Source organism: Andrographis paniculata, unplaced genomic scaffold (genome assembly GCF_009805555.1).
Source record: "Andrographis paniculata isolate CXL003 unplaced genomic scaffold, ASM980555v1 Contig57END, whole genome shotgun sequence".
NCBI classification, from domain to species: domain Eukaryota; kingdom Viridiplantae; phylum Streptophyta; class Magnoliopsida; order Lamiales; family Acanthaceae; genus Andrographis; species Andrographis paniculata.
This window is the reverse complement of record NW_026137592.1, coordinates 6,186,758-6,258,846: the sequence shown is the minus strand read 5'-3', so window position 1 is coordinate 6,258,846 and position 72,089 is coordinate 6,186,758. Positions and strand designations below refer to the sequence as shown.

The window sequence follows — 72,089 nt, the reverse complement described above, 5'->3', positions numbered from 1 at the left end:
TGCCCTGAGGTGGTCGGTCGAACCAGTTAAGTCCTGTAATTGGCATGAGCGGTTGGCGAGATGGTTAAGACATGTGTCAATGGAGGAAGAATTGGTGGACGATTGATAGCGGTTACTGTAACCGACCAGACGACGGTTCAAAATATTTCTTTAGGGAATATTTAAAAGAAGACGTAGCAGCAGGTGTGCTGGTCGGACGAAAAATAGTTAGTTCCTAGACGGTTGAGAGAAGTTATAATCGGCGAGCGGATATGAAGGCACGACCTGGATTGTGGCGGTTAGCATAGGTTTTAAATAGGTCTGTTCATGACCTAAAAAAAACATCTTCAATCGACATCAAATTCACTGGAATTTCTTTTGGGAATCACCATTTACTTTTGTTACGTACGAAATTTAGAATTAGGTTAAAAGCCCAAGGTAAAAAGAAAAATGGGCCTGGCAATAGGGTTGATTGAACTGGCTGAAGGACACCGTGAGGAAATCAAGGAAAATAAATTTATTTATTTATTTCTAAGGAAAATACAGGACGGAAGGTTCTTAGGTCGGTAGGTCCTCAGGACGGAAAGACCTCAGGACGGAAGGTTCTTAGGTCGGTAGGTCCTCAGGACGGAAAGACCTCAGGTCGGAAGGTCTTCAGGTCGGGAGGCCCTCAAGATGGAAAGACCTCAAGTCGGAAGGTCTTCAGGTCGGAAGGTCCGCAAGACGGAAAGACCTCAAGTCGGAAGGTCTTCAGGTCGGGAGGTCCGCAAGACGGAAAGACCTCAAGTCGGAAGGTCTTCAGGTCGGGAGGTCCGCAAGATGGAAAGACCTCAAGTCGGAAGGTCTTCAGGTCGGGAGGTCCGCAAGACGGAAAGACCTCAAGTCGGAAGGTCTTCAGGTCGGGAGGTCCGCAAGACGGAAAGACGATGAGTCGGAAGGTTTTCAAGTCGGGAGGTCCTCGAGACGAAAAGTCGTCGAGATGGGATATCCGCAGGTCGGGTAAACTGTAGGTCGGATAGAAGGAGGAGTCGGACAAACGCGGAGGCCTTTGATCAAAGACAGGGGGCGGTTGATATGGAGGTCGGCCCAAGCGGGGTCGGGCGAAGAAGTAGGTCGGACGAAGGACGAAGTCGGGCCAAAAGAGCGGAAGGTCTGTGGTCGGCTCAAGGAGTGAAATATAGGGAATTTTGGTCTGCTGGGGACACGTGTCAGCATGAGAAAGGTTGGAAGACGGTTGAGAAGGAGACGTTGTAACCGTTCGGGTGACGGTTTTCAGTACGGTTTCCCAGGGAATATTTAAGGATTTGGATCATCATTTGGCAAGGCATCTTCAATCAACTTCAACAAAGCAAAGTCAGATTTGGGGATCACCACTTTAAATTTCAGTCTTTTATTTTCCAGTTTATTTTCTGTACGTTACAGTGTTTAGAGATTCCTAATCTCAGGCACTAATTAATCAAGTTTAAGGATATTTTTAATATCTTTGAATTTTACTTTATTTTTGTTGAAAAAATACATCAATAAATTGGCGACCACAGTGGGAGCAAGACAAAATTGCTCATTCCAATTCCGGCGATAATTTCATACGTCTTAGATCCGGCCGAATCATCGGAAGGGTTATGGCAGGTTCACAACCGCAATCATCTTCGACACCGGTGGGAGAATCCGTTCCACCACCCATTGTGCCAAATGCCGGGGAAATCCCACAACCACCAACTGATTGGTGGTCTTATGTTCAACAAATGAACAACCAGCATACCTTGGTTATGCAGAATATGTTGCGTGAGCAACAAACGAACATGTTGCGTGAGCAACAGAGTCAGTTGCAGAACATGATAGATCAAGCACTGTCAAGGGTTAGTCTTCAACCCACTCAAACGCCACCAGGAGTGTCACCGTCCAGACCACAGGCAAATTTCGCAGGGCCATCATTCGTGGATAGTACATTCCCAAGTGCCACAAATCCCAACCGAATGGATAGGGGAAAATCTCCTTTGACTTTTCCCAACAATGTTCCACTGGGACCAAGGGTTACCAATCCGCAGCCGAGCAATACAAGGGAGGACAGGCCTGAAGGATATATACATGATCCTATTCATATTCCTGTGCAGGATCCGTTCCAAGTTCCTGATCATCAACGCTTTCATGTAGATCCTGACGAGATTGCACATATATTAAGGGATCAGTATGGATTAACTCCTCAGATGGCTAACCGCCCTGCATATCAGAGACCTTTCCCAGAAAGGATCATTAATGAACACCCTCTCCCAAGGAATTTTCGACCACCCGACTTTCATGCATTCTCAGGGGAGGACGGATCTTCCACCATAGAACATGTTGGTCGGTTCACAGCACAATTAGGAGAAGTTGGCAAAAACCCTTTTTATAAGTTACAGCTGTTTGGTTTATCTCTTACTAGAACGGCGTTTTCGTGGTTTGTAAGTTTGCCTCCAGGACAAATTCAGACATGGGAAGGACTGGAGATGGCATTTCACGCTAGATTCTTTAATCCTTTACCAGTTGTTTCTTTGACTGATTTACTTGAATTGAGACAGTATCCAGAAGAAACTGCTTCACAGTTTATAGAAAGGGTGCGATTGATGAAGGGACGATGTCCTATGGTAATCAGTGAGAAAGAGATGACCAATTTAGTGGTCCGGAATATGCATAATCGTTTAAGAAAGGCACTCACTGCCCTGGATGTTGAGGATTTGGCAAGTCTTGCATCCAAGGCAGGACGTCTAGAGTCTTTGTTCAGAGAGGAAGATCAGCATAACAGGCGTAATAGAGGCCAACATATGGCGAGTATGGGAACAGAAACATGCGACTTTGATTTTAATCAGTCAGAAGAGATGGCAGCCGAAATCCTTTCTGGAAAACCGTATGTATGTCCTAAATTGAAGCCAGTACCAGGATCTGAAGGAAAGGAGCAACCGACCTTTGATAGTTCGAAAGCTGATGAAATCTTTGATATCCTACTGACTGATGGGCAGATCCGTATTCCAAAGGGCCAAAGACTTGCCACTAAAGAAGAAATCAAAGGGAGACCATATTGTAAGTGGCATAATTCTTTCACACACACTACAAGTCAGTGTACTCATTTTAGGAAGGAAATTCAAAAGGCCATCAAGACAGGTCGGCTCAAATACATCACTCTAGGTGTAGACCAGCAACCGTTTCCGAATGTAACAACGGCAATGGTTGACATCCAACCAAGTTCGGAAACAAGGAAAAGTTCGGCCAACGATGGACAAAAAGGGGAACGAAACCAGCCAAGCCCCGAAACAAAAAAAGGAAGTCGGCCAAACAGCAGCCGACCGGAAGAACGACTCAAAATTTGTGAGAAGCCAGTTGCTGAAAAGTGGGACCATCCAGATGGTTCTTTTAATGTGGAGGTGAAAGAAAAGGTTTTGATACGTGATCACCCGACCAGAAAAACAGGGTCGGTCGGGAGCAATTGGGCTCGAAATAAAAAGCCTTTACCAGTTGATATAGACCCTCGTTTCCCGGGTATGAATCGTACACAGATTCGCAATGCCAAACGCAGGTATGCTGCAAAGTATGGGAAAAGAGGTCCTTCAGCAAAACAACTAACCGACGAACAAAAAGCAGCCGACCACTTGGCAGGAGATCAGTCCATTCGGATCTTTACAGAACAAACGACCAACGAGCAGGGAGTAACCATTCAGTCTCCAGTTGGTCGGTCCAGTCGGGTCTGGTCAGGAAAGCAACCGAATGACGGATCAGACGCTTCCGACCATACCAAAAGAAGTTCGTCGGGACTGGGGAAAGGTAAAGGTGTGGCAGATGAAATAATTAAAGGTTTTAGATGCCAACATTGTGAACGAATCAACATCAATCCATCTCTTGAAGAATTCCGTATCGAATCTTTGACGGTTCAATCTCGATCTCGGGATAAGACAAAGGAAGAAGTGGTACCTACAGAGGAAAATTCAAGATCTGTTAAATCTCGTCTGGGACCACGAATCCCTTGTCGAATGACAGAGATTAACCAGATGAGTGATGAACCGACGTGGGCGAGTCTGGTAGATGATACTATGGACGAACCTTTATGGGCATTCTTGGCAGATGACGAATTAGAGGAAACAGAGTGGGCAAAGATTACAGATTCTGAGCCTCAGTCGGAAGCACCTTCAATTGTGTTTCCTCCTATTCCAGAGGGTGCGAACTCCCATTTGAAACCTCTGTATGTTAATGCTCACATTTGTGGGAAACCAATCACAAAGGTTTTCGTGGATAATGGAGCAGTCTTTAATGTTATGCCATTGAAGACTCTCAAGAAGCTAGGGAAAGGAATTCATGATCTGTCCCCTGTGGAATTCGAAATGACAAGTTTTACAGGGCAGCCGACCAAGCCTGAAGGTATGATGGTTGCCACAATTGAGGTCGGACCAAAGAAAATTTCCACTGTTTTCTTTATTGTGGACGCAGATACTACATACTCTCTTTTGCTGGGACGAGATTGGATTCATGCCTCTCAATGTGTGCCATCAACCTTGCACCAACAGTTAATGTTCTGGGAAGGAAATCAGGTCTTTAAAATGGAAGCGAATGACAACCCATTCGACGTAACAGAACAAGTGGAAGAGTCAGTGTTTTATTCTAGTCATTTGGCTCCGATGTCTCAGTTGTATATGGCCAGGGAATACCCAAACAAGGGTTATAAAGTCACTGGCCAGAACTCGATGTTCTATTAAAAGAACACCTTTATTGTATGGCTCATGATAAAGCCACACCCATTTCCGTATAAGTTGTTTGTTATGGAAGATACAACTTTAGAAGTATGTAGTTCTCTTATTAATAAGTTCTATTTAAAACAGTTATTACATAAAGTAGAAAATAATAAAGAGATTCTGGATGTTCACCTCCAAGAAGATGAACAATTTCGTTGGCCCGACTTATTAGAAAAAACAGAACCAACAGCTTCATCACAAGACCCGTTATTGGAGTTTAATTTAGGAACCGAATTGGTTCCAAAAGTGATCAGGTTAAGTGGTTATTTGTCTAAAGAACAACAAACAATGATGCTTGAAGTTATTAGAAACAACATTGATTGTTTAGCGTGGGATTATTCAGAGATGCCTGGTTTGACAAGAAGTCTAATAGAGCATCGATTGCCCATCAAAGAAGGTTGTAAACCTTACAAACAACCTCCAAGGCGAATGAGTCCAGATCTGATGCCTCAAATCAAGGAAGAAATCCAAAAACTTCTCAAAGTGGGTTTCATTCAACCTTGCCGTTATGCGGAGTGGCTGGCTAATATTGTGCCAGTGGTCAAGAAAAATGGTAAGATAAGGATATGCATCGACTTCAGGGATTTGAATCTAGCTACCCCTAAGGACGAATATGTGATGCCTGTGGCCGACATGCTGATAGATGCAGCAGCAGGGCATAAAATCCTTAGTCTGATGGATGGTTATGCAGGTTATAACCAAATATTCTTGGCAGAAGAAGACATTCCTAAGACAGCATTCAGATGCCCAGGGGCTTTGGGTATTTATGAATGGACAGTCATGCCATTCGGGTTAAAGAATGCAGGGGCAACTTACCAAAGAGCCATGAATTCAATCTTTCATGATTTAATTGGCAGATCTATGGAAGTGTATATTGATGATGTTATAGTTAAATCTGCCAGTTTTGACGAACATTTGAGAGATCTTGAAGAGGCATTTGAAAGAATGAAGAAGTACAAGTTGAAGATGAATCCAACCAAATGTGCTTTTGGAATATCAGCCGGGAGCTTTCTAGGATTCTTAGTTCATGAGAGAGGAATTGAAATTGATGCCAATAAGGCTAAAGCCATTCTTGATAGTCGGCCACCCAAGACGGTTAAAGAAATCCAAAGTCTGTTGGGTAAGGTGAATTATTTGAGGCGTTTCATTTCTAATGCTGCTGGCAAGGTCAGACCCATTACTAAATTGTTGAAAGCTGGAAAAATTGCCTTTGAATGGGGTCCCGACCAACAAACGGCTTTAGATGCTATCAAGCAGGCATTGGTTCACCCTCCAGTCTTGATGCCTCCTAAACAAGGTCGGCCACTCAAACTTTATTTGGCAAATACATATGAAGTGGTTAGTTGTTTATTGGCGCAGGATGGTGATGACGGGAAGGAAAGGGCAATTTACTATCTCAGTAAAACCCTTACAGGACCAGAACTGAATTACACTATGCCAGAAAAAATGTGTTATTCATTGGTCTTCGCTTGTACTAAACTCGAGCATTATTTGCTGCCCAGAAGAGTTGAGGTCATATCAAAGGTGGATCTCATCAAATTGATTTTACAGAGACCTACTATGAAGGGCAGACTCATGAAGTGGGCCATCAAATTGGCTCCTTTTGATCTTCAACATTCCCCGCTGAGGGCAATCAAGGGACAAGCAGTAGCCGACTTCTTAGCAGAATTTTCACAAGTCGGGTATTCTCTTTGTGATAGTGTCCGACCATTTAGTTGTTCATCATATCTGGATAATCTTCAGGTCGGATGTATGCCATATATAAGTACCAGAACATGGTTGATGTTCTTTGATGGTTCTACCTCTGGAAACAAATCAGGGGCAGGGGTCTTTTTGCAAGGACCTGATGGTCAAAAGGTCAACTTACAATTACGATTGGAAGCCATGACCCATAATTCGGCAGAATATGAGGCTTTAATTTTGGGTCTGGAGGCTTTAATAGCCAGGAAGGTCCAGTCTGTAATCATAAGAGGGGATTCTCAATTAGTAGTCAACCAGGTAAACAATCAATATGTTTGCAATTACCCTCATCTTCGCAGATACAGGGACATTGTGAGTCGGTTACTGACAAAAATCTCAGAAGTAATAATTGAGTTCATTCCGAGGAAAGAAAACCAACGTGCTGATGAATTGGCTCAAAGGGCATGTAAAGGAATTCTGGAGGATATGTGGTCGGAGGTCAAGTCGGGCATAGAAGGAAAGACAGACCCGATCTGCGAAGTTATGGTCGGGCAGGAGACTATCGGACATGACCCCGACTGCGAAGTTATGGTCGGGCAGGAGACTATCGGACAGGACCCCGACTGCGAAGTTACGGTCGGGCAAGAGGATATCGGTCAGGAGTCCGACTGCGAGGTTACGGTCGGGCAAGAGGATATTGGACAGGAGCCCGACTGCGAAGTTACGATCGGGCAAGAGGATATCGGTCAGGAGTCCGACTGCGAGGTTACGGTCGGGCAAGAGGATATTGGACAGGAGCCCGACTGCGAAGTTACGATCGGGCAAGAGGATATTGGACAGGAGCCCGACTGCGAAGTTACGGTCGAGCAAGAGGCTGTCGGTCAGGAGCCCGATTGTGAAGTCATGATCGGGCAGGAGAGTGTCGGACAGGAGCCCGACTGCGAGCCTGTCGGGCAGGAGACGGTCGGTCAGGAGCCCGATTGCGAAGTTATTATCGGACAGAAGTCCGATGGCGAAACAGTGCCCGATTGGAGAACAGAGCTTATCCTGTATTTACAGAATCCTGGTGCGAGTGTTTCAATTGCGACACGATTGAAGGCTTTACGTTTTCAATTGATAAATGGAATTTTGTACAAGAGATCATTTGAAGGTTTACTTTTGAAATGCTTGGGATCTAAAGAAGCTCTAGAAGTGATGACAGAAGTACATGGTGGGATATGTGGAGCTCATCGAGCAGGTCTGAATATGAGATGGGCCATTCATCGTTTGGGGTTTTTCTGGCCAAAGATTTTTGAAGATTGCATACAATTTGCCAAGGGCTGTCAGGAATGTCAAAGACATGGAAACTTAAACCATTTGCCAGTAACCGAATTGCAATTTTTGGCAAAACCATGGCCTTTTAAATCATGGGCTATGGATATTATTGGTAAGATACATCCTGCTTCATCGAAACATCATTGTTTCATATTGGTCGCGACTGATTACTTTACCAAATGGGTGGAAGCAGTTGCTTTGAAAAATGTGGATCAGAAAGAAGTGATAGACTTCGTTTTGAACCAAATTATTTACAGATATGGTATTCCTCAGTCTATAACAACCGACCAAGGCTTGGTCTTTACAGGGGAAAAGTTCTCTAATTTCTTGGCAGAATTCGGTGTTCGGTTACATCATTCTTCACCTTATTATCCCCAAGCCAATGGACAGGCGGAAGCAGCAAATAAGATTATCATTGGGATTATAAAGAAGATGATTGAAGGGAACCCAAGAAAGTGGCATTTGTTATTGTCTCAGGCTTTATGGGCACATAGAAATACCAGAAATACGGCCACAGGGTTCTCACCTTACCAACTTACGTTTGGCCAAGATGCTGTTTTACCAGCCGAAATTCGAGTATCATCTGGCCGAACAGAATTTACTGATAGTGATCTTACAAAGGAATACCAACAACTTATGTTGCAGCAGTTAGAAGATTTGGATGTTAACCGTCTCCATGCAATAGATCGAAGTGTGAAACAGAGTGAAATCAGAGCAAGGAGTTACGGAAAGAAAGTTCTTCACAGGACATTCCAAAAAGGAGACCTAGTCTGGAAGACCATTCTTCCTACATATAAGAAAACTGATCAATTGGGAAAGTGGTCACCGAATTGGGAAGGACCATACATTGTTCAAAAAGATATTGGAAATGGCGCGTTCATTATTGTAAATCATGAAGGTAGGAGAGTACATGATTGTATTAATGCTAAATATCTGAAGAGGTATTATCCTGCCTTTTCAGATAACAAGACTGCCTGAAACAAAATATTATTCAGAACCCATTGGTGGGGTTCGAACCTACGGAAAGGTTCATTTCTGTTAGTCATCGTGTAGTTGTGAGAAATTTTCTGCCTCTGAATCAGACTTTTCATCCCAGTGAGTGGATATTAGCTCTGGTTCTTCGTCAATAAGATCTTCCAAATCTGGTCGGTACCTTTCCCATTGGCTTTGCATTTCATCTAAATCTTGATGGGTACGTGCTTTCATGTCTGTTATGGCTTGATGTTCACGATCAACAATGGTCCGTAATCTTGAGAAGACTTTTCGTTGGTTGGAAAAGATGTTATCCCAACCAAGATCTGGAAGTATAGTTGCTACGTGATTTTCTATCATTTCCATGTGGTGATGGAGATCAGGAATGCGGCTAAGGATGTCACGAAGAGGTTCATACCCCTCAATGACTTTTTCCATCAGGCGGATGACGCGATGAATGGTTCTTCTTCCTCGTTGGGAGAATCGGAATTTGAAGTCTAGTTGCTTGAGTATATGTAACAAGTCTTCTGCATGGCCTCCAATAGGGTGATTACCCACAAAGAAGGGTTGAAGAACACCCTGCCAATTGTTTGATGGAACATAAGGTCGGTCATTCGCCATGTTCGTTAACACTTTAAGTGTTGTGATTTTCAAAATATGCCTTGGAATGTGTTTCTTAAAATGTGAGAAACAATGTTCTTTTAAAGAAGGAGTTTGTTTCTATTCCTACAAAGTTGGAAATTGAAAGGTGATCCTTGTTTTGTGAGACGAAAGAAAAAATGGATTACTAAGTCAAACGTTGTCACAGAGGGGAAAATATTACAACAATGCCCCTAGGGCAGTTTTTATATGGGTCCATTTGATTTCATCCCTGGATAGCCTTCTGGTATTGGCAGCCGTCTGATATCTTATGATGAATTGGGATCGGGCTTGGGTTTTCAGCTCTTGATCCAATTCAGCTTCATTCTTGGTGTACTGCTCAATCAGACGCTGCTCATTGATAATTTGCTTATCCAGGGTAGACTGTTCTTTCCTCAGCTCCCGCAATTCTGCCTCCTTTTTCTGAATAGCTTCATCAACTTGAGCTTTCGTGTTAAGGAGACCACCCAGCCTTCCAGTAGTCTGCTGGAGGGATTCTCGGGTCTTAGCCAAAGAATTCTCCAGCGCTGTTTGATCGAAGTCGGGCTGGGGGGTTTCGGCTGACAGGAGTCCAATGACTAATACTTCAGTCTTGAGCTCTGTAAGTCTTTCCATCAGCCGATGCAGAATGGGGACGGCTGGTGATTCCGTTGGAGTGTAATAAAGAAGGCCACCAACCGTCTGAATGAGCTTGTCCAATAAGTCGGACCTTAATTCGAACAGGGGACGGTTAATGGCCTCAGTGAACACAGTCTGGGCCTCCGCTGGAACCGGAACAGTCGATAGGACAGCTAAGTCCGAAGGCCCCTGCAAGTCCTACAATGTCAATAAATATTCCAAGGGAGTTGCAAATTTGTTCGGAGAAAATATGTGGTACCTCTGGGCGGACTGCTGTCAGTGAGGGGGGCAGCAATGAGGTCGGTCGAGTTGGGCAGACAGCTGGTATAACAGCAGCCGACTCGTCGGCTGCTGCGAATGGTCGCTGAGGTGCCGACCTGGGTCCCTATGGAAAGTAGTATTTGAAACAGTTAGTGTTTTTCGAAAGAAAAGTTATGGCATGGATTGGTCTAATCTTACCAAATTCACAGAAGTCTCCGAATCGGATGAAGACATTTCTTCCATTTCTGGAGGTTGGGCTGCCACAGGTGGTTCTTCTGCCTGCCATTCGATGGCTAGAGGGAGCGCCGCTGCTGGTAGGGCGGCTGCAGGTTGGACGGCTACCTCTAGAGCCACTGCAGCCAGGATCTCTGGGGCACCTTCGATTTCGGGATCAGCAGCATCAGGGATGTCGTTTTGAGGGTCAGCTTCGGTGAGGGCGGCTGGTTCTTCCTTTGACATAGATGAGTCTGATGCCATGTATGGCGGCCGACCCATCTGGGAAGTAGTCCCCTCGCTGTCAGAAGAGACCCCTGCTGCTGATGGGATGGGTGAAGGTGTCTGTGGAAAAATCATGAAGATGTTGGTTGTTAAATATATTAAGGTTGATCATCCGAATCCTAAGTCTTGCTGATAAAGGAACTTACTGGTTCTATAGGCACTGCTGGTAAAGATTGTCTCCTGGTCGGGGGCCTGGCCCGACCACTCCTCGGTACGGGAGGAAGAGTTTGCCTCCGCGTCGGGTCCTCCGCCCGACTGCTCATTGGCAAATTGGTCTGGACCAAAGGCCCGATTGAATGGTCGGTTGGTGCTGGCGTCGGTTGCATGGTCGATGTCACCAAGGTCGGTTCTGGGGAATGAAATGAGTAAAATCAAAGTTACGATATAGTGAATTGGTTCACGGTGTTAAGAAACATTACCAATTCGGGGTCGGGTCCTTGCTGACGTCCTATTTATTCCAAGGTCTGCTAGTGTTTGCTGGTCGGTCTCCGAGGTCGGGGGTGTTTGCAGCTGGGAAGTTTTTCTTTTGCGCGTGGGACCACCAAATCCGATTCCCGGGGCGGTTGTTTGTTGTTGGGTGCTAGTATGTCTCGCCGCCCCTAGAACCAATCCTTGGGGGGGAAGGAGTATGTTCAGCAACCGACCCTCATCAGGGGATATCAGGGACCATACAACCGACCACCATTCATTGAAAGTATCTACGATCTCAGGGTTGGAGCGGAAAGGAATATAAGAATTGGAAATTATATACGTGGTGAGCTGGGAGATATAAGAAGGGATTGAATTAGGAAGGACTCGTCGGTCGGGACTTTGAAAAATTATTTGGGGACACGCGACGGGTCCAGGGATACCTTGGCAACAGCCGAACTGGCGCGCCATGAATTGAGGTTCATAGTTAAAAGTGTAAAAAGTTTTCTGCCCTTTTTTATCAAGTTTCTTGCTACTAAAAAGAGACCTGGGTTTGAGGGCGACGTCCCAGGCGAAAGGATAGGTGGGATGAGGACAAGGCTCAGGAGTCGGAAGCGGGTTTGGTACTGGAAAGGGCCAAAAATGGTCGGGAGCATAACCCGCATACTTTTTATACATAGAAAATCGAGAGTTACTGCGGGTATCTGTTAAAATGGCGGTTATTATGGGATCGGAAGATTGGAGTTTATTGCGTCCTGAGCAGAGTCGGTTGAGGACTAATCCTAAATGTTTTTCAGATGTTGGCATAGTGGGCGGAGATCCTAAGTTAAACGCGTTGGGGAAGTAAAGACGGAACCAAAGTTCTAAAAACCAAAAAGGACCCGACGCGGCAGTGTCTAATTTCCTATTATCGTTATCTGTTAAACGAAGGCTAACCCTGGTGAGTCCTTCAAACAGATTGGCTAAAAATAGAGTACCAAGGGAGAAGAACCGACCTGACGCAATATGAATGGCCAGGTCGAGGTGAGAAGGAAGAACACTTTTGGAAGGGGAAACAATGACGTACCTACAAAGCCAGAACAGGATAAAGGCAGTATGCTCCCGGTCGGTTACAGGAGTCCCTGGAGCCCCTTGCTGGTCGGTTGCGAACTTTGTCCAACCCCATTCTTTCACACCTTGTAAAGACAATCCCGGATGGTCTTCTGATGGCTCCTGCCCATCTAGGGCTCCCATTACAGGGTCTTCACCCACGACTGGGAGATGTGCGATCATGGCCACGTCCATAAGAGTTGGGCCAAAGGGGGCCGATGGCAAAAGGAAACTCCCATTTTCCGCATTCCAGAAGGCGGACATGGCCAACAGCACCTTCTCATGCAGGTTGATAGGCATGGTGGACAGTAGTATTGCTTGGTCGATCTTTTGGGATCGCCATTGGGTCTGGAAGTGTTCTGCTACTCGTCGATACCAAGCACGATACAGATCTTTTGGGTCTGTGAGATGGGTCTTGATGCTGTCTCGGATGCGAACTGCTTGGTAGTTGGGATTGTTGATAGCCAAGGAGTTGCGAGATTCCAAAACTTCCCTCATCCGATTTGAATCTTCAGGAGTAGTGCAATATGGACGGATCGTCAGAGTTAGTACTTTCGAGGCTGAAAATGGACCTTCTGGAAGGGTTCCGTCGAAAGGAAGGGCAGGAATGTATTGATTCGCCATAGTTAGAATGTTTTGGGATTGTGATTCACACAGGCTTGTATTGCGAAGAAGGAAGTTAACCAGGAGTGTTGCAGTAACTGGTGTAGTTGCTAAGGAGGTAGTGCTTTATGAACTTCCAAACATTGATTGTTAAATGGCGTTTGAAAGTCCCTTGGCGGCGGGCAAGTTGTTACGTACGAAATTTAGAATTAGGTTAAAAGCCCAAGGTAAAAAGAAGAATGGGCCTGGCAATAGGGTTGATTGAACTGGCTGAAGGACACCGTGAGGAAATCAAGGAAAATAAATTTATTTATTTATTTCTAAGGAAAATACAGGACGGAAGGTTCTTAGGTCGGTAGGTCCTCAGGACGGAAAGACCTCAGGACGGAAGGTTCTTAGGTCGGTAGGTCCTCAGGACGGAAAGACCTCAGGTCGGAAGGTCTTCAGGTCGGGAGGCCCTCAAGATGGAAAGACCTCAAGTCGGAAGGTCTTCAGGTCGGAAGGTCCGCAAGACGGAAAGACCTCAAGTCGGAAGGTCTTCAGGTCGGGAGGTCCGCAAGACGGAAAGACCTCAAGTCGGAAGGTCTTCAGGTCGGGAGGTCCGCAAGATGGAAAGACCTCAAGTCGGAAGGTCTTCAGGTCGGGAGGTCCGCAAGACGGAAAGACCTCAAGTCGGAAGGTCTTCAGGTCGGGAGGTCCGCAAGACGGAAAGACGATGAGTCGGAAGGTTTTCAAGTCGGGAGGTCCTCGAGACGAAAAGTCGTCGAGATGGGATATCCGCAGGTCGGGTAAACTGTAGGTCGGATAGAAGGAGGAGTCGGACAAACACGGAGGCCTTTGATCAAAGACAGGGGGCGGTTGATATGGAGGTCGGCCCAAGCGGGGTCGGGCGAAGAAGTAGGTCGGACGAAGGACGAAGTCGGGCCAAAAGAGCGGAAGGTCTGTGGTCGGCTCAAGGAGTGAAATATAGGGAATTTTGGTCTGCTGGGGACACGTGTCAGCATGAGAAAGGTTGGAAGACGGTTGAGAAGGAGACGTTGTAACCGTTCGGGTGACGGTTTTCAGTACGGTTTCCCAGGGAATATTTAAGGATTTGGATCATCATTTGGCAAGGCATCTTCAATCAACTTCAACAAAGCAAAGTCAGATTTGGGGATCACCACTTTAAATTTCAGTCTTTTATTTTCCAGTTTATTTTCTGTACGTTACAGTGTTTAGAGATTCCTAATCTCAGGCACTAATTAATCAAGTTTAAGGATATTTTTAATATCTTTGAATTTTACTTTATTTTTGTTGAAAAAATACATCAACAACTTTTTTAGTCTTTAGTTTTATTTTTCTAGTTTATTTATGCATCGTACAATGTTTAGAGATTCTTAATCTCAGGCATTTATTTTATCAAATTTAAAGATAATTTCTATTTTCGGATTTTACTTTTTATTGTTGAAAATCGGCATCAACAAAAATATATTTTAATTTTTAAGTATTGAATTTTTATTTACTAAAATCATTTAAAAATAATAATAATTGCATACTATCGTAAATCAATACATGGAATTAGATTAAAAAAATAATAATAATTTAAATGTAACTGATATAATAAAAAATGTAATAACAAAAATTTTATATAAACAATACATAAAACTTTTCGAATTTAATTGTTGTTAGAAATAGTTCGTTATGACATACCAAATTTAGTACCATATCGTATACAGTACCAAAATTTTTTATATGATATTTTACCGAACTGATACCGTACAAATATTTTGGTATAATGACTTTACGAATAAAAAATGTTGAATTACGGAAATAACATGCATACTCGTACAAGAAAAATACCGAAAGATTTTTAAATTTTCGGTACGATATGACTTTTTTTTGTATGGTAATGATATACAGTTATATATTTTAAGTATATATAGATAATAAAAGAAATTCGGTATTTTTGTATATACCAATTATTCAATACAATATTTTTTAAAAATAAATTAAAAAAATTTGTTACGGTATTATTGTCATTAAAAACTTACCTCCGGCGCCTTAATCGGAAGCCTGCCAGAATTGATTTATTTTGAAGGATTCTCCAGCCTCCTCAAAAAAGGATCCGGACCATCTCACAATATCCCAATAATTTAGGAATCAAGGAAAACGAGAATCTAAAACTAATAAGCAACGCTTGAATAAAAGAAAATATAGAAAAATTGCAGAGAAATTATGAAGAAGAAGATGACTGATTGGCGTGTAGTTATGACATAATCCCTTATTTTGAATCCCTTTCCTGTTTGGATAAGATTTTTCTTTTGGATAAATCTTTCCATTTATTTAAACTCCCCCCGAAATCTTAACTTCCTTCCACTAACCAACCTTCACACTTGACGTCTACTTCTGATCATCACATTCTCAAACTTTCCTTGGTTGGGCGGTCAGATAAGCGGGTCAGGAAGCTGATGAGCTGATCCGCATGGGCCTCATCATCTTAGGGAGCTGGTTTTGGGTCATGTATTACAAATTCCCCCCACAAAATTGTCCGGACAAAATTTAATTTGTAGTTAGTATAATTTTATTAAAAGTTACACGGTTTGTCCATCTGCTTTTCCTCCTTCCGCAATATTGCATTCAACGATCTGTTGATGGGTGTCCTCCTTCCAGCTCCCACAGAGAAGGGTAAAAAATTTTCAGATGTTTTCCGTTGATAAATGCCTTCAGTGCTTCCCCTTCGGGTTCCATCAGCCTATTCGCACCATTAGGTGACTTAGCCGATATGATAAATGTTCTTTCCCATGTGGGGGACCATTTTCCAAGCCTCGTATCTATGAGACCTTTTCGGAGGACGGCCTTCTATACCATGTCTCATTCCTGGAAGTTCTGGGACCTTACGTACTTCCGTAAGGTCGATTCGGCCCTCCTATTTTGATGTCGAATGCATTCAAGGGCCTGTAGCCTCTATTCGGGCAAGGCGTGAAGCCCTTGGAGCAAGGCCTAGTCCTGCTCTCCCATCGGCAGCTGGCTCATTTTCAAAATTCGCAGAGAAAACATCGTAATCTCCAACGGAAGCATAGCATCATGGCCGTAAGTCAGCCTGTAAGTGGTACTGCCGATTACGGAGGATTTAACATTTCCATACGCCCATAAAGATTTCTCCAATTGTTGTGCCAACCTCTCAAATTTTCCTTCAACGCCTTCTTGATAATAGAAATCAAAACTTTGTTCGTCGTCTCGGCTTGTCCATTAGCCTACGTTGTAAATGCCTTGACCTTCGAACTCATAAATGTTGTTCCTTGATCGGTGATTATTATCTTAGGAATGCCAAATCTATGGATGATCTTATTTTTAATAAAATGTATAACATGATTATGTTGTACCTTGGCCAATGAAACAGCTTCCGCCCATTTCGTAAAGTAGTCGGTGGCTACGAGGATTAAGGAATGTCCCTTGGAAGATGGAGGATAAATTTTGCCGATGATAACCATTAGCCATCCATGGAAAGGCCAAGGTTTGATAAGCGAATGAAGTTCTTCCACAGGGACACGTTGAAGTGGTCCATGTCGTTGATATGTTGGACACCCTCGAGCATGATGTACGCAGTCCTGTTAGATATGTGGCCAAAAATGCGTCCGTGGACTTTGGCCATAGTGTCCTTGTGACCTAGATAGCGGGCTAAGGTCCCATCGGATCTCCGTCAGTACAACACTCCATCGATTTGAGTATTTTAGAAACTGATGACGACTGCTTTTGAAGCAACCTTCCCAGGGTTTGTTAGATTCAAACATTCAAACCTTTGCAATATTTCTCTTCTTTTGAATCCGAAAGCCCACTGCGCCAAGTCATTTGCTTCTAAATGCTCTTCTTGTGGTATGTCTTCCAAAATCACCTCTGTGAGCTGCCGAAGAAAGTCGTGGGTTTCTCGAAGAAGGCCCTGAAAGCTTGGTTCCTTACACTTGAATTCCTTGAGAGCCTTCTGAATAACCAGCTGAGAATCCCCTTGAATAACAACCTTCTTGACCTCCTTTGCGACCAAGAATCGCAACGCCAATAGAAACAACTTACAGAAGTTGGTGGGCGAAGCGCCCTACTTCTCCCTCTGGACTGGAGATTACCACACCTGCTCCGGTTGCTCCCGATGTGCTGGACCCATCAAAAGCCACAAGGGTTCTGATCCTACATAATCCAAAGGAACAACTTGAACCATCCCTGGATGTTCAGTCAAGAAATCTACAATGCTCTGTCCTTTGACGGCCTTAAGGGGCTGATATATCAATGCGAATGATGCCAATTTTAATGCCCATTTAACTGAACGGTTTTGGAGGACCGGCCTGTTTAATAAATATAGCGTAAGAGGTCGATTTTGCATATGACTTTCGTTTCAACCGGCATCAAATAGTACTCTAATTTTGTGCATGCATTATATAATGATAAACAAAGTTTTTCAATACACGAATAACAAGTTTCAGCTTCGTTTAAAGTCTTAATAAGGCAATAAATAGCTCGTTCCCGACCTTTGTCATCATCCTGGGCAAGGAGGCAGCATGTCGTGTCATCGGTAGCGGCTATGTATAGCTTCAGCTCCCTTCCGCTGATTGGTTGTATTAACATCAGAGCAGATGCTAACGCCTACTTAATCTGGTCCAGGGCTTCTTGATGGGTTGTTCCCTAGTCAAACGCGTCTTTATTCCCACACAACAGCACCGAGAAGGCTTTCATTCTCCCAGCCACCTTAGCGATGAATCTCCTCAAGAAATTGACCTCCCCTATCAAGCTTTGCAACTCCTTAATGTTTTGTAGGGGCCCAAGGTCCTGGACAACCTTGGCCTTATTTTTTTCAACTTCGATCCCCTTTTGATGGACCAAAAAACCTAGGAAATTCCCTACTTGTACTCAGAAAACGCATTTTATTGGGTTCATTTTGAGATCATGCTGTCTCATACGCATAAAGGCCTTCCGAAGGTCCAGAAGGTGGTGATCAAATGCTCGGGACTTTATGACCACGTCATCTATGTATACCTCCATGCAAGCTCCTATCAGGTCGTGAAAAATTGCATTCATCGACCTTTGGTAGGTCATTCTGACAACCTTGAGGCTGAATGGCATTACTATCCACTCGAAGATTCCGATTGCTCCGGGGTAACAGAAAACTATTTTATGAGTGTCCTACTTAGCCAGATATATTTGATCATAGCCAGAGTAGCCGTCTATAAAAGAAAAAATCTCGCATCCAGCTGTATAATCCATGAGCATGTCGGCAATAGGCATCACGTATTCGTCCTTCGGCATTGCTAAATTGAGATTCTGATGTATATCAGGATCTTTCCATTTTTCTTTACCACTGTAACAATGTTGGAAATCAAGTCTGGGTACCTGCATGTTTGAATAGAGTTAGCTTTAACGAGTTTTTCGACCTCCTCTTTTACTTTTGGCAATCACTCCAGGTTGAAACACCTAAGGGGACTTGTGCAGCCGAAATGATGCTTTAGTAGGTAATCAATGCTCGACTAAGTTCCTTGATAACCCCGGCATCTCATGGTAATCCCATGCGAAGCAATTCTTGAATTCCGGGATCAAAGCAATCATTTATTCCTTCTTCTCGACATCCAGCAAGGCGCTGACCCATGTCGTCCAAGGGGTTGCCTCATCCCCCAAGTTAATCTTCTTCAATGGGTCCCGTGCTTCAAGAGGTGGAGCAGCTCTTTAAACCGGTGAATGAATATCCTTTTTGTCTTGATCGTAATTAGGCGGCTGGGAGGATGTCCCCGCCTGCTCGTCGGGAGGTTGAGCGGCATGATTTCCAACCTATATAAACGGACAGCCACACCTGCCTGCCCTTGCCTCCAAATCCTGCAAAATCAAGTCATCAAACATGATAACTATCTGAATTATTAGGCTGTGCATCGGCTTCAAATTTTTATCTCGAATCCCTTTACGGTTTAATTGCACTCTTTCCATATTCCAGCGTCCTCCAGCATAATGGACAACGGGTATACATCAGAGGAATAATAAACGGCCTCTGCGGGTATTACCATAGTCGGATCAGCCTTGGCCTTCACCTTCTCAACTTGATCCCCGTCCCAAAATATAAATTTTTGGTGCGGAGTCGAAGGGACGCATTGGGTGGTGTGGATCCAATCCCTCCCGAGAATGGCCGAATAAGTTGGCTTCTCTTTGATGACGAAGAAAGCCATCTAGTTTGTCCTCGTTCCGATCATCACCTTCGCCACTAAAATGTCTGTTGCCGTGTGCGCATTTCCAATGAAGTGAGTCGTCCGTATGGTTTCTGGGACAAGATTGTTCCTATTTTTTTTTATTTTCCTTAGGGTAGACAAGGTCATGATATTGACGGACGCCCTATCCATTGGCTAGGACCTTGTTGACCGTCCGCCCATTGAGATGAACGGTGAGGAACATGGGTTTCAAATGACGCATATTCTCGTCCGTTAATTTCTGAAAGATCATTGGTTCTGGTCCTCCTTTTTGGATGTCGGAATTTTGGTCCACCCAACACAGCGAATCGGCTCCCTCTAACAGAACATTTCCCTGGAGATAGTCAGGCTGGCTGGAAGAGCTTCAAATTCTCGCGGTAACACACCTATTGTATTAACTTTGAGGTCTCCCTCATAGTGCAAAGCTCGTTCAAGATCTTGGTCGAAAGCTATAATATCCAAGGTAGCCTCCGACGACTCATCGCAATCAAGAGCATCGATCATCGGCTCATCCTCAGGAATCTGGTCTTTCTCGAATGTCACTGTGAAGTGAGGTTCAGTAGGGTACTCAACCCTTGCAAACACTCATTTCGGTTTCCATTCCTTTTCGGCCTGAAGTAGGTAACGAAGGTCCTCCTGAATAAGCTTCGGCCTCCCAGCGACAGCTCCTTCTGAGCCCTGGGCCTGCTGCCCCCTGGCCTGACATTCATGGTCATAAACCTGCTGCCCCCCAGCCTGGTTCTCTTGGGAAAGGCGGGCCCAAGCGTTGTCGGTGTATTCTTCTATTTTGAGTCCTAGTAAGAAGTCGCGTCGCCTCCTCCTTCCGGTTCCTTCTCCAACTTTCATCTTCGGGTGCTTTCCCAAGAATACGGGTTTGATGGGGTGTGATCACCACTTGATCTACGGAGGTTACTCGTGAAACCTTGCCTCCCTTTTTCGAAGCTTACTTCCGCGACCGTGTTTGTGAGGGAAGTCTGTCCCACACCAAACTCCTCCTCGGAGGTTTGATTGACCTTCCAAGCCTTTCAAACACTAGTTTTTGAGGATCCGTTCCCCTACCATCTGTTTAGAAACCTGAATTTGACTTTTTGGACCTGGATGGATGCACTCCGACAACATTTATCGGTACGGAGAAGGGCTCCATATCTACTTTCATGTCAGGCTTTTTGTCTAGCTTAAGGCGGCTTTCTTTGATGGCTTTCTGAAATGCATTTCGGAAGGCAGTGCAGTTACCGATCTAATGGCCATATACTCTGTGCCACTTACAAAATGATTTCCCATTCAGCTCTTCTTCGGTCAGCATTTTGTGATCTTCTTTTAGGTGGAGCTGGTTGTCTTTCAGCAAATAATCAAAAATCTGCTCCGTCTTTGCAATGTCGAATGAGTAAGATATCTTCGGATTCACCTATTTCCATCGAGGCGGCTTAAGAGTCGGGCATGTATATGTCTTCCCCTGCGAATTTTCAACCAAGAAGGTCGCTTCCTGCTCCTCCTCGACCTTGGCAGCCCATTCTTGGGCAAAGACGCAGTGATTTTCACTCTGGAACTTCTGATTTCGAGTCATTTGATCCTCTTTCACGAGCTGCTCAGCCTTCACAACCTTGTATGTAAGTTGCCGAAAGTCATGGTACTCTTGAAAGGCTAGTTTATCATGCAGCTGATGCGTCATGTTGTGGATTGCCATGTTCACCACCTAGTTCTCTGGTATACGAACTTGGCACCTACTCTCCGACCTCCTGAAGCATTCCAAGAACTGCTCCATATATTCTTCATCACGCTGACGTAAATTGGTCAAATCTGAGATGGTCACCTCTGGAAGAGGGCTGTAGAAATGCTCGTTGAAGGCCCTCTCCATGTCTGCCCACATATGGATGGAATTCAGAGGTAGCGAAATATTCCACGAAAAAGCAGGACCTGTCAATGACAAAGAAAAGAGTTGGAGTTTATACCAATCGTTATTCCCGTATTCTTGTCCTCATTGAGCCGTAAATCGGCTAACATGTTCGATGGTGGAGCAGAAATCTTCCTCTGAAAACAATGTAAATTTTGGGATCCGAGCATTGCGAGGCAATGGGCGATCCAAAGGGATGTACCCCGGGAAAGGCCGTTGGTAGTGAGGCCTAGCCGGTAAACGGATGAGATTGCCATAAATTCTCTGAATTGCATCCTCAATTGCCTGAGGATTTAAGAGTGGCGGCGGAAGCATTTTTGCCTGCTCCCCAGGCTGCTCGGGAGCTGCCTGAGCTGGTGGCAGATTGCGGGCTGCCGGCTATGGGAAGACCTAGTGAGTAGGTTCCCGTGGTGGGAAACGAACTCTAGGGCCTTCCATATTTTCCCCGAATGCTAAAGTCTGCTGCACTGGAGGATTTTCGGGGGCTGTTTGGGGAGAAAATTCTAAATTCTGTTGTATCCCAGAACCAGCAACGGGCCAACCTTTCGTGGCAGCCACCTGCCCCCCAGTGTACAGGGATGTCACCGGGACAGCTCCCCTTGGTCCCCACATCGTCCCAAAAGGTGCTGGAGCAAAGGAGGGTGTTGGAACCGTTGTCGGTCCTGCCCCTCAAACATTGGTGGTCTCTTGTCCGGCCGTCGGATGTCCTTGGAGACCTAGAATGGGAGCTGGAGCGCTGAGGGTGGCTTCGGTAAATGACAAACTCGAATGCCAATACAGAGCTGATGGTACTGACCCGAATGTCATGCCGAATCTTTCTGTCGGAGGCGGCTCGAAAGAGGCCTGCCTAGCCGGCGCGCTAGATTCCTCAAACTTCCGGGAATTGAACGTAGGTTCTCCTGATCCATTTTTGCCGAAAATTGCAACCTGACCATATTTGAGCACCTGGGAGGTCGGATCCGCCCGGAGCTGGCTGCGAAGGTGGCGGGTGGCCAGGTTTCCGGCGGATTGAAGCTAGCCGTCGGGGCCTTGTCTTTTCGAGCTTCTTCCTCCTGAAGTAGCGCGAATTCAGTTCGGATAGTGGGCTTCAACACGTCGCTAATGTACTTGGACAATTCATGGGCATATTTGTGGAGGGAAGATTGAATTTTCCCCTCAGATTTGCTCTCGGAGTACGCTAGCCGGAAGGCTAATGATGGGATCCGACCTTCCGGCTGTTGTGGAAGCTTCATCGCGTGGGGCAGCCTTCTGCACATGGTGCAATGACGATTCGCCGAAAATTTCCTTGTTTTTCGAAATCTCCATGGTTTTCGGCGGTGTTCGTTTTCTCTTTCGAAGTTACATGCAAAAGTCGCGAGATGTCGGTGTCCCACTAAGCGTGTCAATTCTGTTGTCGTAAAAAAATTACCTTCGGCGGCTTAATCGGAAACCTGCCAGAATGGATTTGTTTTGAAAGGTTTCCGGCCTTCTCAAGAAAGGATTCGAGTTATCTCGCGATATCCGAATAAGTTACGAATCAATGAACACTATAATCTAAAACTAAGAACCAACGAAGAAACTAAAACTGGAATTTTAATTAGTTAATACAAAGTTGGAAAAAGTAAGGTTCTTGTATAAAAGAAAATACAGAAAAATTGCAGAGAAATGGTAAAGAAGAAGATGAATGATTCGTCTGTAGTTTGCCATAATCCCTGATTTTGAATCCATTTCTTGTTTGGATAAGATTTCTTATTTTGGATAAATCTTTCAATTTATTTAAATTTCCCCAAAAATCTCAACTTCCTTCCACTAACCAACATTCACACTTGACGTGTACTTTTGATCATCACATTCTCGGACCTTCCTTGGGCTAGGCCGGTCGGATAAGCGGGCCAGGAAGCTACTGGGCTGATCCCCATGGGCCTCATCATCGGGGGTTTTGGGTCATGTATAGGTATACAATATAGTTTTGATATTCTCAATATAATGTCATAAACCATTTTTAACTAAATTGTATACACGGTATTAGAATATAATATTTTATGTCAAAATATCGAAATTAAAAATAATTATATAATTTTGCATGATAGATAAGTTTTATTTTTATTTTTTTGAACAAAAAAATAAAAATAAAAATATAATCTCATTTTTAATTAATTTTAAAACCATAGAATTTTATATCAAACATCAATTTTTTTATATTATATTAAAATTTAAATTTAATAAATACTTATTTATATCATAATAAATATTTATTTTTTTATTATTCAAAATTTTAGCTCAGTTTGTAAATTTACAACCAAACAAATAATAAAATTAAAGATATTAGTAAGTTAATCTAATATAGTTAAGTTTTTTAATTTTAAGTATTAATATTAATTATTACTATAATAGGAAAGTTAAGACTATATTTATGGAATGGGGGGAGTAGTAATATCAAATTAATTTTTTTTATATATATATTTTTTTTTTCATTCTTGTGGTTTTTTTTTAAAAGAAAAAAATTATTTGGTTTTGAATATTATATTCTAGTATTTTTAATTTATGTAGGTCATGTCTAAATTTTGAATATTGTGATTTGTAGAAATATTCGATAAATCCATATAGAAATTATAGTAAGTTTATATATATACAATATTTATTTTTTATTTTGTTACTTTTATTCTTGTTGTATATGCTTTATTATTATTATTATTATTATTGTTATTATCTATTGTATATTTATTTATACTAATATTTTTAATTATATATATATGTTTAATTGATTTGGTTTTGAGTATTATATTTTTATATATTTTTTAAAAATTTTGTAAATTATAATCAAATTTTAAGTCTTTTAATTTACAAAAATATTTGAAAAATTTACACAGAAAATTATAATAAATTTTAATATATAGAAATTTTATTTTTAGTTTACTACTTTAATTCCTATTCTATATGTGTTTTTTAAAGTATTCTTTTTTTTTTTTAGTATTATTATGTTTTTTATTTTGTTTTTTTAATTGATTTGATTTCGAGTATTAAACATAATATATACTCCCTCCGTCCACTAAATAAGTATATATTTACTTTTGACGCGGAGATTAAGGAATAATAGTATTTTAATTATAGTGGGTAGATAAAAGTAGTGAAATGACATTTTTGCCCTTACTTTTTTGGTATAAAAGTAATGATGTGATGTAAAGTAGGGGTATTTATGGAAAAAATAGGGTATTTAATGAAATTGTTACTTTGTAATTGGACGTCCCAAAATAGAAACATGTATACTTTCTAGCTGGACGGAGGGAGTATATTTTTTTATTTTATAGATTATGCTCAAATTTTTAGTATCTGCATTTTGATGAAATATTTGGAAGATTCCTATAAAAAATTATGATAAAGTTTAATATATGAAAATTTTATTTTTATTTTACTATTTTTATTTTTAAAATTTTGAGATTTAATATAAGAATAGCGTTTATGTAATTTTTATTATTTATATTCTTATTTGTTGCGTGGATAATATTTTATACTCTTAAATAAAATAAAATATTTAATTTTTTTATTTATAAAAAATATATATATGAATAATAAAATAATAAATAAATTAAAATGAAATATGATAGTAAATAATATTAGAATGAATATACTAGGAAACAAAAGTAACTGCAAATATTAAAATTTATGATAATTACAATTAAAATATAAAGATAGTAATTTTTGTCTTATTTTAATGTATAGTTAATTATGTTCTGTATTTTGGTATATATCGTAATACTTATACTGAATATTGGTATATATCAATATCGTAATATATGGTAAACTTCGATATGGTAACGATAAACTACTATATGCATAATTTTATACTGTTCTCATATCGAAATAAACGACACACTATCGTACCGTACCAAAACTTACAATATACTTAGAATATGGTATTTTTATGTACAATATAGACGGTATACTGTATTTTTTCAGCTTAAAATTTAGTATATAAAATACTTGTGCATAGCATGGGTTACTCATTGTTATCAAATAATTAAAACATATTTCTATTATTCCAAAAATAATTCCCCCCAAAAACATAATATAAAACGTTTTCAAATTTTTTTATTATATTAAAAATTAGTTTTACATTCAATATATCACATCAACACATATTTATATGACATAAATAATTATTCTAATTCAAAATTTAAATCTAAGATCCAAACCCTAAAACAAACCCGCCATATATTTTAATTCGAATATTATCATTTATGTTAAATATAATATTTAGTGTTATATAATAAATAATATAATTAAGTATATATATACGGCTATATGTTATATGTTGGTACAGGATTATAATGTATGTATGTATATTATGATAAGTATAATATTATATATAAATATAGAGAGATACAAAAGAGTGAATGATAGAGAGAGGGATTGTGTTACTCTATTTCAGTGCAAAGACTTATTACATATATATATATATATAGTAGTAAATGTAATTATTACATGACGATGTTGCATCTTGCTGGAATAAAAGCATTTATATATATATATGTATTGGATATATGTATATTTCGTAACACTCTTCCTTGGATGATTTTATACAAATATTGTGTCTTGTTAAAACCTTATTATGAAAAACCCCGTGGGAAAAAATCATAGTGAAGGAAAAAGAGTACAACATTCTTGTATTAATGCGCTCCCCCTATTTTGGACTTTATTTGATATCTTTCATCCGACACATTACAATTCTTCGTACCAATTTGTTGAATGTTGCAGGGTAGCGCCTTCGTAAATAAATCTGCAAAATTTTCAGACGATCGAATTTATTGCACATTAATTTCACCACTTTTCTAAAGATCGTGAGTGAAAAAGAACTTCGGAGATATGTTGCATTATCTTGAAATAATATTTTATGAGGTAATATATCATCAGAATTCAAGCCACAATTTTTCTAAATATGGTGAGTCATATATTTCAACCAAATGCATTCACGACTGGGTTCGTGAATTGCTAAAACTTCAGCATGGTTTGAAGAAGTAGCTGTTACCGTCTGTTTAGCATATCTCCAAGAGATTGTGGTTCCACCACAAGTAAATAAACCAGTTTGAGATTTTGCTTTATGTGGATCAGACAGATAACCAGTATCAGCATAACCAATTGATTCATTTCGAGATTCACTCGAATAAAATAAAGCGAGGTCATGAGTCCCCTGAAGGTAACGAAAAATGTGTTTGATACCGTTCCAATGGCGCTTTGTGGGGGATGCGCTAAACCTGGCCAGTAAATTTACTGAAAAAGATATATCTGGCCTGATACAATTTGCAAGGTACATTAATGCGCCAATAGGGCTGAGATATGGTACCTCGGGGGCCAAGTATTTCTTCATTTTCTTCTCTTGGCCTAAATGGATTTTTACTGCGATCAAAAGATTTGACTACCATTGGTGTACTTAGAGAGTAAGATTTATCTATATAAAATTGCTTTAATACCTGTGGATTGATGGATAAGTATTCCATTATTAACATATCCACTTGTAATCCCAGACAATATTTTGTCTTTCCAAAATTTTTGATCTCAAATTCTCTCTTTAGATATATTCAACTGAAATTTGGATCTCTTCAGGAATTCCAATTAAATTGAGATCATCAACATATATTGCAATAATGACAAAATTTGATCCATTTTTCTTTATAAAAACGCATGGGCATATTGGATCATTAGTATAACATTCTTTTATTAAAAATTCACTGAGAAAGTTATACCACATTTGCCCTGATTGTTTAAGTCCATAAAATGACTTTTCAATTTGATGGAATATGATTCCCTTGGCTTTAATTTGTATGCTTCAAGCATATTGAATCCCTCGGGAACTTTCATATAAATATTAGTATCCAATGAGCCATAAAGATATGCAGTAACTACGTCTAAAAGACGCATATCGAGCTTTTCTCACACTGCTAGGCTCACAAGGTATCTAAATGTTATTCCATCGACAACTGAAGAGTATGTTTCATCAAAATCTACTCCAGGTCTTTGTGAGAATCCCTGAGCTACAAGACGGCTTTTATATCTCATAATTTTATTATGCTCATTTCTTTTTCAAACAAATACCCATTTGTATCAAACTGGTTTTATACCATCTGGTGTTTGAACAATTGGTCCGAATACCTCTTTTTTGTTTAATGAGTCAAGCTCTGATTGAATCGCATGTTTTCATTTTGGCTAGTCATTTCTTTGCCGACATTCATGAACCGATTTTGGCTCTCGATCCTCATTTTCTTCCATTATGTCAAGTGCTAAATTGTATGCGAAGGCATTATCGATAATTTCCTCTTTACGGTTCCAACATTTTCTTGAAATAACATAGTTAATTGAGTTTCCGATAGTCTCATCATGTTCTTCAAGATCGTGCTCTTCTGGAGCAATTATTTTAGGTTTGACTTCCTCATTAGATTGAGGTTTATCAATGTCATTCTTGATATTTTCGTGATTATCATCATTAATTCCAATTTTCTTTCGAGGATGTTTGTCTTTGGAACCGAGTGGTCTACCACGCTTCAAGCGTATCGCTGATTCATTAGCATTTCCAATTTGTCCATTAGGGACAATTATTTTAGCCGAAGTTTTAGCAACTTGAATATATGATCGAGTGACTTTACTCGAGTCATTAAATGCATTCGGTAACTGATTTGCAATATTTTGCAAATGTATAATGCGTTGAACCTCTAGTTTACACTACTTTGTACGAGGATCACAAAAATTCAATGGGATTTTCCAATTAATATCCATTTTCAGTTCATTTCTATCTCCCCCTAATGTTGGGAAATATGATTCGTCAAAATGACAATCTGCAAATCTTGCAATGAATAAATCACCCGTCATAGGTTCAAGATATTTTATAATTGACAGCGATTCATATCCGACATAAATGCCCAATCTACGTTGAGGACCCATTTTTGTATGTTTGGGGGGTGGAATAGGAACATAAACAGCACACCCAAAAATGCGTAGATGACATATATTTGGTTCGTGACCAAATACTAACTGCATCATTTTGATTGGCATCAATTTAACCAACAATAAAATAGACAAGAGCCCTCGTGCTAATAACGTGTTATATAATAAATAATATAATTAAGTATATATACGACTATATGTTATATGTTGGTGCATGATTATAATATATGTATGTATATTATGATAAGTATAATATTATATATAAATATAGAGAGAGACAAGAGAGTGAATGATAGAGAGAGGGATTGTGTTACTCCATTTCAGTGCAAAGATTTATTACATATATATAATAGTAAATGTAATTATTACATGACAATGTTGCATCTTGCTGGAATAAAAGCATCCATATATATATGCATATGGGCTACGTGTATATTTCGTAATATTTAGGTCTTATTTAATACATTGAAAAATTATTTTTAAGTAAATAAGATTTCAAATAAGATCGAAACAATGTGAAGAAAAAACAACCACACTGAAGAGGACTCGTTGTATTCTACTATATATTTCCTAGGCAATTAGAAGTGGACAATACGGTTATTATCTTTTAGTGTTCTGAAACTTGGGGAGTTTAGTTGTTAGTTATGAAATTGTGAAAGTGTTTTGCAAAGTTAGACTAATGGCACAAGTTGATATATATATATATATATATATGGCGCAATTTCAATGCTAGCAGGGTCAAATTAGTTTGATTTTGATTTGATTAAATCAGTGAAAATCAACAAACAGATAGTGCATGTATATATAAAATTACTTAATGATGTATTACATAGAAACGTGCATTGTAGAATTTATATATCACGTATTGTATTATATATATATATTTATTCTGCTAAAATTAATAATATATTGTACTATATTAAAGTATATAATGTGTCAAAATATGTATTATACATTGTATTATCATGTGTTGTGAAATATGTGTTATCCATCTTACTGATTTGTATTGACTTGACCCACTTAATATGGAACCCGAAGAATATACATGTATGACGGTGGTGGCCCTGCTGATTATAGTTAATTAGCAACATGCTGTTTAGTCCTAACCCGTTAGATTATCTTTTACTTCTACGGCGGAGATGGCTAACGAGGGGAAAATTGTAAATAATCTATTTCACTATCCTAACCATCCCTTCCAACAATATCGCTCTCAACTTAATACCATGGTAAGCAATGAACGAGGGCTCAAGGCTACAATCTTTTAATTTTAACTTTTTAGGTTCATCTTGTTGTTGTATAGATTGAATTGTTATTACCTCTGCTTTGAAGAGTGATTTGTTGCCACACGAAGTTTCTCTATTCGTTCTTTGTATATGACAACTTTTTTTTTATTTATTAGAATGAGTCTCATTGGGGCTTAGATGTTGCCATGGTGATTATCTATCATTTCCTATGTAGAGCTAGCGGCTAGATTTTTTCACAGATACATTAGCATGAATTTCGATTGTGGAACATAAATTATGAACCTTCCAAATGAAGATATTTGTTACTGAAATAGTTAAACTGGAAGAGATTTATTGAGATCAAATAAGCTCATATGGACACTATCAACCTCGCATGGATCCCTAATATTTAAACGATGGATGACGAAAAAGCATTGTGATTGTCTATATAGAGTATGTTTTTAAAGAGCACAATATTATTATTTTCTTAAGGTATTATTATGTTCTTTAGTATCAGAGTTTATCATCTCACCATAAAAAAAATTAATTATGTTGGTTTATCATAAGAGTCATGTGATTGAATAATCAGAGCATAAAATATATTCATAAAAAGCACCACATTATTATTTCCAAAGACTCTTCTTGTAGTTTTTAGTATGAGAGTCTATGCTTTCACGTACCTAAAAAAAATTAATTTATGCTGGTTTATTAAAAGATTATTGTGATTTAATAATTAAAGTATGAAATATATTGCCAAAAAACACCACATTATTATTTCTATAAACTCTTCATGTAAGAGTTTGTGCTCTTGTCACAAGAGAATAAATTATATTGATTTATTATAATTACACTATGATTGCATAATTAGAGCATGGAATATAGTCACATAAAGCACCGCATTATTTTTTCCATAAGCTCTTCATGTGCTCTTTTATATCAAAGTTTGTGCCTTTACCAAAAAAAATTAGTTGTATTGGTTTATTATAAGAACAATGTAGTTTACTATAGAGAACATAAAATATATTCACATATAATACAATACTATTATTTTTTTAGGCTCTTCTCTTGCTTTTTTGTAGCATTTGTCTTTTCCTTCACCTTATTAATAATCTTTTTACAAAGTTAAATATCTCATCAAAAGTATATAGCAAACTTATGAAATTAGTCTACTTATTATTAATAACTATTAGATATTAAATTAAAATGATTCAACAATGCATGTTTAATCAGCCATCAACACTTTAGAGTGGAAATGTATTAGACCAGACTTTTTTTCCTCAAACAAATCACATTCAACATCAGCTTCAACATATCATATTACATTTTATTACTATTCTACCTATAAAATCTCAAAATCAATAAATTAAAAAACATAAAAAGAGCATATCAATATATATTGATTATATATATATATATATCTTTTATTTATCAATTTTTATATAATTATATTCTCCAAAAACATTTTTCTCTAAACTATATTTTTAATTATAATTTTAATTACATTATTTCGATGTATGTGTATTTATTTGGTAATGCGACAAAGAAAATAAAATTGAGCGCGGCGTAAGTTTATGTATCATACATGGTCTAAGAATTTAATCCATGGATGCTATTATGTATTCTAATTTTTTGTTGTTGTTGGAAAATAATTTTTTGATTAATATTCTTACACATATTTGCTATTATGGAATGGCTACCAAACTGATTAGTTAGCCCTAATATGTAATATTATAAAATAATCTAATAGTTATATTTAAATAAATGTGTAACAGTATAATTTTACATTGAAGATAAATTTACTCTTTTCGGATCTTATTGTTTACTTCATATTCTTCTCTTTTTCCTCATTCCTTGCAACTTTTGCTTTTTCTCCATAACATATACTTTTCTTCTTTTGCTTGTTCTTGTTTTTCTCTATAGCATCTTTTTGTTTTTCATCTTCTTTATTTTTGTATATTTTTTTGTTTAAAAAACCTATAATTATGATTATGGTAACTATTTAATTTTAATTCAAATTTAAAAATTATATTAGAAAATAATATTTCAAGCCTTTCATCTCTTTCTCTATTTAAATAACACCTAATATATATCACTATTTCTTGCCGTCATCAACTCACTTTTATTAAAAGGTAACTAATTAATATTTGCTACAACTTTCACATACTGAACATTTTCAATGCCAAATTCTTTATATGCCCATATATAATTCAAATTTCTTATTTCAACAACGTTTTAACATTAAACAACATATGTTATATGATTATCAGTGATGATACTATATATTAAAAGCAGAAAGACAACAAAATAAATATAACTCAATCTTTTAATACTAAATGGCATGATCGACAATCCTCTTATCTTTTGGATAAAAACTACATATGTGGATCAATTAACAAGACACTTTTTTTGTTGCACAAATCTATATATGTGTTGATGACATAGGTTTTTACTCAACGAATAATTTTCTGAAAGGTGAATTTTTTTTTTTTAAAAAAAAAACAATGATGCCGGAGGAATTTGAGATAAGAATGGTGGTTCATATGATATATCAAGTCTACAATTGAACTAAGGCTATGAAATTGAAATTGGTTTTCACTTGTGTTAGAAATTTGAAGGAAAATAATGAAATTGTCTTTTTTTATCATCAAAATAAAGGGGTCTATACACAAAACGGATTCGATAGACTCAAATATAAGTAATCTAATCAATGGATAATGTAACACCCCCAGTTGGCTCATACTGGAAATGCTACCGTCACACTGCATCATGAGGTCGTCACCTCCTACTTCGGGCCCCACAATACAGTATTAAGGCTAAAATTACCATATAAGCACATTATTATATAACAGAATCTGATTTATGAATATTTACAAAACACACCCCATAACATGAGGTTTTTCCGCTTAAAAATTTATATATAATACAATGGACGTAAGGTCATTCACTCAGCCCATCTTTCTATATGTCGAGACGTCCCATGTCTCGGATGTGCCATGCATACCTGAAACAAATATTTTCTTAGAAGCAGTCCAGAATTAAATCCATTTTAAGAACTAACGTGAAATATGTCATTTCACACCTTTTTAAAATAAAGTCTAATTCCCGTTAATCATAAAATACGAGTCATGTCATGCCAATAGTGAAATGATGCAATACAGATATCAAACTCGACAGCAATGCACACTCACATATATATATCCGCCAAAGTGAGCAGCCGGAATAACCTCGGCTCCATAATCATAGGCTCACTACATCTGTCTAAGTGAGCAGCCGGAATACCCTCGGCCCCGTAATAACAAGCTCACTAGACCATCATCAATAAATAGCCGGAAAATCCTCGGCTCAAGGAAGGACCTGATAAATCCATAATAATATAACGGTCATCCGGTCACTTCCATATACCCACCATACCACTCCCACAATCAATACATGGATAGCCGAACGTTGTCGCCATTAACCACAAGATGCCCCATAGTCTGTGATAGCGAAGATAGGACCCCCGTTGACTAGCCCTATCCCGTGTAATGTAGTAGAATCCGTGCAACCTGGAATCACCCAAGGGAAACCCGGAAACTCTACTCTTCCTCGCGCGCCCTAACGTGATCACATTTGGAGTTTGGCATATGATCCTAACTACCGGTAGACCTCACTAGTAGCTACTCCAATGAGTGGAACAACACCGAACACGAATGCTTAGACCAAAATACGTCTCAACTACCATGGGTCTAATCCCTGAATGACCGTGCGACTAAGTCACCCAGTTGTCCGACTACTATCGTCCACTATCGCCAAAGTGTTACGGTACATCGGAGTCGAATATCCTAACCCCAGATGATGCCCTCGCCTAGCACTACCGCACACGGCGACTAGACGATAGATCCACAAATCATATCCGATAAATCGTGCAATATGTGTGCACATGCCAAATAAGTGAATTTACCGAAAAGGGCTGGTGAGACAGCTCACCTATCCTTCTTTTCATAAATTCACCAATGCGATCAAATACGTATATCAAATATCATAAACCATGAAGTCTCCCACATGCATACACACACATAATATCTAAATTTTTTCACCTAAATCTCTTCCAACGTATACCTGTTCCATTATTTACTCAATTCAGCTGAGCTATATGCTTATTCATAGGAGCTACCTGCTTATTCAAAAGCTAATTTCTATAATTAACTCGTTGGGTTTCAAACTTTTATATTTAGTATAATACGATATTATAGCTATAAAACTCTTATACCTCCTACTATTTATATCGCCCGATTATTAAATAAAAATATTTAAAGATATGAATAAACAGGCCGGTGCAATACACTGCCGTTTTCAATTCAGCTCGAATCGATACGAAATTCTCAGAATATAATACTAGGACTACGAATAGGCTATTAGCTAAAGAAATTCATCGATCAAATAGCCAAATAGCCGGTTATGAATTTTTTAAAGAATTTTTGATTTAATATTCCCAATATTGAAATTCATATTAAAATTCATAATTAAATTCTACGTATAACAAGGAATACAATACTGAAATTGGAATCAAAATCGAACGGCTAAATTTTTTTCTTTCTTCTTTTCTTTTTCTCCTTTCTTCTCCTTCGCGTTTCTTCCTCTGCCTTCCTTCGCTTCGCAGGTAAGTTTGCTTGTTTTATATATATAATTATATTATTATTATATATATATGTTTTATATATATTATATTATATTATATTATATTATATTATTATTATTAACGTTATTATTATTATTATAAATATTATCTTTATCATCATTACCTTTATTATTATTATTATATTATTATATATTTTATATTTTATATTTATATTTATATTTATCGATATTTATCCGTTTAATAATCTTTTCAATTATAATTAATATATAAAATAGGAATAAAATTTATCCCAAAATATTAATTTCTTGATTCCAAAATATTATAAAAATATTTATTTGCTATAATAATATTATTTTATACATTCTAAAATTGGGGCATTACAATTCACTCCCCCTTAAAAGATTTCGTCTTCGAAATCTAAACTCAAACGCATAACAACACTACTTAATTAAAAAAATGTGGGTATGCTTTGAGCATCTCTTGTTCTACTTCCCACGTGGCCTCTTCTGCTCCATGCCGGGACCACATTACCTTCACCATACGAATATCTCGGTTCCTCGTAGTTCGAACCTTTGTGTCCATGATCCAAAGAGGCATTTCCTCATATGAAATATCCTCATTTAGCTCTAACTCATCGGGAGATAAAATATGAGAAGGATCTGCGACATACCTACGAAGCTGTGATACATGGAACATATTATGAATTCATTCCATACAATTAGGAAGTGCTAACCGATAAGCCCAATCTCCAACTCGATCGAGGATTTCATAGAGTCCAACATAACGCGGACTCAATTTTCCTTTAATTCCAAATCTTCTAATACTTTTCATTGGAGATACTTTTACCAGGACGAAATCTCCACTTTGAAATTGACCTTCACGTCGGGCTTTATCGGCATAATTTTTTTGACGATCTTGAGCTATTTTCATCTTCTCCCTGATAATTCGAATCTTTTTTTTTTTTTTGATTCTTTGATCATTTCTGGACCTAATATCAGTCGATCACTCATGTCATCCCAACTTAAAGGAGTTCTGCATCTTCGTCCATAAAGAGCTTCAAAGGAGCCATTCCAATACTTGTTTGATAACTATTATTATATGAGAATTCCACTAAATCCAAGTGGTCCTCCCAATTTCCTTGAAATTCTATTGCACAAGCTCTTAGCATATCTTCCAGAATACGGATAGTTCGCTCTGATTGACCATCATTCATTGGATGAAATGCAGTACTCATATGCAACTGAGTACCAAAGGCTTCTTGCAATTTTTGCCAAAATCGAGATTGAAAACGTGGATCACCATCCGGTATGATTACCTCAGGAATACCTTGTCGTTTAACCACATGATGAACATATAATTTGGCCAACTTCTGCATGCTCCAAGTCATACGTACTGGGATGAACACTGCTGATTTAGTCAATCTATCTATAATCACCCAAATTGCATCTGTTTTCAACTTCGCCCTTGGAAGTCCTGTCACAAAATCCATTGCAATAGAATCCCATTTCCAAAGCGGAACTTCTAAAGGTCGTAACAACCCCATTGGTCTATGATGTTCTGCTTTTACCTTTTGGCAGTTTAAACATTGTGCAACGAATTTGACTACATCCTTCTTCATGCCCTTCCACCAAAATGTTGACGTAAGTCTTGATACATTTTAATCCTTCCTGGATGCACTGAATGTGGTGTATTATGAGCCTCACTCATAATTTTCTCCTTCAAATCGCTTCAGTCGTTTGGGATACACCACCTCCCATGGAATCGAAGACTCCCATCAGAAGCAATATTAAAGTTTTGAGTCTGACCGCACTGAACTTTTATAGCCAACTTGACCATCTTATTATCTTCCATTTGAGCCGCTCTAATATGATCATAACTTTCAGGCTCAACTTGCATCATTTGCAAATATCCCCGCGTCATGCCCCGTCCAAGTACTTCAATTTCCATCAGTGCTAAATCTTGACACAGTTCATCGGCAACTGACATATAACCCAACTTATGCCTTGGTTTTCGACTCAAGGCATCGGCTACAACATTTTCTTTGCCTTCATGATATACAATTTCGAGATCATAATCCTTCACCAATTCTAAACATCTTCTTTCTCTTAATTAATTCTCTTTGGGTGAAGATATATTTCAGACTCTGATGGTCAGTAAACATTCTACAATGGGCACCATAAAGATAGTGCCTCCAAATCTTCAAAGCAAACACAACTGTTGCCATCTCCAGGTCATGTGTAGGATAATTCTCTTCATGAGGTTTTAGTTGTCGTGACGCATAAGCAATAACTCTTTGATTCTGCATTAAGACGCATCCCAATCCCCTTTTTGAAGCATCACTATAAACTTCAAAATCCCCACCCTCTACTGGTAAAGCCAAGATTGGTGCTGAAGTTAATCGATGTTTCAATTCTAAGAAAGAAAACTCACACTCACGATCCCAATTAATCATTGTGTCCTTCTTCAGCAAATTAGTTAATGGCTTCACAACCTTAAAAAAATCAAGAACGAATCTTCGGTAATTCACTGCCAAACCCAAAAAACTTCTTACTTCTGATTGATTGGTAGGTCTTGGCCAATCCGAGATTGCCGCAACTTTAGAAGGATCTACTGAGATACCCTTACCAGACACTACATGCCCCAAGAAAGCAACCTTTTTCAACCAAAACTCACATTTGGATAACTTGGCATATAACTTCCTCGCACGCAGTGGGTTTAGTGTCACACGCAAATGTTTTGCATGTGTCTTTTTATCTGGAGAATATACCAAGATATAATCGATAAATATCACCACAAACTGATCGAGGTATGGTTGAAAAATTCGATTCATCAATTCCATAAACGCAGCCGGGGCATTGGTCAACCCAAAAGACATAACCGTAAATTCATAATGACCGTATCTAGTGCAAAAAGCTGTCTTAGGAATATCATGCTCTGCAACCCTTAGTTGATAATATCCAGACCTCAAGTCAATCTTGGAGAATACACTTGCACCTCTCAGTTGATCAAATAGATCATCAATTCTCGGAAGAGGATATTTGTTCTTTACCGTTACTTTATTCAGCCCCCGGTAGTCAATGCACAACCTCAAGCTTCCATCTTTCTTTTTCACAAATAAAACTGGAGCACCCCAAGGCGATGTACTAGGACGAATGTAAATTTATCCAATAATTCCTGTAGTTGTAATTTAAGTTCAGCGAGTTCTAACGGTGCCATGCGATACGGAGCTCTCGATACTGGCTCGGCTCCTGACACAATATCAATAGTAAAATCCACCTCACGAGCTGGTGGCATACCAGGAATATCATCAGGAAATACATCAGGAAAATCTCGAACCACAGGAATATTTTGTAATCGCTGTTCCCCTTGCTTCAAATCTCTTACCTCACACAGATACACTGGATACCCCTTACGAATAAGTTATTGAAATGATAGGGATGAAATTACCTTCATAGAAGGTTGTCTTGCAGATCCTGCATAGCTCACTTGTTCACCCATCGCTCCAACCAACGAAATTGATCTTTTACGACAATCAAATTGAGCTTGATATGCCATTAACCAATCCATCCCCAGTATCACATTGAACTCGGATAACTTCATACTCAACAAGTTAGTAGCAAAATCAACTCCCCCAATACTAACTGGAATTTGCATATAGAGTTCTCGGCACTCCAGTACTTCTCCTGATGGAAGTAAAACTTCCACTACCACTTCTACTGATGAATTCAGACCCAATCTTTTAACCAAACGTTTAGATATGAACGAGAACGTTGCACCCGAATCAAATAACACAAGAGCTGACAAACCGCAAACAAGAAATCTACCCGTTAAAACCTTACCTAGGTGATGATCAGCCTCTGTTTGGGTAACCACATTTATTCTGCCACGCTGGTCAGGTCCTCTGCCTAGCTGCCTAGATGATGGACGTGACTGGCTTCGACCACCTCGCCATGATGGTCCTAATCCTCTCCCCTGTGACTATGAAAATGACGGCTGCCATGGCCTAAATCTCGGTTCTGGAAACTCCCTTGTAGTTACCACACTTGGGCATAGCCTGGCAATATGACCACTACCACCACACTTAAAACATGTTAATGGAACTTTATCACAACGGGTACCTGAATGACTTGTTCCACAACATCAACAAACAACCCTCGATTGTTGAAACCTCTTTTGACTCGGTTCTTTAATCGAAATCCCTTTATACGATGGCCCCGACCTGAATATTTGCCACCATTTATTTTTACCCTTTGGTTCATCCTCTACCTCAGCTTTTCCTTTATCTCGAAACTGATGTTGATACCCCATTTCCTTCTCACTGCCCTTCTGCCTGACTTCTTGCTTCTGATAGAATCGAGCAGCACGCTCGTAAGCCTCATACAACGAACTGATATCCAACACAGCTAAAGCTTCTTGAATCCTCTGCTGCAACCCATCTACAAAATGATCAACTCTATCTCTCTCACAGGAAAAATAGTCAGGAACATACATCTCCAACTCATTGAACTTTACAAAATAGTCCTCGACTGACATCGAACCCTGCTTCAAGTCCAGAAACTCTTGCTTCTTTGCTTTTCGAACATGAGACGGTATAAACCTAGCTTTTAATTTTGCTTTAAACTCATCCCAAGTCATATCCACTTGGTCCACTCCCGCAGCTTCCTCACCTAACCACCACCGATTTGCTCGACCTTCCAAGAAATAAGCCCCGATATTGGTTCGTTGATCTGGTGGAACCTGAACAACACGAAATATCTTTTCCATCTTTTCAACCCAGAACTCAAGAACTCCAGGCTCTACGGAACCAGAATATATTGGCGGGTTATGCCGCATCACAGCATCAATAAAACTTCTCTGTTGAGGCATCATCGCAGTTTATGGCTGTCGGAAGAAATCTGGACTAGGTGCCTCTATTTATACATACTCTAGCACAAAATATTATGACTTATCAAATGAAGGATCTATCTCTGGGCCTCGAATAGCCCTACATAAACCATCACCTCGAGAATTTGACATACTGCCCCCCCGACTTCCCTGATTCAATATCAACTCAGCAACAAACCTAAACCAAATATAACATTAAACCATAAACCACATTAACATGAATGCACCCACAAAACCCAAACCTCGCCAAACCACTTCAATATCATCATTATTTTCAAAACCTTTTTAATCCAAAGAGCCAAAATCTACCAAACCTAGGCTCTGATACCAACTTGTAACACCCCTAATTGGCTCATACTGGAAATGCTACTGCCACACTGCATCATGAGGTCGTCACCTCCTACTTCGGGCTCCACAATACAGTGTTAAGGCTAAAATTACCATAAAAGCGCATTATTATATAACAGAATCTGATTTATGAATATTTACAAAACACACCCCATAACAAGAGGTTTTTCCGGTTAAAAATTTATATATAATACAATAGACGTAAGTTCACTCACTCAGCCTATCTTTCTGTATCTCGAGACGCCCCCTGTCTCGGATGTGCCATGCATACCTGGAAAAAATATTTTCTTAGAAGCAGTCCAGAATTAAATCCATTTTAAGAACTAACGTGAAATATGCCATTTCACACCTTCTTAAAATAAAGTCTAATTCCCATTAATCATAAAATACGTGTCATGTCATGCCAATAGTGAAATGATGCCATACAGATATCAAACTCGACAACAATGCACACTCACATATATATATATCCGTCAAAGTGAGCAGCCGGAATAACCTCGGCTCCATAATCATAGGCTCACTACAGTCTAAGTGAGCAGCCAGAATACCCTCGGCCCCGTAATAACAAGCTCACTAGACCATCATCAATAAATAGCCGGAAAATCCTCGGCTCAAGGAAGGACCTGATAAATCCATAATAATATAACGGTCATCCGGTCACTTCCATATACCCACCATACCACTCCCACTATCAATACATGGATAGCCGAACGTTGTCGTCATTAACCACAAGACGCCCCATAGTCTGTGATAGTGAAGATAGGACCCCCGCTGACTAGCCCTATCCCGTGTACTGTAGTAGAATCCGTGCAACCTGGAATCACCCAAGGGAAAGCCCGAAACTCTACTCCTCCTCGCGCGCCCTAACGGGATCACATTTGGAGTTTGGCATATGATCCTAACTACCGGTAGACCTCACTAGTAGCTACTCCAATGAGTGGAACAACACCGAACACGAATGATTAGACCAAAATACGTCTCAACTACCATGGGTCTAATCCTTGAATGACCGTGCGACTAAGTCACCCAGTTGTCCGACTACTATCGTCCACTATCGCCAAAATGTTACGGTACATCGGAGTCGAATATTCTAACCCCAGATGATGCCCTCGCCTAGCACTACCGCACACGGCGACTAGACGATAGATCCACAAATCATATCTGATAAATCGTGCAATATATGTGCAACATGCCAAATAAGTGAATTTACCGAAAAGGGCTGGTGAGACAGCTCACCTATCCTCCTTCTCATAAATTCACCAATGCGATCAAATACGTATATCAAATATCATAAACCATGAAGTTTCTCACATGCATACGCACACATATATATATAAATATATACATGCACTGACAAAATAATTCACATAATATCACATTAGCATATTAATCAGAATCGCATGCAACATGCATACCTAAATTTTCTTAAAATTAGATTTAATTCCTTACTGCTTACCTCTTGTCGACACTCCCTAGCTTTCGCAATTTCACCTAAATCTCTTCCAACGTACACCTGTTCCATTATTTACTCAATTCAGCTGAGCTATATGCTTATTCATAGGAGCTACCTGCTTATTCAAAAGCTAATTTCTATAATTAACTCGTTGGGTATCAAACTTTTATATTTAGTAGAATACGATATTATAGCTATAAAACTCTTATACCTCCTACTATTTATATCGCCCGATTATTAAATAAAAATACTTAAAGATATGAATAAACAGGCCGGTGCAATACACTGTCGTTTTCAATTTAGCTCGGATCGATACGAAATTCTCAAAATATAATACTTGGACTACGAATAGGCTATTAGCTAAAGAAATTCGTCGATCAAATAGCCAAATAGCCGGTTATGAATTTTTTAAAGAATTTCTAATTTAATAATCTCAATATTGAAATTCATATTAAAATCCATAATTAAATTCTACGTATAACAAGAAATACAATATCGAAGTCGGAATCAAAATCGAACGGCTAAATCTTTTTCTTTCTTCTTTTCTTTTTCTCCTTTCTTCTCCTTCGCGTTTCTTCCTCTGCCTTCCTTCGCTTCGCAGGTAAGTTTGCTTGTTTTATATATATAATTGTATATATTATATTATTATTATTATAAATATTATCTTCATCATCATTACCTTTATTATTATTATTATTATATTATTTATATTTTATATTTATATTTATCGATATTTATCCGTTTAACAGTCTTTTCAATCATAATTAATATATAAAATAGAAATAAAATTTATCCCAGAATATTAATTTCTTGATTCCAAAATATTATAAAAATATTTATTTGCTATAATAATATTATTTTATACATTCTAAAATCGGGGCATTAAAGATAAAACCAAATATAAATATATATCTACGAAATTTAAAACCGAATATCTAAAGTATCTTAACATCCTCCCTCAAACTCAATTATTATAATATAAACTAACTTGAATTTGATAAGAAAGTTGAATATAGATGTAAAAAACGCAAATAAAAATAACAGTTACTTGTCGGCCGCTGCCATCGCCGCTCTACTGTGTTAAAGGCAAAAACAATGCTTTCAACTGAATTAGAGTCGAATATAACAGAACTCACAATGAAGTCAAAAAAAATATGACTATCTACTGGAGCTGAAAACGACATAACTCTCTACCAGAGGCGGGCTCTCTACTGAGCCGAAAATGACATGACTCTCTACCAGAGCTGGGCTCTCTACTCGAGCCGAAAATGATATGACTCTCTATTGGAGCCAAAGACGACGGAAGTACTCTCCACAAAGTTGGAAATAACGGGACTTCATAACAATCAGAAATATAGCTCTGGAGAAACGCGGCAAACAGATCGAAGAATCGCAGACAGATGCGCAAACATGACTTCAATTGTAGATAAAATTAAGATTCAAAACATAATTAAAATCATAAACAAAAAGACTAGAAATCATGGTCAAAATCTCAAAATTCTAAGATCTCCAGGTTGGTAGGCTATATCTAAGACCATATCCAACCCATTACTTCATTTTTTGCAATAGCTACAGTAAATATGCAGTTGATCTACAGTAATTTTACTCCGACCATAAACTTCAATTTTCACTCTAAAAAGTATATTCCCTATATATTCTTCTTTTATATTATTTTATATAACTTTTTATATTTATAATTTACACCCCAACTTTAATTTATTTTTACAATATAACCCATATTTTGGCACAGCATTTTGCAGTGGGTTGGAGTTGCTCTAAGGAATGAAAAAAATAGTCTCTGATACCATATTAGAAATTTGGGGAAAAATAATGAGGTTGTCTTTTTGTATCATCAAAATAAGGGGGCCTATATACAAAACGGACTCGATAGACTCAAATATAAGTAATCTAATCTATTGATAAGACCAAATCTAAATATAAATCTACTAAGTCTAAAGTTGAATATCTAAAATATGTCAACAACTTGAATTAATTGGCTACACAGATTTATATTGGACTGGAAGTTGCGATGATACAAAAAGTACTTCTGCAGGTTATTTTTTTGTTAAGTATAATCTTGTTATCTAGCGTTAGATAAGAAAATTTTAATTGCTCTATCAACTATGGAAACTGATTGCATAGCCGTTAGAAGTTGTTGTGCACAATTTTATGGTTGAAGTAAAGGCTATAAGATTATGGCATAATTAAAGATCAATGTATAGTCAATTGTAACATCATGAGAACGATTAATATATCAAAGAATCCAATTCAACATGTGCGAACCAAATACATTGATATTATACACCATATTATTAAATATTAAGTAGAGTATGAAATATGGTCTTTACACCGTATTGAGACATTCATCCAAAAAACTAATATATTAATAAAGGCACTCGATGTTTAAGTGTTTAAATTTTTTTAATAAGAAATATGGGTCTTCTCAGCCTTTACTAATAAGGATCTTTATGTATGAATTTTATTCTTAATTCTTAAGCTTGATGATATGATGAATTGATGATCTACATTCTAAATTTAATTGATTTTGGAAAAAATCATAAAAAATATTTTAAAATTTGAAAAACTATGTCACAACATAAGGATGTCATCATATCAGTTTGACAGTCTAACAAATAAGTCATATATTCTCCCAGCTAATTTCAAATTCAAAATCTATCAGTTAGGATTATATTTTCAATTAAGATTTGAAGGTTTATTCATCTTTATATATAAATAGAATGATTGAAGTTTTGATTCAAAGATTAGTCGTGATTATTCAGATAAAAGTTGTCATTAAAAATCATTTTGATTTATTTTTCTCTTGATACTATGGTGGAAGCTCGATGTGTAAAAGATATTCAAATTCCTACATATACCCTATCTCACACATGGAAGATTAAGAAGAATAAATCTATTGAAAGTTTTTTTGTTCAGGAAGGTCATATTCGACCCAAGGCTGAAACTCAAGCCTCAATGACCGCACTTGAACTAGTCTAAAAAGAAACTACTTTTGAAATTCAAGGACATAAACACCAAGTTCTAGACACTCTTATTGCAGAATAAAAATATCCTATAGATGAGAGATCTAAGGACGTTGAGGAAAATATTGTTTATGAACTAGACTAAGTTCAAGGAGTTGTTACAACTAATGTGGATATTGTTGTTGAAGATGGTAATATTATTGAATTAGACTATGAGAGAGATAGAACTCAAGTTGCTCGAGAATAAAAATTGTTCCTGAACAAATAGAATAATGTGAAAGGATTCAAAAGCTACATAGTCAATTGAAGCTCATGTAAAGCAATTTATTGCTCTATGTAAGTTAAAGAACAACGTGATAGACAAGAAATAAGAACTTTCAAAGTACAACTAGAAGAGAAACTGGATGATGATATTCCGCTTATTCAACTCTTAGTCAGAAGTCAAAATAAAAGTAATATTGTGTCAAATAAAAAAGTTGTTCTTTTAAGAAGGCCATTGCTTCAAGGAAATCTAATGAGAATAAAGAAAAATTGGAATCTATTCCGGCTACTCCAATTTTTTCTAATGCTTTTGATAATTTATACTTCATTGAAAATGTGAAAGAGTATGATAAAGATGTGCTGCAAATTAGTTAATTTCGACCCAATGTGAGGTTTGATAATGCTTTGTACAACGATATTGTATTTGAATATTTTTCTGAGGAAAGGAATCTTAACTTTTTTGCCTATGAAAGTATGTCCCTAAACTTATTTGAGGGTCTATATTAGCCTACCAAAGAACTTTTTGAATTTAAAGTCACACTTAGTACCACAAAGTTTGCATTCAAGATGAGTTTTACTCACTTACCCCACATATTGTTAATGATGCATTACCACTGCCTACAAGCACCCTATTGTACTTGTCATCTCATTATCGAAGGAGAATTAAGTAAATGGCCTTGATTTCCACATCACCGCTGGAAAAAAAATGAAACAAAAAAAAAGAACTTTGGAAACAATACTTAAAAGCCCATCTACTTTAACAATAAAGTACAACTACTTATTTAGATTTTGTTCACTGAACATCTATCCAACATCAAAAGCATTTACACTGAATAGGGCTATGGGTAAAACAAATATTTAATTGATTTGTGTCCTAATAATTTGAGTTATGATATAACTGTGTTGAAGAAGACATTGGATTATGTTCCCGAATGAATTTATGAAAAGTACTTGATTGCCCTATCCTGCTCTGATTACATTACCGTTAGAGCAGTTTGAAGTGCTTTTCACTCTGTCTGAAGATATTCTTAGGGTGAAGTCTCACATTCTATTAAACTTTATAACAAAATTGTATATTGATTTAAAGAATGAACCATTATTTTTCAGTGATGCCTAAGGAATATGGTGATAAAACAAGATAAGAAACTTGCTTATATATCCGATGGGATTGCCGTAGAGAATAAATTTTGGTAGGGGATTCTAAGAATAATATTATTTGATGTCCCGCGCTATCCCTTTGGTGAAGAAGATCTTCATTCTAGAGAAGACCAATATTTTGACTCATTTCACCCAAGAAATGGGAGTATTATCGAATATATTTCTAAATGGGAGTTTGCTGAAACTTGAAATAGATTTACTTAACCACTGGAACACCTCTAGAGATTCTATTGCTCCTGACCATTATTTTTTTTCCTAGCTCTAATTTTTTTGTTTCTACTTGAACATTGATCTAAGTTTATAGACTCTCTAAATTTAGCTCTAATTATCTATATTTTATAGCTTAGGATGACTGCACTTTTATTAAGCTTTTTTTTTTCCATTTGTTTCAAACTTTGATGCTTTTGTAATGACAGACAAGTATGAACTGTTAATTAAAAAAATCCTAAGTGTGTGCGTATGTGTGTGAAATAGGTGATAATGTGATCTTAATGAGTTTGAGTTACATTAGACAAAATAGGGGCTTTGTTGGAAAATGTAATTTGGTTTGGACTAATGTATCCCACGTTCTACATGGTCAGGATATGATGTTGTGAAATAGACCAGAAGGTATGTCAAATTTTGAAATTGAGATAAAATCAATTAGATCAGAATAAATATTGTTATACAATACAAGCAGTTACAAAGAAAGTTATAAAAATGTTAGAACATCTTCTTGATAAGTCTTGTTGTAGAAAATATACAGTTTTTTTTTAAGGTAATAAGTTAGTTTGATGGAAACAGAATAACCATAACTCACAAGTATATACTCGAATCTCAACTACATAATTCAATGTACATTTCAGAAAGTTTGAGATGAGAGTGAAATTTAGATAAATATTACTTTACAATGAAGAATTTATCTAAGACAAATTGAATTCTTAAAAACATAGATTTTAGAGGGTTTCTAGTTTGTTCTTGGTTAGAGAACCTAGTTTAGAGTTTAAAGATACTAGACATATGATTTAGAACATCAAGATTGAAGATCAAAATCCGCAGTGATGGGAAAGACATTGATGTTGCTACATTAAAGAGCTTTCCAATGTGAAAAAACCGAAATAATCCCATAGACACAAGGTTTGTGTAGATATTTATGTTGTATTTGTTCGAATAATTGTGAGACGCTTTGTATAAAAAAAAATGGAAGTGGAAGCACATCTTTTTTGTATTCTATTTGGAATAGTAAAATCTAACATGCATTGGTATCCACAAGAGTATCTTTTAACAAGTAGCTAGATAAACAAACTTGTCCTACACATTTACATTCCATTCAAACTATAATTTTTTAACTAGAAGTAACAATGACGTAGACAATTAGTTTGGAATCTAAATTGAGACTAATCTATTGTCCATGCAAGTACTCACCTTGTTTCACACCAAAAAAAAAAATATCAATGTTAAAATATCTAAAGATGTATTACTTATATTATCACAAAAAAAAGAAGAAGACATAATTGAAAGAAATTACAAACTAGAGGTCTGACTAGTCTTCTTCACTAGAAGGAGATCGATTCAACCTTTTGTCTATTAGTTGAATTATTTTCTTCTAAAAGGTCACATAAATGCGGTAGAAAAATTTCTCATTTAAATTGAAGAGTCTTCAATACAAATTAAATCAGTTTTTTTCTTATTCCTGAATGTGAATCAAGGAACTATTTTCATATTCAACATAAGTTTTGGACAAAATAAGAGCCCCCTTGAACGAGGCTAAATATATTATCTCAATTTAATTATATGATAAATACATATCAGATGAAATCGAGCTATCTTTAAGTGATGATCCAATTGAAAGATATGATTTAGTTTATCTTTGATGAATCATACTATTTCACTACATTTTTTTCATCAACCAAATCAATTTATGGACCGTCCAACGGCCATGATTGGAGATTCTGAGCATATAATCTAAGCTTTTTAAAACTTTATCAAATCTTCTTCATCTTCACCTATAGAATGTTTGAGTAGCTAGAAAAATTAAAGTAATCCATACCTGTTGTAAATGGTTACATGTATTATTTTATATTTTTTTTACGATTCATGCAAAGATTGTTACAAATAATTACTTGCAAGAAGAAGATAAAAATTTATGCCTGAGTGAAAGAAAAAAAAAAAAAGAAAAGAACATAACCAAAATTTTAGAAAAAAATAATACTCCTTCCGTCATGCAAATGTGTGCTTATTTGACCGGGCACAGGTTTTAATAAAAATGAGTAATAATTGTTAATTTTCCTTTTATAGTAAAAAAATACAAAAGTGTAATGATTTTTTACTTAAAATGGAAACTATAATATTTTTTTATGACAAAAAAAAAAGAGTATAAATTTGAATGAAGGAGGGAGTAGAATTAAATTGAAGATAATGTTAAGCTCTATTAAAAAAATTATTGATTAACGCGGTCAATTAATTGTCTAAGTTGTACGAACCAAATCCGTCTTGGGGGCTTATTTTGGACCAAGTCTCTAATACATACATGTCCAATAGCATTTTCATTGAGTATTCTTCATTGAACCCATGCTTTCAATTTTAATATCTTTTGTTAAACTGATATTTAGAATATCAACAAAATAATTTAAATAGGATAAAGGGGCATTTGTTAACATTCAAAATCGAATTAAGATAAGTAGAATGCTTGAGAAAATAAGAAAATTTGAATACCAAAGATAGTATAATTGATCACATGAAAATAATTGAATGTCCTACCAATTGGGAAGATGTTTGATCCGATAGAATGAATCGGACACCTTACCAACAGTAAGTGACAATCTAATTTTCAAATATAAATAATAAGAAAATCTATGATTGATTATAAAATTTTATGAAATCAATTACATAAAAATATTCACTAGAAAAGAAGACACGGCGAAGAATAATTTTAAAGTTTCATAACTATCCATTTTTCCAAAACTTTAATAGAGTCCAACACATTACGGGTATATTTAATCCACCACAAATTCAAATAAACTATCTTGAATATCATCACTTCATTTTTCTACAATAGCACAAAGTAAATTTTAAACTTTTCGAATACAAAATAGTAGCTTTGGGTTCAAATTATCAAGTTTCGTAATTTTTTTTTAAGGTAACACATTGGATTTGCATCCTAAGATAAATGTGAGGACGACTCGAGGCAATCCACAACGCCTCCAATTGGTCTCAAGAGAGAAGAGCTAAACCAAAGTGATAATTACGAAGAAAACAACAGGTAAATAATACACGCTTGAAGTTAAGTTTGTTGTGGGTTTTAGGAATTTTTTTTACTATTTATCAAATATTTTCTCTAAAATAATAAATTAAATATTTATTTTTTATTTTTATATTAATAAAAGATTTTTTCAAAATATCACGTGAAACAACTATTTATAAGGTATAAAACTATTTAAATTTAAAAGTTATTATTTAAAAATCCAAACTAACTATGTATGATAGTGTACACTACCGTACAAATGCACCTAAGGTGTCTTTGTAATTGATTTCTTTCAATTTAATGCCAAGATTGACGTGTTGTCTGTAAGTAAAATTTGACATTAAATTTCACTTCTCGATATTTTTTTCCCTCATATTAATTGTTCAATTTCGATATTAGCAGCCTCTTATAAAATATCAATATCCAAACAAGTATTCAAATAAGAAATTTAAACCATAATCTAAATATATTAATAAAATTCACCAATTCACTGATGGGTTTTTAACTAATATTACTAAATTAACTATCTTTTTACTTTATCACTTTTAACAATTATTCCTCCATTTAATGGTATTTTTGAAAATATATTTAGGAATTAAAAATAATAATAATAATAAAAAAATGTAATAAAAATAGTGACATTTGTTTAAAATAAATATTAAATTTAGAATAATAGTTAAATATTAACAAATTAGTAATTTGATAGATTTAACAAATTGACTACCAAAAAATATTAGAATAAATTTAACAAATAAGACGACTATATATTTATGTAAAGAGAGAGAAAGAGAGATGAGAGATAATGGTGACCATTACGAGCATCACTTTACTTCGTTTGCAGCCACATATTACATATGTTATATATATATTGTGGATGCAAATATGGGTTTGTGTCATTTTCCGTGGCAAAATATATATTTTTTGTTGTGTCCAAGTTGGGGCTCCAATGGGATCATAGTACTGCTTTATTCGCAATTGAATTAGCTATTTGGATATTTGGATATAAGGCTGCGGATTTGGTGACGCAATCAAATTAGTATAGTGTTGATTTAATCGGGTGACCATATTATATGAAGTAATAAACATATATTATATATTATCAAAATATATTTATAATACAGTATATGTTATGTTATAATTCAATATATGATATCTTATAATATATGTTGTATTATGCACAAATATATATTGTATGTCTTAATGGTATATGTTGATCGGGTTGCTGAATTGACCCAACTGATCTGCGCCTTTGGATATAATGTACTTCCTCGTTATCAAGACAAATAATTTTTCTAGTCCGTCCAAGATAGATAATCCATTTTAATCTTTTAGTAGATCTATTAATTTTAAATATATTTTAACAAATACAAATGAATTTAATTAAATTCTTAATATTTTATATATGGTTTACAAACTATTTTATTTTTATCTCTCCTTAATAAACAATATTTGTATTTAGATGTAAAACTCCTTATTTTTTTAATAAACCTATTTTTTGCTAATCACAACTAAAAATATATTTAGATATTTACTTGTATTATATAAAATAATTTTTATATTATATAGTCACTACATCCGACATAAATATAACCATTTATTTTTTACACGTAAATTTTAATATTAATATTTTATAGGTAATGATACAATATAAAAATAAAATGATAGTCTTGCCTATAAATATATTTTTAATATTGTATAATTGTTGGGACATATTTTGGAATTAGACAAACTTGCAATGACAAAATAATTACTTTGGTGGCGGGCAAAAGAATTATATTTTATTAGTATATAATATTAAGAATATTTAAACAGATATTCTAAAATATTTTAATTAAATATATTAGTTTATATTTTGAAAAATATCAAATAATTTATTATTATTAATCTAATTTATTGATAATATTTAAATAATTATGTATTGAGAATAAATGGACTATTTATAATGTGACGAATAAAATATAAAAGTAATAATTAATTTGTTTTAGGAGGCCATCAAGATGGACTTTTTATTAGTGGAATCTAAGGAGGCCACGCACCATTTTAATTAATTAAATTTAGGGTCACTGGTGTATATAAATAATGTATTGTTCTACATGATGATATTGATTTTATTGACACAAACACAAATGTCAACCATCAACCCAATAGTGGGCGATTCCTTCTTTCTTTATTTTCTATTTTTTCCCTCAAGAAACCGAACAGATAATTGAGTTTAGGATTACCGCAAATTACCTCAGCCCTCTGGTGGAGCGTACCCCCAAATGTTAACCGCTGTTTTGTTTTTTGTTTTTTTTTTTCCCATTAAAAAGATGTGGTTCTAAATTTTGTAATTAAATAATGTTTAGTTTAATATTTTACAAGAAGAGAATTATATGTTTATATGTTTCTGAATTTATTTTCGAATCTTTTGGATTTATGTAATAAACTTTGTATACAAAAATACAAATCAATTAATAGCGAAAACGAAATTCGAATAAAATCAAATTAAACTAAACCGAAATTGAATTAAACTAATATTAAGGCTAACATAAATCTAGAAATTAGAAATCAAACACAGACAAACAGCCCTAAAATTCAATTGCAGAAACTAATTTGAAACTCCCTGTTTGGACTTCTGCCGGTTCGTTCGAGTCTTTGTTTCTTCATTCCCACCGCGATTACGAAATCAGCGACGAGCAGTGATCCTCCGGCAGCTACTGACGGACAGCAGCGATCCTCCGGGGGCTACTGACGGACAGCAGCAGTTGACGGCGGCTTTGTCATCAGCAGCGGCTAATGGCAGCTGATCTTCCTCCGGAAGCAATCAACGCTCCGATCTCCGATCTCCGATCGACTTCCTATTAGCCCCAATCTTTACACCAATCATCACACCGGCGAAGGGAAGGCAGTTTTCAGCTCAGCCTTATGGTGCGCGATGGCCTATGTAACCACGCCTCAAGGTGGAGGCCGGCTCGCCAATCCAAGCCTCGACACCCACCGGAATCGGCCATCGGAAAGGTTCTACATTCACCGGAATCACTCACCAGAAAACCCCACCGAAGACTTGCGGTTTGTCTCTTCTCTCTCTGACGGTTTCTCTCTCTCACCTCGGCCTCGCCCTCTCTTCTCCTTCACACCCTCTCTATCTCTAACTCTCTCTGACGGTTTTTCTCTCTCACCTCGGCCTCGTCCTCTCTTCTCCTTCACACTCTCTCTATCTCTAACTCTCTTGATCTCACCTTCTAAATTCACCCCTAAACCCACTCTTTTATATCTATCATAACTAGCTCACCCTAAGAAACTCACTTACGGTTATAACAAAATCAACAATCTAACAAATTGCTAGGTTTGGGTAAATGGATTTGGGTTAAAGGGTTTGGACCGATCCGGTGGGTCGGGCTACGGAGTGGGCCAACTAATTATTTATCGAGGGACTTGTCGGGTTAACCCTCAAACGGCCAAAATTCCCAACAATCTCCACCTATTTTGATCGTGATTTAACCAAATCCCAAAATACGTATTTACTATGACATAGACTTCCCTAGCACCGATGGATTTCATCATCGTCTTTTGTCCCTCGCTGCATCTACGAACAAACGTTAATGCAGACAAAATATATCACACATAGTACACATAGATCCTAACATGCACCTAGATAGATCACTAGCAACCTAGCACATAGAAAACAAATATTACACAATCAAACAACATACATGCATATACACAAAAGAAAACAATCACATTTCGAATACAAAAAACATAGAAACACATAATAGCAGTTCCAACTTATTTGACATCTACTAGAGAACACACTAAGCTCTAGACACAAAGAAAACCTTAGGCACTACGGCTCTAGCACACACCTCTACGGGCTAAGTACAATCTAAAAACCTGGATCGATCGACCACTATCACTCAGCTCTCCGGAGACACAATCACTCAGACATCCTACCTAGAAGAACGCTCAGCAACCTAGGAGGAAACCTAGGAGGAAACCTAGAAGAACACTAAGCAACTAGGATGAAACCTAGAGGAACACTCAACAACTAGAACTAAAGCTAACCCTAGAAGAACTCTAAGCGACTAGACGAAAAGAAAAACACTAAGCACCTAATTCGATCAAACACTACCAGTTAGAAAACTTGGGAGCGCAATCACAAAGCAATCAATCCAAAACATGATATGACAAACAACTACTCACATAGTATACAAATAAAAAATTATGCATTAACACCAAGAAATCACATAATGCAACAAAATTAATTACTCTTGATTATCTTCCAATTATTCATTCTTTTTAGGCATTTTCCAATTAACACCTAATATGCAATATTCTATCTCAGAAAGAAAAACTAAAGCATGCATATCTAACACGCAAAGAAGATTAAACATGCATCTACTATAATAATTTGGCTAACACAAAAATTTCACTAGGCTATCAACATAACCCAAAAAACACAATATGAATATAATCAAGGAACAAAAAACTCCAAAGAAATATCACCAAGGAAAAATACAAGGAAATAACAATCAATTCCAAGATTATATGCCAATCTAATCACCAAGAAACATATAGTCAATCAAACACCAACAAAATGCATAGCCAACCAACACAAAGAAATTCAACATATTATCTAACAACAATTTCACCAAGATTAATATATACCGAAATTAGAGAGTTGAGGGTTAGCCTTTTACCACGATTCGAATATTTGGGAATTTATTTCCGGATCTTTTTGGATTTATCGAATAAAACTTCATATACAAAAATACGACAATGAATTATTGCATTGTGCATGGAGAATGTGACTTTATCTCCACCTAAACTCAGTGTGATTTCGCCTTAAGCAACGTTAATAGTTGCTTGAGCGGTGGCTAGGAAAGGTCTCCCCAAAATGATTGGAATTTCACGATCTTCGCTCATTTCCATTATAATGAAATCTGCAGGGAAAATAAATTTGTTCACTTGCACTAGTACATGACGAATAATTCATTTTGGAAGTCTTATTGATTTGTCTGCAAGTTGTATAACAGTTCTGCATGCTTCTAGCTCATAAAAGCTCTAATTTACTAAAAAACAGAAAAGGCATAAGATTGATAATAGTTCCTAAATCACATAATGCCCTAATCGGTTCTAAATTGCCAATAGTAAAAATTATAATAAAACTCCCAGGATGGCTTAATTTCTTCTGGAGGTCCTCCTTAAATACCGCGCTGCACACACTCTCTAGTTGCACCGCTGCAGCTTCATCAGGAAATGCCCGCTTCTGATTGATTATGTCTTTCATGAACTTAGCGTAATATGGCATTTGCGACAAAGCATCAGCAAACGGTATAGTACTTTTAAGACTACGGAAAGTATGTACAAACTTATCAAACTCCTTGGAGTCGTTCTTCTTCCCAAGCCTAGTAGGAAAAAGAGTCCTAGCCACAGAATGAGCGGGGGCCTTTCCCTTCTGTTCAGGTACCCGAGCGGCTGGTATCACTCGCGGTTGGGATGGATCATCCTTCTCAATTGGAATTTGTATCATTTTATCATGTACAAGTGACTTAGCAACAAAATGAGTAGAAAAAGGATTGGTACCTCTGTCTGGCAGTGGTAGCGATTGCATTCGCTTTCCACCCCTTGTTTCTATAGCCTTCGCTTGGTTCGGGATAGTCTCGACTGTCCCAGGCAATGTTCCTTTCTGCTTCAGCTTCATAGCTTCAGCTATCTGCCGGACCTAAATCTCCAGCATCTTGATTGAGGCAGACGTGTTGCGTTGGAACTCCTAATTTGCACGCTCGTTATTTCTCCAGAGTTCCTTCAAACTCAGCGGTTGTTGACCGGCTGTAGGAGGTTGAGCAAATACAGGTGCCTCCTGCGGAAAGTGGGGGGTCTGAAATTATTGAGGTTGTGGATAGAATCCCCCTTAATGATATTGTTGCGCAACGAACTGTTGTGGCTGATGAAATTTTTGCTGAAGGCGTGGTCCAGAGGGCCCTCGAGGGTGCCCCTTTTGAAAGTGTTGGAACTGAGGAGCATTTCTATTTGCCATATAGAAAACCTCCGCTGGGCTCTAAGTCTGCTCAGATGAGCTCTCAGCAACCTGCGGGCTAGATTGGTTGATATAGGCGCACTCCTTAATGACCGTGGGCTCATTCACCATCTATTTTTCTTTGTTACTCAGGTCCTGCTTCATGAGCTTAGACAACTTTTTAATTTGGACCAACAGGCTATCAATCCTTGCATATTGAGAAACTGAAGCGGGAACCTGATATAGACCCTTCGATGGCTCTGGCCTGTTGGTCTCTAGTCAACTCGTCTGATTGGCCGCCATCCTTTCGATCAAAGCCCTCGCTTCTGAGGCACACGTCCCCATGAGCGAGCTTTCTGCCGCTGCATCCAGTGACATCCTTAACTCTGGAGTAATCCCCGAGTAGAAGATCTGGAGCTTCATAAAGTCCAGGATCTCATGATGAGGGCAGTTGCGGAGCAGTTGCTTATAGCGGCTCCACGCTTTTGGAAGGGTCTCATCACTGGCCATCTTGAAACGTAAAATTTCATTCCACTAGCTAATGGTCTTCGATACAGGATGATACTTGCTCACGAAGGCCTCCGTTGCTTCCTTAAAGGTGGCAGGAATGGGGTAGAGGTTGTCAAACCATTTCATAGCCTCTCCTGACAAAGAAAAAGGAAACAATATTAACTTTGCAGCATCCTCCGTGATGTCGTGCGATTTGGAGGTAGCAGCAATCCTGTTGAAGTTCTGTAGATGTTCATACGGGCTTTCATTGAGCAACCCATGGAATTAGCTCTGGCTAGCCAGGCTTACGAGCACGGGCCTCACCTCATAATGTCCAGAGCCTTTGGGCGCAGAACTTCTAATCAAAGTGCTATCTATGAGGGACTGATAATGAACGTCCATGGGGACTTCAGCAAGCTGCGGGCGATCAGCAGCCGTTTGTCCCTCATGCCTCTGGTTAGGCTCAGGAATAGATGGAGTGGGAGCGATGATGGCAGGTGTCGCAGCGGTGGCTTAAGCTGCCTAGGAAGCGATAAACGCCCCCTTAGCAGCTTGAGTCTTTTCCATCTGAGTGAAGTGCGCTTATAGTCCAGCATCCTCAAAAGCTGCTCTTCAGTAGTTGTCAGGACGTGGGGAACAATAGTTGGTACTACAGTGGGGATGTAGAGTGGCACCTCCTGCGACGATGCAGATGTGGCTGAGTTTGAAGTGGTCCCAGCGGCAGTCTGGAAAGCTGGGACGACAGTAGCGGGAGTGGTGGAATTTTCTTGGTTTGCCATAATCAATTCTCTAGTTAGTTCTATGAATAGACGTCTCTGTGAGCGAGAAGAAGGAGTGGGACTAGTAGAACGCTGAAAACGCTTCGGACCCCTACATTAAGATAGCCACCCCAACTGGAAAAAAGTTAGAAATACAACAATATAACATAAAACAGACCAAACAGAAATAACAGTAAATTATGGCGCTACATAGATCTTTCCAAGATTTCAGTTCTTGAGTTTAAAATCCCCGGCAACAGCGCCAAATTATGACAACGGGATTTTGGTATATATTCAAATGCAGGGAATTTTAGTCGTGAATTTAGATGTAGGAAATTATTTTGAGCGATCAGATATAGTAAAAGTTTGTGGTTGTAGACCCTGAATCGTATATCATTATTATATTTATACTCTTTAACTGGTGAGTTTCCAGGTCGAACACAGGGATTTTAAGTCACAAATTTAAATCAAGTGTTGATCTCATGAAAGAGGTGAAAAAGCAATAAAAGGACTCGCTTATAAGCGAGCCTGAATCTAAAGCTACAGAGTTGGAAAACTAAGTAAAGCGGTAAAAGTGAGCGATGGTGAGCGGAGCGGTGGTGAGCGGGACAGGTGCCGGCGATGGGTGAGCGAGAGAGGCATGAACGGATGGTACAATATATATTTATATAGATTTAGCGGTAGAGGGTGATGGAGAGGTGCTATGTCTGAACTGTGCGTCACTCAATCGCTAGATTTTCCTAGATGAAATAAGCGAGTGATGCTGGTGCTTAATCGAAACATATATGTATAATACGAAAGCGATAGAAGAGAGTAATGTAAGTATATAAACCGGTTTATAAAGAACTTTAATCACTGGTTCTTGACCTTAAGGGATTTACAACAAGACTTCAATGACACCCACAATCAGAACATTATGAGAAAGAAATCCTATTGTCACTAGAAATTTCTGTGACCCAATAGACCACCGCCTATGCCCCATCAATTATCCTAAATTCTGTCTCATTAGTGGCTTTACCCTTTTGTTACCTCTTTTTAATCAAAATTGATTTTGGACCAGTAATTAAGCATGTCGACAAGGCTCCCGCGTACTTAGCTACATTGAACTCCCTTGAATCTGTTTCTGACAAAAGACAAGGCTTGGATAATCAATTTTTTTGCATTCTTTCTCAGCGAAATGAAATTCTTTACAACTAGGGTTTATATAAATGTGAAAATATAGAAGAAGTGATGACGAAGAACAAATGATCTTTCATTGCTTACTACCAAAGTAGAAACTTCTAATTCTACAGAAGCTGTAACTAAAGCGGTAAACTAAAACTAAGTAAGCAGTATAGTGTGGCCTAGGGAGAAGAGAGATCTCAACTCTCTTGGTCATTCCTGCAGAGAACTCCGTTACAGGGTTGGAGCTCTCTAGAGGTAGGAAGATAGCTAGATTGCATGTACAAAAAAAAATGCTGGTAGACTCCTCTCGAAATATATATTACAAATGGATATCTGGCCCTATTTATAGCTAATGGGAGTAGCAGTTGCAAGCAGTTGAGAAGTTCCAACTGCTGGGCAGTTAGACAATTGCTGGCAGTTATACCGTTGGGGCAGTTGCTGGTCGTAACTCCCAAGGTGCTCGCTTCGTTCGCTTTGACTTGTAAGGGCACAGATCTTCCTCGCTCACCCAGATGGTTAGAGGGCATCAACGTAGCTAAGCGGAGTCGTCAATGCTGGCTGGTAGTGGGATGGCTGTACCGCTGCGGATTGTACACTTAGACGTTATTTGCAACCAGTTTTCGTCACTCCGCTGCAGTGGGTGTCTGGGTCGCTGGCCTGAGCGATGGCGTCGTTGCTTGTGAGCGGAAACGGTTGTCGCTTATCTCATCTGCCTTAGCTTTTCTGGACCCGTATCACCGCTTAAAGGGCAAAAATTGTTAATAATCTCAACAAACCAATTCCGAATCATGCCAAGCGAGATAGATTAATAAAGTATGTCATAAATCAGATGTTGTGATAGTTTTTATACAGAAATTCAAGTAATACATAGTTTTGTCAAACGGAGAATATACTCATATTTGGAGTCATCAGTCACATTCAATTACAAACTACTTCTGGAAATCTTGCATCTCCAAAACCGGTGTCATTGTCAAAGCCAATTTTAACGCTCGAAACGCCCCCTCGGTCGTTTCCGTCCAAGTGAACGGAATAAATGCAATCTTCTTCAACAAGTCTTTCAAAGGTCGTGCGATCTGCCCATACCCTTGGACAACCCAGCGATAATAACCGGTAAGGCCCAAAAATCCTCTAACATCGCGGACGCTGCGAGGGCCAGGCCACTCCACCACCACCTGTATCTTCTCTGGGTCCATCTCTACCTTGGCTGTTGATATCACATGACCCAAATACTTCAATTTTGAGCAACCAAATGAGATCTTCCGGTTCACCTTATACTGATTATCTTGTAAAACCTGTAGCACCTGTCTCAAGTGTTCCTTATGTTGCTGCCAAGACCTGTTGTAAACCAAAATGTCATAAAAAAATACCAGCACAAATTTCCTTAGATAAGATCGGAAAAGATCATTCATAGCGGATTGAAAAGTTGCCGGTGCGTTAGTCAGCCAAATGGCATAACCAGGAACTCATAGTGACCATTATGAGTGCAAAACGCCATTTTATAGATGTCCCTATCCTCTACTCGAATCTGGTTGTATTCGGAATGAAGATCAATCTTTGAAAATATCACCGCTCCCGACAGCTCATCTAACAGCTCCTGAATAACGGGAATAGGGTACTTATTCAGCACTGTCACCTTATTGAGCTCTCGATAGTCCACACAGAACTGCCAACTACCATCCTTCTTCTTGACCAACAACACCGGACTGCTGAATGGGCTGGAACTGGGCTTGATGATTCCGGCTAGAAGCATGTCCGCAACCATTCGCTCAATCTCGTCCTTCTGCACCTGACCATAGCGATATGGCCTTACCGATACAAGCCTTGAACCTGACGCCAACTCGATCCTGTGTTCGGTACCGCGAATTGGGGCAGCCCCTCTGGCTCACCAAAGACCCTCTCAAACTGTGATATAACATCCGCGATAGCCTCCCCTGCAAGCTCTAGCACCCCTAGCAGCGCCCCCGATACTACCATAACCAACAACTCCGCTTCCTCCATTCGAACCAACGTACGGACCCAATGGATCCCCTACAAAGAGCTAGATCTCCCCCCAATTGCACTCGTCTTCTTTAAAAAACACATGACATCGTCAATTTGGCCCAGTTTGCCTTAACTTCCCCAACTTTCGCCAACCACAATACCCCAAGGATAACGTCTACTCCACCTAGCAGGAAAGCGTGAAAATTTGCCTTTAACTCGAGACGGCCATTGACAACCCAATATTGCGGCATATCCCCACCGACTGGAAGCACCGCCCATCGCCCAACTGAACTCTGAATTGGCTTGACTCATCAGGCTTCAAATCGAACTCTCGAGCTGAAATTATGGCTAGCCCCACTATTGATCAACACCGTAACTCAATGCCCAAGCATTTCTCCCACGAAGCGCAAAGTCCGCGGCCTGGTGAACCCCACCATCGAGTACATTGGAAACACGGCCTTCTCCTTCTCCCCCTCTTCTGGCACGACTACAGTTGTTTCCCTCTCTTGCTGATCAGGATCACCGTGAAACTTGAAACAATGTAGATCTAACGCCTCGTCCTTATTTTCCATCAATACATTCAATTGTCACATGGGGTATTGATGCCCGGCATATATGTTTTCTTATAGCGAAAGCATAAACCTTTCGCTCGAAGTTCCGGGATCTCTTGAAGAGACATACGAGAGAATCATGATGGAGCGGCCAACTGCACCCAGGAGATTGACCGCGCTGGCTGAATTCGCTGCGAGGGTCTTGGGCCCAGTGACCCTATGAACCCCACCGACTCAGACATACTCGTTCTCGGCCCAGAGGAAAAACCCTGCCTTGGCGTAGGCCGGCCGAATGAAGCAGGCCACACGGGCGTACTACTGATAGCCTTCCAATCTTGGCCCCCACTCACAATTGCCAAATTTGACTTCACATCTCTTGCTAGGTCCATCGTTGTCTCTAAATCTGGTGGCTGCAGGAGACGGAGAGAACCCCGAACCTCCTCTGACAACCCCTTCATAAAGTATCCCAAGTAATGTTCATCACTCAACACCGGAACTTGACTGGCCAACTGAACGAACAAGTTGGAGTATTCCTCCACTGTGTCTGTTTTCGTAACCGCTGCTAACCTCTCGAAGGGGCTTCCTTTAAAATGAGCGTTGAATTGGTTTGTCAGAGCCCAAGAAAATTCCACCCAAGTCATATCTGGTTTTCTGGATTGAACCCACGAAAACTAGTATAATGCCGATCCCTCCATCCCCACCATTGCAGTAAAATATTTTGACTCATCGGCTGTTTGGTGCAACTTGAATAGCTGATTTGCCCTCGCCAACCAACCGATTGGATCTGCCCCATCAAAGAAGGCAACGATGGTGGCGTCAGATCCCTCTTCACTTCAGCTCGAATCTCACGCCCTGCCTCGGTCGCGGCCGAGTCTACCACATCCTCGCCCGCCTGCTGTCGCAGGGTGATTGACGTCCCAACCACCTCACCCGTCGCTTAATGGGCAGCCGCGATGGAAGCGACGGAAGCCGTCAGCCCGACCAAGGTACGAGCGATCTCCTTCAACTGCTCGGTTACCCTAGCCTGATTCTCCGCCATCGTCTTCATCTCTGTGCTGATCTCCGTTTTTCTATTCTTGAAATCGTCAAATCTCTGTTCATTGCGTGTGTTCGTCATCCCGGGTGAGTGTTCCACGCCCACCGCACCAATTGTTAGCACTCAAAAAAATCAAACGCGACGCGTTTTCCAATAGCCAGAAGGCTTCTGTTTATTTTCTCCATAATTAAAAAATGCCCTCTCAATGTTTTCATCACATACTTAACTAACAATTAACCCTAAGCCCAACAATTAGGCCCACAACTAATAAAACAAGGCAATCACGAATAATATAATAATATGGATAAATAACTAAACCACTACCAACCTAGCCCGCTCGCTGTGACACTATCGGCTATAGACCAGTAACGGTCGTGACTCTGCCACCCTAATCCCTGCTCCACATCAAAGGCCCAACCATGGTAAATGTTTTAGATATGGTTACTGAGATATAGAAATGCTTTACCATATTAAGCGTGAGGTCTTCTTATTTGTAGGAATCAGCCTTGAAACTAAATGAACTGATGGAGATTGGAATAATCACTCTTGTATAAGACATTGCTAAGGAAGGCCATGGTGTCAAACTCTTCAAAGTTACTATCCAAAAATAACCCGAAATGATTTTTAAAGTTTCGTCATATCAAATTTCGGTCATGAGGCAAGCAAGTTTGTCAATAAAAAATTATTCTGATGAGTTGTCATATAAAAGTTTCTAATAAAAATTTTATCTTTCCATGGACTAGCTTTACACTATGAACCATCTTCTCTAGTTGCTCTGTCATAATCAATCAAACCTATTTTGACCAAAGCGTCCACCATGAATGCCTAAAAGTAGACATCATCATCAAGGTGTAAGATAAGTCCTGAGATTCATCAGTAGCAACAACCGTGATTGAGCAAACAATAGTTGAGGAATTGCCACAGATCCCTTGACGTTTGAAAATAGCACCACCTAAATGCCTAAAAGTAGAACTACTTGAATGTTGAGATTTAGTAGATAAATCTAGAGCAATATGACCCCGTAAGTAGCATATGTGACATTCAATCTTAGGACATGAAAAACATGTGGTCAGAACTCCTAAAAATTTGACATTTTTCAATACCAAATGGTCGAGATGTACTAAATGGAATAAACCCATTAATAGGATAAGACACAGCTAAGACAACATCAAAACTCGGTGTCTTATCTAAATGAAATCGAATCTCCTCAAATATAATTCATGAATAGCAACATCAATAGTAAGCAACAGATGTCGATATAATAGTGATACACGAATAGTTTCATACTCAGGATGAAGAGTTATCAAGATCTGAATTAGTTCAAGATGTTTCTGACTATTCTCTGTCTGTTTTTGGCGATATCGATACGCTAAATCTAAACAAGAAACTCATTTATTGATTGACTAGGTTGCTATCGGATGGAATTCGAAGTGTTCCAAAACTGATAATAGTGAGCAAGACTTGTAGTTTAAAAACAATCGGCTAGAAAATTCCAAGCCTTATTTGCAACATAAAAATGAGTCAATAGTATCATAATTAAAAGTACATAAGTGTTGCGCAACCAAATGAAAACTTGATGATTCTTAATGTCTTAATCTTCCAACTTAGTAATATAATCTTCAACCTCGCGAAAATTAGGGTCTACATTCACAATATGAGGCGAAAGAGCAGGTGGCAGAACATCCTCAGTCACCATACACCACAATTTCTACAATTAAGAAACTTTTTATAGAACTATTGGGCCTAATTTTGCAGGGTATTAGGTTCGGCCGAATGTTGACCCAGTGCGCATTTTCGGGTAGCGGCTGCAGATTTTCACGTCACTTTTTATAGAATGTAGATATTGTAATTGTCTTCATACAAGATATCAATGATAGGAGATTGACCATCCATTCGACTTATATAAAAAAGATAAGCGAAACAAAATAACACAACTACAAGATTATAGTCAGCACAAAATATATACAAATCAGATCAGATAAAATATTGTAGAGAAAGAAAATAAAATAGTTACATAAATCAAATCTAATCAAAAGAGGATGGCGATCACCGTCGGCCATGAAGCACACACTCCGATCAATGTTCTGACAACATGGATGAAGATTAGGTGCATGATGTACACAAACTGCCGATCAAAATTATTTTTGCAGTGCCGACTCTTCGGAAGACACCGAATACAATGGTGTGGCAATGAAAGTCGATGATAGCCGGAGATGGAGGAAATGAATTTCAACTTAAACTAAAATGATCTAATACATATGAATGTTTGGGGAAAATTTATAAAATTATATCCCCCTAAAATATATGTACACAATAAATATATAAGATAGATTTGGGCCTAAGTTAATAATAATAATAATAATATAGCTAACAAAACTAAAACCCATCTAAACATTCGAAATAACCTCCATTCTCAATTACCAATCTTTACTCTTTTAAAGATTAAAATATTTATTAGCATAAGATAAATGTTAGGGAACTGATTTATCGAACAAAACACATTCGAACACTTTAAAGGGCCAACTCCTGAAGCGTGGGCGGTTCACACTTATAACTACGTTTCAACAACGAAAAACAATGCAGAACATAAAACAACAATAAGACAAGGTGTTTGTTGACTCGGTTCGATTATCAACATATCTACATCCGGGGGATACCAATCAAGGAGGAATTCCACTAACCAGTGCTGATTAAGGACACAAACAACCACAACTCATTTAACTCTAATACTAGTCATGGCTAACCCAGGAAAATACCTCCTAAGGTTCTCGTTGCCATAACCTCGTACTAACAACGACCACACAGCAAAGAAGTCCAGAGCTTAATCATTCCCTCCGGTTGGAACTTCATTAATTCCGAACACCTTCGACCTCTCCGACGAATTTTTCTGTCAAAAACTCATTCAAAACTAAGGGGAATCGATATGGATAGAGCGTTAGAACTTCACTCCATATTCTTCTTTCTAAAGTATGATCTCTAAATCACTCATCACCAATCTTCAACCCTATTAGGTTGAGTAAATCACTCACATTCCTGGAATAAAAGATTCCACATTAATTTCCCTTTGTACCGAAATGGAAGGAGTGAGTTCCCATATTTTGATCTTTCCTCAAATATGTCTTTTGTCTTTTGGAAAGTCTTTGCTGCATAAATTAAGACACCGTTAGTTCATCTGGCAAAATAACTTAGGGGAATTTCCATTCACATTCTCCCCCTTTTTGGCATATAAATCACGAATAAAAGTGCAAGAATTAACCTACTCGTGCACTCAATCATCCAAGAGTGAGTCCAACTATTACATGCCAACAAACATAAAAAGGGTACAGACAGCCTTCACATTGATATGGTTGTAATCACTTCGGACTTCCAACGAAAATAGCAGTAGCAGATAAAATCAATAATCAGCAAGGCAGACAACAACGAACAAAACTTTAACAGCTCCCCTTGAAAAATGATCTCCTATTTTCCTGCATTACTCCCACGATCAGATGACAAAGAATATAGACCTTCAAAAACATCCTCACTTTGCTGAGAAATGGTTGCAGCAGCAAATTTATCACCGTCACCAACAACTATTCCAACAATATCATCAAGAATTTCAGTTGCTTCACAAACAATATCTGCAGTCGTTACGTCGTGATGACATCTGTCTAACACCCTGTGTCCTGTGATGTTCATTCCAATCTTTGGTTTTGTTCTTCTTCAAATTCTGCTTCACCATCGGAACTGATTTGTTCTCTGGAACTTCAACATCAGCAAGAAGTCCACCTCGGACAAATGTAGTAGGTTTTCTGTGTGAGGACTCACAAAAACCTATTCCCTTGTGATCACCAAAAGGTTTTCCAATCGAAAGTACTTCATCCAATTTCTCCTTTCCCTTTCAAAGTCTATCATTCTCTTGCTTCAGCTGCACATTTTCAGCCTTTAATCTATCAGCTTCCATTGATTTTTCATGAACATCCTTCTTCAAAATTTCAATTTCATCATCCAACTTATTTTTTTTTTGAGTTTCCAATCGGTAAATGGTGTCCAAAAGTTCTTTATTTTTCACCAGTGATTTCTTTTGTTCTGCCACCATCTCCTTATAGGCTTCAATCAATTCATCAGCATCAAGTTCCATGGATTCCTCTGAAGCTTTATCAGTAGAAGCACCATCATCTTTAATAGATTCAGATTCATCGGCCATGAAAGCAACCACTTCATCATTTTCTGAGTTTTCTTCGCCTCCAACAGACCTTTCATCATCATTGTCACTCCATGTGGCTTGGTATGCTTTCTTCTCTCTTTTCTTCACCGTTGGACATTCAGATTTAATATGACCAGCTCCTCCACATCCATAGCAGGTAGGCTCTTGAACTGATTCAGGCAACTTCTTGAATCCACCATCGAACTTCTCTTTTGGCTTGCTGTAATTTGATGGTTTTTGTTCAGAGTATTTCCGCTGTGAGCTAGAAGTACTCACACCCTGATAACCACTTCTGTTCTGAAGCTTCCTATATTTCATCTTTGCTGCACGTTTCTCACTAATCATCCTTGAAAGTTTTCGACTCAGAAATGCCATTTCCTCATCAGATTCGATTAGCTCCATGTCTTCCACACTTAAAGCCATACTTTTTGGAGTTTCATCTTCAAGATAATTCATTTCATAACTCACCAATGTACCATATAATTCATCCAAAGTCATACTTTTCATCTTTGGTGGTTCATCGAGCATAATCACCTTTGGCCTAAAATTTTTTGTGAGACTTTCAAGCATCTTCCTCACCAGCCTCTTTTCTTTAAAGTGCATTCCAAGAGCTTCTGCTTGATTGACAACATCCATAAAGCGATTATAGTAAACAACGATTGTTTCGTCTTCATTCATCTTCATTCTTTCGAACAATGTCTCCACATGATCTAGTTTAGATTCTCGGACTTGCGCTGAACGTTCGAATGCATTTTCCAGAATGTCCGAAGCTTCCTTGGCAATTTGCAGTTTGATATAAGCTTCGTCCGAATTTCATCCACAGCATTAAAAATCGAAAATAGGGCCTTCGAGTTTGCTATTCCAGCAGCTTTTTCATTCAACGTCCATTCACTCTTCGGTCTCTTCACAAGAGTAGTAACACCATCTTCATCTTGGATTGTTTACATAGGATGAGACCACGCACACTCAACAGCATCAGAAACGTCTTCACCTTGAAGCATCAGAAAGGCTTCCATTTTGTTCTTCCAACTTTGGTAATTTGTCCCATCGAACAATGGAGGTCTTGATGTTGAACGTCCTTCCTTACTCATGTCTGCAACTGTGACCAGATCTACTCAATGAATTAGAGAACACTGCTCTGATACCATATGTTGGGGAAGTGATTTATCGAACATAACACATTCGAACACTTTAAAGGTCCAACTCCCGAAGCGTGGGCGGTTCACACTTATAACTATGTTTCAACAACGAAAAACAATGCAGAACATAAAACAACAATAAGACAAGGTGTTTGTTGACCCAATTCGATTATCAACAAATCTACATCTGGGGGATACCAATCCAGGAGGAATTCCACTAACCAGTGTTGATTAAGGACACAAACAACCACAACTCATTTAACTCTAATGCTAGTCATGGCTAACCCAGGATAATACCTCCTAAGGTTCTCGTTGCTACAACTTCGTACTAACAACGACCACACAGCAAAGAAGTCCAGAGCTTGATCATTCCCTCCGGTTGGAACTTCATTAATTCCAAACACCTTCGACCTCTCCGGTGAATTTTTCTGCCAAAAATTCATTCAAAACTAAAAGGAATCGATATGGATAGAGCGTTAGAACTTCACTCCATATTCTTCTTTCTAAAGTATGATCTCCAAAAAAAAAAAAAAAAAAAAAATCACTCATCACCAATCTTCAACCCTATTAGGTTGAGTAAATCACTCACATTCCTGGAATAAAAGATTCCACATTAATTTCTCTTTGCACTGAAATGGAAGGAGTGAGTTTCCATATTTTGATCTTTCCTCAAATATGTCTTTTTTCTTTTGGAAACTCTTTGCTGCATAAATTAAGACACCATTAGTTCATATGCTAAAATAACTTAGGGGAATTTCCATTCACAATAAAGAATTAAAAATTATGGGTCTATTTTACTTTCAATTTTTTTATTTAGTATAAAATATTAGGTTTCTTAATAATAATACATATGTTTTATACATATGTACTACGTAGGCATTGATTGGCGTACACATAAGTATAGTGTGGATGTTTTTATATCACTTATTTACCTCACATCTATTCTATACATATGTTCTCGACGTGGAAGATTATAATTGGTTGGAGGTTCTATATATATGAACCTAAATTGAATGAAAGTGAGATAACAATCTTTGATACAACCTCCTTCTCTTTCTTTCATCAATATATTCATTCATATCAATTATATCACTCACATCACTCATTTACACCTATATACATATATTACATACCTATATATACATATATTATAATATACACACACGGCACATATATATATATACATATTTACCAATATTATAACATTATTATATAACACAGCACGAAGGCTCTTGCCTATTTATTTTTATACTATCTATATTATCTATTTTCTAAACTATGGAAAATATTGCAAAAATTTATTTTAAACCTCTGTCTCTCACCGGCAATAATTTTCTGACTTGGTCCCTGGATGTAGAAATGCATTTGGTTTCTATGAGCCTTGTTCATACAATTGCTAGTGAAAATGCGGCTACAAGCCAAGATCGGGCTAAGGCTATTATTTTCATCCGCCATCATTTGGACATTCCTCTACAGTTTAAATATTTGACGGTGAAAGATCCACTAGATTTGTGGAATGAATTGAGGGAGAAATTTGGACACTTGAAATATATCACTCTCCCGAAAGCCCGACATGATTGTCTTAACCTGCGGTTGCAGGATTTTAAAAATATTACAGAGTACAACTCTGCTATCCATCATATTACATCTCAGTTGAAACTCTCTGGAGAAATTGTTACTGAGAATGATAAATTGGAGAAGACTCTCTACCTTTCATGCTTTGAATGTTGTGCTGCAACAACAGTATCGTGAGAAAAACTTTCAAAAGTACTCATAGCTCATTGCATGTATTTTATTAGCTGAGCAAAATAATGAGTTACTGATGAAAAATCATCATTCCCGGTCCACTGGTTCCAGTACGTTCCCTTAAGTGAACGTGACATTTCTGAACGAGGCCGAGGACGTGGTAGAGGCCATGGACGTGGTCACGGTTGTGAGAGTCAACACGGTCGATATACCCCTTACAATCGCCGCAGTTTTGACATTAACATGATGCAGAGTAAACCCCAATATGGGGATATAGCCGAAAAGGCTAAACAGGGAAAGAGGCAAATTGGAATTTGTAATCGGTGTGGCATTGAAGGCCATTGGGCCAATACCTGCAAAACAGCCAAACACCTAGCCGATCTTTATCAAGCATCACTACAGAAAAAGGAGAAAAAGGTCGAGACTAATTACGTTGATAACGATGACGACCCTGATGATGATCTTCTGGATTACGACACAACACATCTTGATATAGCGGATTTTTTCGTAGATCTAGCAAACCCCCAGTGACCGACATGCTATGTCATTTTATATTTTGTAATATTTAAATTATCGCATACTACGTTTTGTAATGCATTTTGTGATATTTATATTTGCCTTTATTAATACAGTGTCTATTTATATTTGAAGGTTAAATGGATGCCAATCGAAATGATGAAAATATGTGTTCCATTGACAGTGAAACGACACATACTATATTAAAACACGAAAAATATTTCTTTTATTTGAAAGGGGAAATAATGAATGTCAATACTATAAGTGGCAGTGCAAATTGAAGGCTCTGGAGAAGCCATTATATTTCTCCCCGCGGGGACGAAAATTGTGATATAGTATGCACTGTTGGCCACTAAAGCTCGAAGAAATTTACTGAGCTTTCAGGACATTCGGAAAAATGGTTATCACATTGAAACTATGAGTGATACCGATGGAGAATTTTTATTGATCACCAATATCATTGATAAAAAGAAATGCATCACTGAGAAGTTACCCTCACTCTCTATTGGTTTATATTAAGTCAGATTAGGTGTTGTTGAAGCACACCTTATGGTGGATCAAAAGATTGCCGATTTTCAAATATGGCATGATCGCATTAGGCATCCTGGCAGTATAATGTGAGATGAATAATTGAGAATTCGCATGGCCATTCATTAAAAGGTCAAAAAATATTAAACTCAAATGAGTTAACCTGTGTTGCCTCCACTCAGGGAAAATTGATAACCAAGCCATTGTCAGCTAAAGTAGGTATTGAATTACCTACATTTTTTGAAAGAATACACGGTGATATATGTGGATGAATAGACCCACCGTGTGGGCCATTTAAATATTTTATGGTGATGATTGATGCATCTACCAGATAGTCACGTATCTGTTTATTATATACTCGCAATATGACATTTATGAGATTGCTTGCCCAAATTATTAAATTACGGGCACAATTCCCCGATAATCCAAAAAAAACTATACGTCTGGATAATACTGGTAAATATACATCGAATGCATTTGATGATTATTGCATGTCGATTGGAATTAACGTAGAGCACCCAGTTGCTCATGTTCATACACAAAATGGTCCGGCAGAATCACTTATTAAAATATTTCAATTGATTTCTAGTAAATTTAGTATTAATTTTTTATTAGTCTTAAAAATATTTGTATCATTCTAAAAAATATTTGCCAATATAATTAATTATTTGTTTAATATTATTTCAACAATTTATACAAATCGTACATCGCACGGATTTACACGCTTGTTTAATATATTTATATACAAAATTTATGTTCTTAACTTCTTCAATGTTATTATTCTAAAACGGATGGAATATTGAAATTACTGTTGAATATAATATTTTTGAGAAAAAAAAATTAAAAGATTGTATGATAAATATATATATATATGAAAAAAGGAAAAATAGCCAAAGAATTCCTACAGTATTACTTTATTTGTCCACATAATTTGTCTTTATATATATATATGTTTAACATAATTTGTCATTTTTTATTTTGAAAATATGATTATATACTTTAATCATATTTTAAATTTTATTACTTATATTTTTTTTAATTTTAATTAAAATATTTAGTTAATTTGATTTTAATTTATAATTATTTCTACGGATAATTGACATAAAATCCCTCTAACCCTTATTTGATTGGAATTCAGTCCCTATTTTAAATATATGTATTTACACTCCCTACTTTACCAATGTGTTTATATTTAACTCCCCCAACACTTAATCCATCTTTTTTGCTTCTGGTCCCTTTATTCGTCCAATTTTTCAATTTTTTGTATAGTTTTTTTTTTTTTTTTTTTTTATTTCTCTCGCAGTTAATTTCATCATTCTCTTCTTCACTCCAGTTGGATAAATATGTTTCCTATATTCCCATTAGAACCCTAACGAGTATCCCTGCATCTCTCTTCCCCACGCTCTAACATTCAGGTGAGTATATAATGTTTTTTATTTTCAAAATGAAATATTATGTCTTTAAGTATAAGAATTTAACTATTCTTTTTGGATTCAATAGTGTCTTTCAATTTAGATTCATCCTTCATTTTTTTCTTCTTATATCTCTCATTGAAAATAGATTAAGGTAGAAGTTTGAACGAGGCATATAACATGTTTGATAAAATATCCCAAAAAGGAGTTTGTGCTAATGTCAAAGAATTTGATGAATTATTATCAAAGTATTAGTTGTCATTCCCAATTCAAAGCCGTGCATAGCACACGAATGATGGGTATGTCAAAAAATCATAATCGATTACAACGATCTTGCATGACTACATTGACAGCATGTCTGACCGTATAGTATATGCATAAGTATTAAATTGGTATATATGTTGTTATTGGAAGTATATCAAAAATATATATTTTTTAGAATTAATAAAAGAATATTGATATTTTTTTTTTAATTACTAAACTAATTATATTTTATTTAAATATTTACAGTAATATAGATATATTATCGGGAATGAATGGAGTGCTAATTTATGTATTATATTGAATGTGGTCTTAAGTTGAGATTAGAACTGTTCAAGCATTCACCTTTATTTTCTTAGAATAAAAAGTATTGTAGCCATTGGGTAAATGTCAAGTTTTTTATATTAGTTCTTTCCGAAAGCACCGCCTCTCAGTTTGGTGAATCCATGGAAAAGAATATTAAACCATTATACAAATAATGGTTTTTTCTTTGATAAAAAAAAATAATAATAAAAAATTACTTCACTTTTCTTGCAATTCGTCACTTGCTTAACAAAAAGTTAAGTGATAAGGTTGGATTTGTAGTTGCCAATTGTCTAAAAAATAATGAATCTGAAGAATGTTCGTGGATCAACTTTTCTCATAAATACTAATATATTAAAATTTTAAGGACATTTTTGCCACAATGTGTTTGTTTTTTTTGTTTTTTTTTTTATTTTAAATTAAAAAAAATTATTATTTTATTTGAAATAATTTTCAATAAAAATATATTATTTATTGTTATAAAATCTCAAATCAAAATAGTACTTATTCGATATCCATTTATCTTTTGCGTTATTGTACTTAACGTTAAAATTATCCTTATATTTGTATATTTTTTTATACAAATGTCATTATATTAGTATTATAAAACACTAATAGAAATATTTTTGTAATACGTTTTGATATAATAATTAATATCCAAAAATCAACTAGCAAAAAGTAAATGGATACTTTAGTTATGGGGCATAGGGAGTATTTAAATTAAAATTTAAATCATTTCTCAAATTTTAAATCAAAATCAAACATACACAATCCAAAACTCAATTTCGTGTTACCAGAATATCGGGATGTGCTCATTTTGGTTTATTTATCTACTTCTTTATTATTTTTTTCTTGTAATTTTGAATATAAATTTTAGTTAAGATAATATTTTAATATTCCCTCCTTCACAATCTAAAGGAGTCTTTTTTAAAGTTTTACGATATATTTAAAAATAATAATATTTTATTAATTAATAAAAATATTTAAAAATATTTATAAAAAAAATATCTTTTTTTTTTTTGTTGAAAATTGTGATGATTATATAGTAAAAATAAAGAAATGGAAAATAATAATAATAAAAAAACCACTCTTTCTGTGTTTATTTTGTAAAATAATTTAAAGGAATATTTTTTTTATATGAATTACAAAAAATTATATAAATAATATAAAAATAATAAATATATATGATATATTAATATTTTTTGAAAAAATATATTAATTATTTTTGTAAAAAAAACACTTTTTTACAATTTATTTTTAAATTTTTTGTTATTTAATTAACCATGGTAATTTTCTATAAAAATATATTATTATTCTAGTAAAATTTTAAATTTAAATTAATATTAAAATAAAACCTCAAAATCAAATATCTAAATTAAACTAAAAAAAAATAACATAACCCTTATTATTTTAGTGACCATTAAAAACTCAACTAGTATTATAATAATATTTTTTTTATCACTTTAATAGAGGATCAACACATTTTTTTATATGACTATTTATTTGAATTTTTTATATAAAATGTTTGTGATTTTTTTTTTTTATGAAAATATATTGAATACTTCATTATTTTTTATTTTTTTATTTTTTTTTTCAGGAGTGATTATAGAAAGCTTTGCGAAAAATGGTTATCAAGAAAAGTATGGAAGGTGTTGTAGTTACTTTTCTAGTATTATTTCAACAAATGAGTTGGTTTTGTTTGCATTGTTGGAACTTATCATGAATTAAACTCTAAGGTCAGAATATGTTGTGTTGAAATAATTGAAATAAAAAAACTAAAGCTAATAAATCTAACATGATTCTCTTAGCGTTGTCGGAGTCGGATTTACAAATTGACGAGAGTTTTGTGTTCTTCAAATCTATGACGCAATTCCTCATGAGAAAACCGCTAGGGTTTTTGTTGTTATTCTCACAATAAGATATGAAAAGTAATAGTTGTTATGCTATGCCTGAGATCACAACCCTAATATATATCTCTTATTATTAATTGGTCTAATCACTCAATTAATAAGTTACCAGATTTCTACACATAAAAGATCCGCATTTACTAAATACATTTAA

The 72,089-nt window shown here is 37.3% G+C and overlaps 2 protein-coding genes across 2 annotated transcripts; one reads left to right on the top strand and one right to left on the bottom strand.

Moving 5' to 3' along the window:
• Positions 1-35,384: 35,384 nt before the first annotated feature.
• Positions 35,385-53,644, bottom strand: LOC127256908 (uncharacterized). The gene is made up of 8 exons (XM_051283133.1): positions 53,153-53,644; positions 40,345-40,401; positions 37,904-38,510; positions 37,695-37,774; positions 37,143-37,628; positions 36,865-37,064; positions 35,799-36,799; positions 35,385-35,701 (listed from the first exon to the last, which is right to left on the bottom strand). Exons 1-8 carry the CDS (start codon positions 53,642-53,644, stop codon positions 35,385-35,387), a joined length of 3,240 nt encoding a protein of 1,079 aa, XP_051139090.1.
• Positions 53,645-66,621: 12,977 nt separating this feature from the next.
• Positions 66,622-67,539, top strand: LOC127256907 (uncharacterized). The gene is made up of 2 exons (XM_051283132.1): positions 66,622-67,005; positions 67,120-67,539. The coding sequence occupies exons 1-2, from the start codon at positions 66,622-66,624 to the stop codon at positions 67,537-67,539; spliced, it is 804 nt and encodes a 267-aa protein (XP_051139089.1).
• The last annotated feature ends 4,550 nt before the right edge of the window (positions 67,540-72,089 follow it).

Bases quoted from the DNA above. Each gene is read 5' to 3' on its own strand.
- LOC127256907 (XM_051283132.1), top strand. From the start codon at position 66,622: ATGCATTTGGTTTCTATGAGCCTTGTTCATACAATTGCTAGTGAAAAT. The intron at 67,006-67,119 runs GTATCGTGAGAA...CACTGGTTCCAG, and splicing joins AATGTTGTGCTGCAACAACA to TACGTTCCCTTAAGTGAACG.
- LOC127256908 (XM_051283133.1), bottom strand. From the start codon at position 53,644: ATGAAGCTGAAGCAGAAAGGAACATTGCCTGGGACAGTCGAGACTATC. The intron at 37,065-37,142 runs GTGAGCTATGCA...CTTATTCGTAAG, and splicing joins TTGGAGCGATGGGTGAACAA to GGGTATCCAGTGTATCTGTG. The intron at 35,702-35,798 runs GTCTGAAATATA...TATATCATGAAG, and splicing joins AATGTTTACTGACCATCAGA to GCAAAGAAAATGTTGTAGCC.